The sequence below is a fragment of the Rhinopithecus roxellana genome, chromosome 19 (assembly GCF_007565055.1).
Source record: "Rhinopithecus roxellana isolate Shanxi Qingling chromosome 19, ASM756505v1, whole genome shotgun sequence".
Classification (NCBI taxonomy): Eukaryota; Metazoa; Chordata; class Mammalia; order Primates; family Cercopithecidae; genus Rhinopithecus; species Rhinopithecus roxellana.
The window spans coordinates 23,529,162-23,599,932 of NC_044567.1; the positions used below are offsets into that span (position 1 = coordinate 23,529,162).

Consider the following 70,771-nt stretch of genomic DNA (forward strand, 5'->3'; position numbering starts at 1 on the left):
GGTGAAGGTAATTGAATCCTGGGGGCAGTTTTCTCCATACTGTTCTCATGATAATGAGCAAATCTCACGAGATCTGATGGTTTTATAAGCATCTTGTATTTCCCCTGCTTATACTCATTCTCTCTCCGGCCGCCCTGTGAAGAGGTGCCTTCCACCATGATTGTAAGTCTCCTGAGGCCTTCCCAGCTATGCAGAACTGTGAGTCAATTAAACTTCTTTACTTTATAAATTACCCAGTCTCAGATATTTCTTCATAGCAGTATGAGAACGGACTAATACACAAACATACCATATTAATGTAAGATGTTAACAATAGAAGAAACTGGGTGTGAGGCAGAATATGGGAAGTCTATGTGCTGTTTTTGCAACTTTTCTATAAATCTATTCTAAAATTAAGAGTTTATTTTTAAAAGTAAGTAATAGTGTCTACATTATGTTCCTGCATTCAATAAGTGATTTATATCAAACATTTGGTGGACTGGTATATGGTGTTTAATGTTAGCTATTATTTATCATTATTGTTCTTATTTCTATTTTTCTTATTACAATAGCAATGTATACTATTTACAAATGAGCCAAAGAAAAACATAAGCCAAAGAAGAACAACCACAACCCTACACTCTCAGAGACAACCACTGGTCACACCTTGCTGTGGATCCTTCCCGAGGTGTCATTAATTTTTATAAAGCTTGGATCACTCCATACATAGAGTTCAGTAAATGGTCATAATTTATTTAAGTAACCCATACATTATTTGATATTTAGGTTGTTCTAACTCTTTGCTCTCACAAATAGGCAAGAGCACATAATGGACTAAGCATTAATTAGAAAGAAACAAGAAAACCCTGAAAAATTATAAAAACCTGACACTAATGCTGAAATAAGCACAGAGGATGCTCAGTAGTTAGTCAAATGGCCTTACCAGAAAATCCGATGGCTGACTTTTCTTTTCTAGATCTGTTTTATTTCATAATTTAAAAATATTTTTTTAGATGTAAAGAGGGAAAGATTGCCTGGCAAAATTTGTTTTTAGAGCTTAAAAACTTCATTTATTTATGATGATGATAATTTTTTTTTTAAAAAAAAGCTAAATTTGCTCAGTGGATTAGTGTAGGCATTTTATCCCCACCTGTGCTTCCTTTCTAAAAAGTATTTATTTGTCTATTTTGAGAGCATCATTTTATCCTTTTTATTGTATATTTTAAGGTGCACCACTTGATTCGATATACATTGTGAAATAATCACTGCCATAAAGACCACTGACATATCCGTCACCTCACATAGTTACCTTTTCAAATGCATGGTGAGAAAACTTGGGATCTACCTTCTTAGCAAATTTCAAGCATATGGTACAGTACTGTTACCTATAGTCATCAGGCTTTATATGAAATCTCCAGAACTCATTCATCTTGCATAACTGAAACTTTGCATCCTTTGACCAACATCTTCTTATCTTCCCCTTCCCCGAGCCCCCGGTAACGATCATTCTCTTCTCTGTTTCTATGAGTTTGACTCTTAGATTCCACATACAAGTGAGATCTTACAGATTTGTGTTTCTGTGTCTGGCCTATTTCACTTAGCATAATGTCCTTCAGGCCTATCCAGGTTGTTGCAAACGACAAGATTTTGTTTTTTCTTTTTTAAGGTAGGATAATATTTCATTGTATATGTATGCACCACATTTTCTTTATTCTTTCATTATTTTTTTCATTTTTTATTTTTGTTTTGAGACTGATTCTCACTCTACCACCCAGGCTGGAGTGCAGTGGCACAATCTCGGCTCCCTGCAACCTCTGCCTCCTGAGTTCAAGTGATTCTCCTGCCTCAGCCTCCCCAGTAGCTAGGATTATAGGCGTCCACCACCATGCCCAGCTAATTTTTGTATAGTAGAGATGGGATTTCACCATGTTGGCCAGGCTGGTCTCGAACTCCTGACTAAGTGATCCACAGCCCTCGGCCTCCCAAAGTGCTGGGATTACAGGAGTGAGCCACCACGCCCAGCCTTATTCATTTATTGTTGATGGACTTTTAGGCTATTTTCATATCGTTGCTATTTTGAATAATGCTGCACTGAAAATAGGAGTGCAGGTAACTTTTCAAGACCTTGATTTCAATTCCTCTGGACAAGTACCTAGAAGTGGATTGCTGGATTATGTGGTACTTCTATTTTAATTTTTTGAGAAACTTTCATACTATTTTCCATAATGGCCATACCAATTTATATTCCCACCAACAGTATACATAAGGGTTCCTTTTTCTTCACACCCTCACCAACACTTATCTTTTTTTTTTTAATACAAGTTGAGTGTCCCTTATCCGAAATGCTCAGGACCAGAAGTATTTTTGAATTTTTTTTTTTTTTTTTTTTGATTTGGAGTCTTGCTCTGTTGCCCAGGCTGGAGTGCAGTCGTGCCATCTCGGCTCACTGCAAACTCCACCTCCCAGGTTCAAGCAATTCTCTACCTCAGCCTCCCGAGTAGCTGGGATTATAGGCACCCACCACCATGCCTGGCTAATTTTCATATTTTTAGTAGAGATGGGGTTTCACCATGTTGACCAGGCTGATCTTGAACTCCTGACCTCGTGATCCACCCGCCTCGGCCTCCCAAAGTGCTGGGATCACAGGTGTGAGCCACTGCGCCTGGCCAAGCATTTTGGATTTTTTTTAAAAGCTTGGAATATTTGCATATATATAATGAGGTATCTTGGGAATGGAACCCAAGTCTAAACACACAATTCATTTATGTTTTGTATATACTTTATACACATAGCCTGAAGGTAATTTTATACAATGTTTTAAATAATTTTGTGCATGAAACAAAGTTTGTGTACACTGAACCATCAGAAAGCAAAGGTGCCACGATATCTGCCACCAATGTGGACAATCTGTGGTTGTTTGGCATTGCCATCATGCCTGAATCAGGTTTTATATGCTACTAATTAAACAATCATTTTCTTACATTTATTCATACATAAGTACTTAACAGTAAAAGTATGACATACCTTTTTTTTTTTTTTTTTTTTTTTTTTTTTTGGGACAGGGTCTCACTACTGTGTCGCCCAGGTTGAAAGGCAGTGGTGTGAACATGGCTCAATGCAGCCTTGACCTCCTGGGCTCAAGCAATCCTCCCGCCTCAGCCTCCCAAGTAGCTGAGATTGCAGGCACACAACACCATGCCCTGCTAATTTTTAAAATTATTTCTTATTCAACAGAGCCTCAGCATGTTACCCAGGCCGGTCTCGAACTCTTGGCTCAAGCAATCCTCCTGCTTTGACCTCCCAAAGTGCTGGGATTAGAGGCATGAGCCGCCACACCCAGCCAACAACAGATTTTGTCTTCGAAGTGTCTTTTTGATTTTATAAACGAACATGATTTCTTGTTCTGTTATGAATGTATGCTGCGTTAGTCCTTCAATAAGCCCATCATACATTTTCACCAGGCCATCTATAGACATTTTTTCTGCAAAAAATGTTAACAATGTCATCTTCATTGCCACTATTATCATGGTCACTTTCATTTGGAGCCATTTGGCTATTTCACAATCAGCCAATGAGTAAACAACTGGAGCCCTATTATCAAGGTCAAAAACCCCTTTGATATCTGGTTCTTCTAACTCATTGGCAGACTCTGAAGGTATATTTTTTGCACATGAAAGAAGGTCAGATATCATTTTGTTCTCACTTGACACCAATTATTTCTCACTTGATACACAATTCTTTAAAGTCCCACCTTGTTCATCATCATCACTTAACATAGTCAAAGGCCAGAGGTCACACCAGGCATGCACAACTGTCTTCAGTCACTGTGTTCCAAGCACTGGCAACAGTGTATGTGGCATCCTTCAAGTCACCTCCTTTTGAAAACCTTCTGCACTCATGCCTCTGCTCACTGCTGCTAGCATTCTGTTCAATAAAGTGTTTTTACATCTACTTTTTATTGACCTAAGGATACCCTGGTCACATTGAATTAATGAAGTCACATCTGGGGGAAAGTATATGGCATAAACATTATTTTTCGTGTATGAGAATTTCAGCTGGAGAATGAGCAGAACAGTAATCAAGGAATAACAAAGTCTCACATCATCACGCTTTCCAGCTTCCCTGCAGTGAGCACTAGCCACTGGCACAAAATGTTTGTGAAACCAATCATAAAAGATGTCCGTGATGATCCACGATTTTTGTTAGCATAGTAGCAGACTGGTAAGAGATCTCCTCCTTGGCCAGGCGTTGTGGCTCACGTCTGTAATCCCAACACTTTGGGAGGCCAAGGCAGGCGGATCACAAGGTCAGGAGATCGAGACCATCCTGGCTAACACGGTGAAACCCCATCTCTACTAAAAATACAAAAAATTAGCCTGATGTGGTGGCAGGCGCCTGTAGTCCCAGCTACTCAGGAGGCTGAGGCAGGAGAATGGTGTGAACCTGGGAGGCGGAACTTGCAGTGAACTGAGATCACGCCACTGCACTCCAGCCTGGGCGGCCAGCGATACTCTGTCTCAAAAAAAAAAAAAAGAAATCTCCTCCTTGATAACAGTGAGGATGCAAGCTTTTGCCAATCACAGCAAGTTTATACTTACAGATGCTTGCTACATTAGCACATCCCAGCAGGGTTACTCTATCCTTGGCATCTTTTTTTTTTTTTTTTGAGACAGAATCTTGCTCTGTTGCCCAGGCTGGAGTGCAATGGCGTGATCCTGGCTCACTGCCAACCTCTACCACCCAGCTTCAAGCGATTCTCGTGCCTCAGCCTCCCCAGTAGCTGGGACTACAGGCGTGTGCCACCACGTCCTACTATTTTTTCTGTATTTTTAGTAGAGATACAGTTTCACCATGTTGGCCAGGTTGTTCTCAAACTCCTGACCTCAAGTGATCTGCCTGCCTTGGCCTCCCAAAATGCTGGGATTACAGGCATGAGCCACCATGCCCAGTCTATCCTTGGCATCCTTAATTACTGTCTCATCAACTGTAGTCAGTGTCTTTCTGGAGCAATAATGCCAAAACAGTGATGTTTCATCAGCATTATAGACTAGTTCTGGCATCAGATTTTTATTAGTGATGACTCGGGCAAACTTGTCAATGAATTTCTTTGCTACTTCATGATCAGCAGATGCTTTATCACCACAAATCTTTAAAAATTTAGTGCTATTTTTTCTTAAATTTCTGAAACCAGCCTGTTGAACATTCACAGTTCCCTTCAATTTTCAGTTCACTGTGATAGATCTTTTCTTGTTTCATGATCAGTAGCCAGTATTTACTGCAACACTTTTGAACCCATTCTTTCAATACATCACCAAGATCTTCATTATTAACTTTATGCACTGTTTTTCTTTTTGTTGTTGTTGTTGTTGTTGTTTTGTTTTGAGACAGTGTCTATATCACCCAGGCTGGAATGCAGTAGCTTAATCTCGGCTCACTGCAACCTCCACCTCTCCAGCCCAAGCGATCCTCCCACTTCAGCCTCCCTGAGTAGCCGGCACTATAAGCACATGTTACCACACCAAGCAAATTTTTTGGTTTTTTGTTTCTTTGTTTTTTCAGACAGAGTCTAGCTCTGTCGCCCAGGCTGGAGTGCAATGGTACGATCATGGCTCACTGCAAACTTCCCCTCCCAGGTTCAAGTGATTTTCATGCCTCAGCCTCCCAAGTAGCTGGGATTATAGGCACATGCCACCACACCCAGCTAAGTTTTGTGCTTTTAGTGGAGATGGGGTTTCACCATGTTGGCCGGACTGGTCTTGAACTCCTGAGCTCTAGTGATCCACCCGCCTTGGCCTCCCAAAGTGCTGGGATTACACGAATGAGCCACCATGCCTGGCTGATTTTTAAAATTTTTTTGTAGAGGTGGGGTTTTGCCATGTGGTCCAGGCTGATCTTGAACTTCTGAGCTCAAGCAATCTGCCTGCCCTGGCCTCCCAAAGTACTGGGATTATAGGCATGAGCCACTGCACCCAGCCTGTTTTTCTGTTTTGTTTTTTTTAACTTCTGTTCATTGCTTTCAGCATAGAACTTCAACAGTTTATCCTTCTGTTTCTTCAGGTCGTATATGGTGGTCATTCCAATACCATACTCTTCTGTAAGACATTTCATACTTATACTGCTGTCCAGCTTCTCCAACAGCTTGATTTTCTGTGCTATAGATAAAGATAACTGCATCCTCTTTTTCTCACCACTGTTACCCACAGGAATATCTGTAGGCCTTTTTGACATTTTCAATAATATCTTTACACCACAGAGCAGAGAATAAGCCAAAAGAAACCCCACAGTAAGTAATGCACATAGGTATTGGCCCCATGTGGGGCCTGAAATTGGTGCATCTGGCCTGTACACCATTTTAAAAATGGGTTTTTAAATGGGTTATGCCATTTTATAACCCTTGGTGGATGTGCTTACATGGGGAAATCTGGACATGTGCAGAAAAGATATATCACAGCTGCAGGGGGCTAGGGGTTGTTTTCCCCCTTGGGGATGCTGAATAAACTGTGTGTTGTGTGCCTGCATCTTCATTATGACCAATCACATGAGGTTAGATGTAGAATTTTCCACTTGTGGTGACATGTTGACACTCAAAAACTTTCAGGTTTTGAAGCCTTTCAGGTTTTGGATTTTTAGAGTAGGGATGCTCAACCTGTAATGACCATCCTGACAGGTGTGAGATGATATCTCATTGTGGCTTTGTCTTGCATTTCTCTGATGATTAGTGAGCACCTTTTAATACACCTGTTGACCATTTGTATGTCTTCTTTGGAAAAATGTTGAGCACCTTTTTATATACCTGTTGGCCATTTGTATGTCTTCTTTGGAAAAATGCCTATTCAGGTCCTTGGTCCATTTCTAATCAGGTTATTTGTGTTTTTATTGTTGTTGTTTTTGTTTTGCTATTGAGTTGTGTGAGTTCCTTATATATTTTGAGTATTAACCCTTTATCAGATATGTGGTTTGCAAATATATTCTTCCATTCCATAGGTTGCCTTTTCAGTTTGTTGATTGTTTCCTTTGCTATGCAGAAACTTTTTAGGTTGATGGAGTCCCACTTGTTTGTTTTGCTTTTGTTGCCTGTGCTGTTGGTGCCATATCCAAAAGTTCTTGCCATGCCCAATGTCAAGGAGCTTTTCTCCTATATTTTCTTCTAAGAGTTTTACAGTTTCAGGTCTTATGTTTAAGTCTTTAATGCATTTTGAGTTAATTTTTGTATATGGTTTAAGAGTGGGATCCAGTTTCATTCTTTTGCAGGTAGATATCCAGTTTTCCCTGCAACAATTATTGAAGAGTCTAGCCTTTTCCCCCATTGTGTATTCTTGGTGTCCTTGTGAAAGATTAGTTGACTATAAATGCATGGGTGCATTTTTGGGCTCCCTATTGTGTTTTATTTGTCATTGTCTGTGTGCCAGTACCATATTGCTTTGATTACCATAGGTTTGTAATATAGTCTGAAATCAAGAAGAGTGATTCCTCCAGCTTTGTTCTTCTTTCTCAAAATTGCTTTGGCAATTTTGGGTCTTTGGTGGTTCCATATGAACTTTAGGATTTTTTTTCTATTTCTGTGAAAAATACCATTGGAATTTTATAGGCACTTCATTGAATCAGCAGATCGTTTTGGAGTATGGACAATTTAGCAGTATTAATTCTTCTAATTCATGTATATGGCATATCTTTTCATTTATTTGTATCTTCTTCAATTTTTTTCATCAATGTTTTATGGTTTTTAGGGTATAGATCTTTCACCTCCTTGGTTAATTTATTCCTAAGTATTTTATTGTTTTGATGCTATTGTAAATGAGACCATTTTATTAATTTCTTCTTTGGGTAGTTTGTTGTTGGTACATAGAAGTGCAACTGTATTTTATATGTTGATTTTTTATCCTGCAACTTTAATGAAGATGTGTATTAGTTCTAACAGTATTTAGGATTTTCACTATATAAGATCATATAATCTGCAAACATACAATTTAACTTCTTTCTTTCCAATTTGAATTTCTTTTATCTATTCTTCTTGCCTAATTGCTTTGGCAAACACTTCCAGTACTATTTTGAATAGAAGTGGTGAAAGTGGGCGCACTTGTGTTGTTCCCGTTTTTAGAGGAACAGTTTTCAGATTTTCTCTGTTGAATATGATGTTAGATGTGGGCTGTCATATATGACTTTTATTATGTTGAGGTACATTCCTTTATAACTCATTTGTTGAGAGTTTTTAATCATGAAAGGATATTGAATTTTGTCAGATGTTTTTTCTGCATATATTAAAATCATCATACATTTTTTATCCTTTGTTTGTTAATGTGGTGTACTTCACTTATTGTTTTGTATATGTCAAACTGTCCTTGTATCCCAGGGATAAATTCCTCTTGATCATAGTGTATGATCCTTTTAATGTGCTATTAAATTCAACTTGCTAGTATTTCATTGAATGCTGTTTGTTTATTGATTTTCTGTCTGGATGATCCGTCCAAGGTTGAATGTAGCATATTGGAGTCTTCTATTACTATTATATTGCTGTCTATTTCTCCTTTCAGTTCTGTTGTTATTTGCTTTATATATTTAGGTGTTCCGATGTTGGGTGTATGTATACTCACAATTGTAATACCTTCTTGGTGAACTGACCCTTTTATCATTCATTAAATGATGACCTTCTTTGACTGTTATGACAGATTTTGACTTAAAGTCTATTGTGCCTAATACAAGTATAGCTACTTCTGCTCTCTTTTGGCTTCCATTTGAGTGGAATATCTTTTCCCACTCCTTTGCTTTCAGCCTGTGTGTGTCTTAAAGCTAAAGTGAGCCTCTTGTAGGCAGCATATAGCAGGATCTTGTTTTTTAGTCATTCAGCTATTCTGTCTTTTGATTGGTGAAATTAAGTCATTTATATTTAAGGTAATTATTGATAGGTAAGGACTTGCTATTGCCATTCAGTTGTTTTCTGTTTTGCAATTCCTTTGCTCTTTTCTCTATTGCTGTTTTCCTTTGTGATTTCATAATTTTTATAGTATTATGTTTTGATTCCTTTCTCTTTGTATTTTGTGTATCTACTACAGAATTTTTCTTTTGTGATTACCTTGGGATTACAGAAAACATTATATTGTTATAATAGACTATTTAACATGATAAAAACTTAACTTTGATGACATACAAAAACTTTAACTTCTTTTCCCCTACATTTAATGTTATTAATATGACTGTTTACATTTTTATAGTGTGCATTCATTAGTAAATTATTGCAGCTATACTTTTTTTTTTTTCTTTTTTTTGAGTTGGAGTTTCACTCTGTTGCCCAGGCTGGAGTGCAGTGGCGTGATCTTGGCTCACTGCATGCTCCACCTCCCAGATTCACACCATTCTCCTGCCTCAGCCTCCCATGTAGCAGGGACTACAGGTGCCAGCCACCATACCCGGCTAATTTTTTGTATTTTTAGTAGAGATGAGGTTTCATCGTGTTAGCCAGGATGGTCTCAATCTCCTGACCTCATGATCTGCCTGCCTCAGCCTCCCCAAGTCCTGGGACTACAGGTGTGAGGCACTGCACCCAGCCCTATAGTCATTTTTAATACTTTTGTCTTTTAACTTTTACACTGGTGGTAAAAGTAATTTACATACTACCTAGTTACAGAATTAGACTATTCTGAATCTGACTGTACATTTACCTTTGCTAGCAAGTTTTATACTTTCATATGTTTCTTATATTTACTGTCCTTTCATTCCTCCTCCTCCTTCTTCTTCTCCTTCTTCTTTTCTCCCTCTCCCTCTCCTTCTTCCTTCTCCCTTCTTCTTCTTTCCAGTGCTGGCTGATGTCCTTTCATTTCAACCTGAAGAACTTTCTTTAGCATTTCTTGTAAGTAGTAATGAACTCCCTCAGCCGGAAAAGTCTTTATCTCTCCTTCATTTTTTAAGAATAATTTGCTGGGTAGAGTATTCTTGGTTAGCAGTTGTTTTTGTTGTTTCAGCACTTTGAATATGCTAGAACATTGACTCATAATGCAAATGTTGTTTTATTTCATGTTGTCCCGTAAGTCACACAGGACTTTTTCATCCCTTCTTCTTATTGTTGCTCTGATTGGATAATTTCAAATGATCTGTCTTTGAGTCCACTGCTTCTTTCTTCTGCTTGAGTCTCCTATCGAAGCTCTCTACTGAATTTTTCAGTTGATTCATCATATTCTACAGCTCCAGAATTTCTGTTTAGTTCCTTTTTATGATTTCTATCTTTTGGTTGAATTTCTCATTTTGTTCTTGTATTGTTCTCCTGATTTTGTTTAGTTGTCTGTGTTCTCCTGTACCTCAGTAAGCTACTTTAAGTCACTTATTTTGAATTATTTATCCAGCAATTCATAGGTCTCAATTTCTTTTCTTTGGGATCAGCCACAGGAGCTTTATTTTGTTCCTTTGGTGGTGTCATGTTTTCTTAATTCTTCATGTTCCTTGAACTGTTGCATTTCTGTCTTTGAAAAAGCCGTCTCCTCTTCCAGTCTCTACTAACTGTCTTTGGAAGAGAAAGACATTCACCAGACAATCAAGAGTTAGAGGTCTTTCAGGCCTTTTCTATGGATTCACCTGCCCCACTCTCTTATTCCCCCTTGTGGGGGTAAGTCTTAGGATTGTATGCCTACTCTCAATCCCGTAAAGTCAGGACAGGTGTTGAGGGCCTCCTCTTAATTTTCTCCAGGGTAGTGCCTTGAAGTGTTCAAGGTTGTGCACCTTCTCTCAACACTGCAAAGTTGAGATAGCCGCTAATATCTACATGCTGTCTATGGGGATTTGCATGTGTCCTCTGTGGTGGCTTGCACTCACTATCTGCGGAGGCTCAGGTGGTCTGTCTCAGGAGTGCACAAATGCCATCTGAGGACTTTTGCATGTGCCATTTCAGGGGCACATGTAGAGTGCTGAGGGTGTGAGTCATCCAATTGAAGGTGCTGGAGATGAGGTATCCCACAGGGTTCTCAAGGTTTTCAGACTCCTGGTGGAGTCTCAAGCCAATTAATAGGGTCTACAGCTGGATTTTGAGACTTTGTGGTTGCTCCTAGCTCCCCCAAGACTGTTAGCTATGTGATCTCCTCAGTGATGTGGGTGGGGTGAGGCAGAAGTGAGCTTCTTGGGTAACAACTTGTGAGGTTGGGGAAGCTGGACACTCACTTCACTCTCACTATCTCCCATAGAAGAAACTGTGGACTTGGGCACTGAGCCATGAGGCCTGAGAGTGGGGTTATGTGGCTTAAGTGAAACTGTTCTTCTTCTTCTTCTTTTCTTTTTTAGATGGAGTCTCGCTCTTGTTGCCTGGGCTGGAGTGCAGTGGTGCAATCTCAGCTCACTGCAACCTCCACCTCCTAGGTTCAAATGATTCTCCTGCCTCAGCCTCCCAGGTAGCTGGGACTACAGGCGCCTGCCACCACGACAGGCTAATTTTTTTTTTTTTTTTTTTTTTTTTTGAGGTAGAGTCTCATTCTGTCACCCAGGCTGAAGTGCAGTGGCATGATCTCGGCTCACTGCAACATCCGCCTCCTGGGTTCAAGGTATTCTCCTGCCTCAGCCTCTCGAGTAGCTGGGATTATAGGCGCATGCCACCACGCCCGGCTAATTTTTTGTATTTTTAGTAGAGATGGGGTTTCACCATGTTGGCGAGGCTGGTCTGAAACTCCTGACCTCAGGTGATCTGCCTGCCTCAGCCTCCTAAAGTGCTGGGATTACAGGCATGAGCCACCACGTTCTTACATCCATCAATGCATCTAGTCTTAATTGTTTTTTCTTTTCTTTCTTTCTTTTTTTTTTTTTTTTTTTTTTTTTTTTTTTTTTTTTTTTTTTTTTTTTTGGCTTAAACAGAGTTTTATAATTTCTTCACTGGACTCCTGGTTTCCTACTTGAGGTATTCTTCCTGTCCATGGATAGTTGTCAAAATTGATGTTTCTATGGAAGTATGAGGATTGGAATCTCCTATTCCACCATCTTACTGTCATCACTCTGGTAAAAATGTTAAGTGGTTATCTCTTTTGTTTTCTTTGCACTCTGCCATAATTACCAGATTCTCTCCAATGAGGACATTTTACCCTAAAGCAGTAGTAATAGCATGGACAATGAATAAGTCTAATCATTTTCAACCAAGTTCATTTCACTTTCAAGTAAATCTATTTACTCTGTAGTGTTGTAAATGCTTCCCAAATATTTAATAACTTGATGAAGTAAATGAGTATTATTTTGCTCATTTTACAGATGAGGAAACTGAGGATCAGAGAAGCTAAGTAGATCACCCAAGATAATACCTGAGATGTATGGACCCAGTGGCCAATTTCAACCACCATGTCATGCTGTCCCCAAACCCTCTGGGCCAAATTGTATGTAGTTTACAGCCTGTCCCAGGCTGACAAGGAGGTAACAATTGCACTAAGCTTTATGATTCTGAAGCCTGGAATCTGGAAGCCATGAAACTCCAAAAGTCTGAAGAGGCCCCCTCTTAGTTGTGTAACTTTGGAAAAGTCCCTTACCTCCCCTACGCCTTGGTTTCCTTATTTGTAAAATGTGTGTGATACCATCTGTATTCTTTCCTACTCCTCAGGGTTGTTATGAGCTCAGGTATATGTGAAAGTGTTACATAAACTGTGAAGGATGCAGGTAGGCAGGAAATCAAGGGAGAGATATCAAAGGGATGCCGTGTGAACAAAGGTGCATTAAAAGGACTGTGAAGGCCATTGTGAGGGAGCTGTGTGAAAGGGAATTTGGTTCCTGAGGAGGGGCAGTGGGACTAGGGTAGAAACAGGTTTGGTGTTAAATCTTGGAGGCCTTTAATGTCAGGTGATGCACTGGGATGTTACTGACAGTGAAATAAGGAGGGTGGGCTATGAAGGGTCATCCACTGCAAAAATACAGCAAGATTGCAGGATTGTCTTCAGCCACTCTGCTGGGCTACTAGGCCTGACTCCTGAGTGAGTCTGAGAGAGGGAGCTCCCCAAGACAGGCCCTCTGGGCAGGTGAGGACTCCAGTGGTGTATAGTGACTTGCTGGCAAGTTTTAGTCAATGCCAATCACAGGGAAGCTGGCACAGGAGGCCAGCATTATGGTTCTTTCCAGAAACCCAGGAAAACCAGAGTGTGAGCCTCTCCCATTTGGTGGCTCCTTCCAATTTATGGTAGCCAGCTCATTTGATCCTCCAACAGCTTGAAATGGAGATGAACTCTTATCTTCCCTCCACTAATCTGCTCTTCCTAATGTCCCCAGTGACTCTAACTTCCTCCTCCTTGAATCCTCCTTAATACGGTTGCCAGTACTTTACATTGCTGACTTCTCCCTTGCTCCGAAAAAGTTCTTTTGCTGCCAGGATTGCACTGTCTCAGCCAATTTTTTAACTGATTCTTCTCAGGCCCCTTTGCTGATTTCCTTTTTTTTCCACACCCTCCAAGATTCCATTCTTGGTCTCCTTTTCTTTTTCAATGAATTCTCCCTCTGTGGCCTCATCATCTACCAGTATGAATGCCCACTGTGTACTCATGTGTCTCAAATCATGATCTCCAGACCCTGTATTTCTTATCATGACTAAAATGAAACTCATCTCTGCCCATACCCACTGCCTCTTTTCTCACTTAATGTCATCACAACCACAAAAGGTTCTGTGTCAAAGCTGTGACAATGTACCTGGTTGGCTTTAGCAGAAAGGGGATTTTTTGGAAGCATGGGGCAATTCACTGACATGAAGAAAAGTCTTGAAGGTCAAGCCTCAGAAATAATGAAGGCCAGAGCAGCTCTGGGAAGCTGAACAGTGGATACAAGTAAATGGCTTCCCTAGGGAATGAAGACTGAAGAATGTAGTAGAAGAACATTACCTACCATGTAGTGTTTGTTGAATCTAAAATGAACTGTACAGTTAAGGAAGCCGAGGCCCAAAGAGGATGATTCAACTTCTATCCCTTCATTCTTTCTGCCATTAGGCTCGAGATTAGAATTACAGGAAGAAAGCATCTGAATGCGCTAACTAGGGTCACATAGTCTTAGCTGGGGGCAAGCACAACCCCTTCAGTGATGGTCCTACCAAACTGTACTCAATCCTGATATTGCCAATCTTGTTTTTAAAAGCCTCTAGAGAATGATTCTTTCTCCTAAAACTCAACCAACATTCTGAACCTGAAAAGGGGGGTATGAAGTCTGTGTGTAAAAAAATCACAACTGTCCATCATACTCTGGCCCAGAAACATCTTTAACTCCTGCCTCTTCCATTCTCCACTTCTCCTAAATATCTTTCTAATAACTTCCCTGCCTTCATAACTCCTTGCTGCCAGTCTCTACCTGCAAATCTATCTGCCCCACTACCAGTCATCTTCTACAATACAAACTGGGCTGGGCGCAGTGGCTCATGCCTGTAATCCCAGCACTTTGGGAGGCCAAGGTAGGCAGATCATTTGAGGTCAGGAGTTTGAGACCAGCCTGGCCAACATGATAAAACGCTGTCTCTACTAAAAATACAAAAATTAGCTGGACATAGCGGTGGATGCCTGTAATCCCAGCTACTCAGGAGGCTGAGGCAGGAGAATCACTTGAACCTCAGAGGCGGAGGTTGCAGTGAGCAGAGATCGCGCCACTGCACTCCAGCCTGGGCAACAGAGGGAGACTGCATCTCAAAAAGATAAAATAAAATAAAATCTGATCAGTCCAAGCTTCTCCTTCCCTTCCCCCTCCTGCAAAAAGAACCCTTTATGGTTCCCCATAGCCATTAACTAAAGTTCTTCATATGGTTTACAAGGTCCTTCCCAAGCCTTATCTTTCCACAAGCTTCATTTACCACTCCAGCCCCACTACTCCTCAAACAGGCCTCTATGCATATGTCTGTATTCTTCCTTTCTCCTGGATGCCTTTCCCACATTCTCTGTCTCAAAGGATCCCATTCATATTCGTCTTTCATAGATAGCATCAGATCTCACCTCTCATGGAGACTTTCTCAAACAAGCCAGGATGAGTTAGTTAATCCCTCTTTTGTATTCTCTTCACACTCAGTAAGGACTTAAGATTATAGCCCTGAGCACATTTTATTATGGCATTTGTTTACAAGTCTGTCTCCTTCACTGGACTGGGAGCTCCCCTAAAGGAGGCCCTGAGTTTTCCTCGGCTTTATTGCCCTACTGCTTACCATTGTGCCTAGCATGTGGTGCTTGATGAATTTTAAGTGAGTTGTACAGATGAGGAAACTGAAGCCCAAAGAGAGCAAGCTGCACGCTTAGAATGAGCAGCCTCCCTAATGGCAGTAAAGTTGGAGAGATAGTTGTGATCAGATTGGGCTTTGTAATCATCTAGGCAGTTGCTAAAGACTGGAAGTAAAGGGTGGTCACCAGCTATCTCCCTTTGCACTTTGAGAAAATAAGGCTCAACAGGCTCAAACTTAAATGGTCAAGAGGGATTTAAGTTAAAGAAGAGAAAGATCTTCTTGTTCCTGGGTCTGGTAGACAAAAAAGTGAGCTGACTCAGAACGTTTGTGCACTTTTTGCCTCTGGAGGCTTTAACAAACAAGATAGACCTTATTATCAGGGCTGAGTCGAAAGTCCTGTTAGAGGCGGACAAATGACTGAGCTGACATCTGAAGAAGCTGCCTGTTGAGGAAGCCCTTGAGGAGCAGAGGAACCAGTGAGAAGACTTCAGTTCCCAGGGAGGTCAGGGATGCTTGGGGGAGGGGGAGACAGAGGAGGGAGCCCTTCCTAATTAAGCCTCTACCCACGAGTGAATGTGAAGTTAATAAGGCGGCCCCATTCCAGGGCACCTCCACACCCAGCCAGCCGGTCTGCCTGTTTATTGCCCGTATGGAGATCATTAATGCCTCCTGACACTGGGGTCACTCCCGGGGTCAATCCCGGAGCCCGTTCTGGAAAACAAGGGGAAATGAACTTCCCAGCACATGTGGCTCAGCCTTGGCAGGGAGGGGGACTCTGGTCACCCCACACCTCAGCTCTGGGAGAGATCAGCACTCCAGGCAGTCAGACCCCCCAAAACAATCCCTTCTGCCCATGCTGGACTCGGGGGGGTGGTCCTGGGTAAAGGCGAGGTGGAGGCCCTTGTCTGGGCCGGGACAACCCCCACTGAGGCTGTCCCAACCGACAGACAGACACTAATCCCCTGGCGACGGACTGGGCAAGTGTCTGGGAGCTGCAGCTGCAGCTCAACAGGGGCCAGGCTGCCAGCCACAGGTGGCGGGAAGGCGCAGGCCTGGTGGCCACGTGGGCGCGAGCTTGGGCCTCGGCCCCACCCTCACCCGCTTCCCCCTCGTTGATTGGGCCCCTTCCCCCTCCGGCATCCAAGATGGTGGAGGGGGGCGGGTTTCCAGGGCGATCGGAGCTTCAATTGGTGGAATGCAGTATCTTTGAGCTGAAGGACAGCCTCAGTAGCCACTCAGGGAGCTCCTGCTGGTGATGGTGTTGTGTACTCAGTCACCTTACCTCACACTTAAGCAACCGAGATGACCTCAGGAATCGGTCTCCTGCAGGCTGGCGAGAGCCACAGTGAGAAAGAGGCAGCTCCAGACGGCCTCTGGGCAGGCCCCTTACCAGCCTGGGGGGTCTTCCTCGATAATAGAACTGAGAATCAGTCCCTACCTGTCCAGCAAGAAGACGGGAAAACCTCCAACTACCTTGGAGGAAATCAATAGGATTACAAGGTTAACGCCAGAGCAGGCTGAGTGATAGTTACCAAATAAATGATCTTGGGAGGACATGGCTGAGGTTAAACGAGGCCCAATAAATAAAGGAACATGTTCAAAGGAGAAACTTCAGAAAACCCAAGGACACAGGAGGCGGGGGTGTGGTGGTGGGGCCTAGGGACTCCTTCCTGTCCTCCCGCCGGGGGCCTCTTGAATCTCCCAGAGGAGCCACAGCCCCGGGCCTGCCTCTCGCGAACCTGCAGGCTCGGATCTGCACCCTGTTCCGTGCCAGTGTTGGCGTAGCTCCAGGGCACAGCACTCCTTGGACAGCTGCATACCCCCGGCTTTGGAGACTGAATGAGGGAATGGAAAGTCTTACTGTGGAGGCCTGACCAGTTAACAGAGCCCCAGCGCGCCTCTGACTCCTTAGAGAAAGGACCAACTGCAGCAAGAAGGGTTGAAGCTAGATGTGAGAAGGCACTTCCCAAACAGATCGATGGACAGAGCTTTTGGGCCTTGGAGGCAAGGACATTTCCCGTAGGCCTTCAGCTGAGTGTCTTTTCTTCATGAAATCTGCTAGAGAACAGTTTTGGTTACTGAGCAGTGAGCAAAGTCCGTTCTCCAATTTCTTCCAAATCTTCCCACTGATGCCCACATCAAGCCTCCTTCCATTCCCTTTTCTACTGTGCCTGTCTCTTTAGAATTGGGGATTGAAAAACCCAAGCACAGAGAGCAACCCTGGGTGAGTGGGGCTGGAGGCAGATGGGGGACGTTTGAGGAAGAGGGCAGCAGGGAGAAAAGGACCTTGGTGACATGGGTTAGGGGCACTCAGGAAGCTCCAGAACACGCTTCTTGGCACGGTGATTGGAAAAGAGACTTGAGCTTGGTACAGACTGATAGAAGGGCCCTGTGATGTGGGGAAGGGGCAGAAGGCACCAAGGACATGGCTTTTGTTGGAGTTTCATTCAGCTTTGTTGCCATGAGTCATTTGGCTTTGTGTTTATATAGTGCCTTCATAGTAATAAATCAGACTCAAGGAAGGAGAGAGAATGGTGTTCTGAGCCCCCCGTGCAACCCTGTGGTGTGTCCCTCCATACCCAGGGCTGAATTGCCTCTGGGGCAGTAGGTCTGTGGCCAAGTAGGTGGGGTGTGGGGTAGGAGCAGAGGGTTCTTTGCCCAGTGGCCTGTTATAAAGGATTTTATTCCAGATGAAAGCACAATTTTCCTTATTGTCACTTGTTTCTGATGTAGTCAAAAATTTCCTTTTTTAAAAATTTGTATTTCGTAGAGATAGGATCTTTTTGTTGTTGTTGTTTGTTATTTGTTCATTTGGTTTTTGAGACAGAGTCTCACTCTGTCACCGAGGCTGGAGTAAGGTGGTGCAATCTCGGCTCACTGCAACCTCTGCCTCCTCGGTTTAAGCGATTCTCCTGCCTCAGCTCCCAAGTAGGTGGGATTACAGACGTGCACCACCACACCCAGCTAATTTTTATATTTTCAGTAGACACAGGGTTTCACCATGTTAGCGAGGCTGGTCTCCAACTCCTGACCTCAAGTGATCCACCTGCCTCAGCCTCCCAAAGTGTTGGTATTACAGGTGTTAGCCACCGCGCCCACTGGAGATAGGGTCTTGCTATTAAATATATTACTCAGGCTGGTCTTGAACTCCTGGGCTCAAGCAGTTCTCCCACCTCGGCCTCCCAAAGTGCTGGGATTACAGGCCTGAGCCATTGTCCTGGCCTAGTTTGCCTTTCTTGGCCAAGGCTATGTTCTCAGCTAGAAGGGGCCATCAACACCATCTTTGCACATGAAAAGCTTGCAGCAGAGTCTGTGTGTACAGCGCTCTTCATTCCATTAGCAATGTGTCCTGGTGAATGAGCAGCCCACTCCTGGGGTCCTGCTGGCTTTCTTCCAGTAGCTAACGTGGTAGGAGTCTGCAGGAGACAGAGAATGATGTTCTTAGGAACATCAAGGATACCGGAAGTGCCCTCTCTTGGAAATCTGAAGAGAGATGATTAAGTTTTTGGTCCCTTGGTGAGTATTTTATTTTTTAGCAAATGAACAATAATCATAACGAATAGGTTATGATCTTGGGTTCTCGAGGCCTATAGGTCCAATGACCTCTTTACTTACTGTGGGACCTTGGTCAAGTCCTATTTATAATGATATGTGTATTTGAGTGTTACCATGTGCCAGGCACTAGACATGTCACTCTTACAACAACAACGTGAAGGAGGTTGTGTTATCCCTGTTTAACAAATAAAACCTGCTTAAGTTAAGAGACTGGAGAGCAGTTTACTTAAAAGCATAGGCACTGAAAATTTGAACTAGTTTGGCTTTAAATCTTGTCTTCATTTCCTGGTTGTATGACGTTGGGCAAATTATGTGACCTCAATTTTTTCATCTGTAAAATTGGGTTTATGATAGTAACCACCTGATAAGGTAGTGAGGCTGAAATGAGATAATGTGCATAAAGTTCTTAGAATTCTGCCAGGAACTTTGTAGGTGTTTGATAAATGTTAGCTATAATTGTGAGCCCTCAAAGCACTTTTATCTATGTGCTGTCACTTCATCCTTTCTACTACCCTATGAGGTGGCTGTTATTATTAAATTCATTTATAGATGAGGAAGCAGAGCCTTAAAACTCTGCTCTAGCCTTAAAACTCTGACCTAGAACATGCTGTAGGTCCCTCTGTAAACAGACCTGAGTTCAGGCCTTTAAACTTCAAATTCCAAGCGTTTTCTGATACTCTCCCATTCTTGAATTCTAATTTATTTTAGCCCCTCATTCAGAAATATCCCCAAGAAGCCGAATTTAAAGCCAAATTTGGATTATCTATGCTTAGGAAGAATACAAAGGAGAAAGGAAAAAAAGGGAGGTGTTGAACAATTAAATCATATCTCTGATTTAGGAATTTTTTTCACCTAGCACAACGCTAGCAGATATACCTTCCTGTGGTAGTAAAATAAGCATATATTTCAGAGAAGTCTTACTGGAGGAAAGAGAAGGAAGTAAGGCTTCAGGAGCATGTAGTGTATGGACGGGGGAGGGGAAAGCTGACCTCCAGAAAATCCACTGAAGAAAAAGGTCTCTGAATCAGGAGGTCTAGATTGCTCAGCTATGCAAAACCCAGACTTGATCATTCATTCCTTACCTCTGTAGTGTCTCAAATGAGAGTTAAAGGAGGGATCCACCTGCGTGCTGTTGGTGAATCACTGTCTCTGTCCTCAGCCCCAAAGGGGCTCAGACCAGTCTGCCTTACCCAGCTCAGAGATCAAGGCAGCCCAGTCCTCAGTTCCTTCTACCTGGAAGTTTCTGGTTCTCCCTGATAGGAGAAGGCCTGGGAGAGCAGAGTGAGAGGTCGGGTAAGCAGACCTGCATCTGTGGTGGGAGGGGAAGCACCTGCAGCAGCAGCAGTTGCCACCTCTACCCATCCCCTGCTCCGTCCTTCTCCAACCTCCCAGAGGGAGCTCAAGCTCCTGCCCCACAGCTTTCCTGAGCTTGCTAATCTGAATGGGATGTGGGCTGAGGAATCTGGAACCAAGACTTGGGGCTACTGGGTGACAATAAAGCTACAAGGGACAGATCAATTCCCTGCTGCCTCATCCATCCTTTCCCTTTTGGAGCTTAATAAGGGTCCCATGCCTTAGACCACAGCATACACAGAAAAACGTAGCTGGGAAAGAATTGAAGAGGGATTTTGTTTCCTGGTTTTGAATGGGAAGGCACGAGCACATGCACTCTCAGGTAAGTATCTTTCATTAGGGAGGAAGGCACTCTGCACTGAACTGGTGAAGCAAGAGGATGGCCTTGAGCCCAGGAGTCTTTGAGGCTTCAGTGAGCTATGATTGCATGCCAGCCTGGGCAACAGAGTGAGATGCTGTTTCTTAAAAAAAACAAAAAAACAAAAAAACACTGAGTTGGGAACTTTTACATATACTTCAGGAGCATATTTGGCTATAAGTAACAGAGATCCATCCAGACTAACAATGATGAAAAGAAATAAGGTTTATTTTTCTTATTTATAAGAAGCAGGCTGGCACTGATTTACCTGCTCAATGATGCCATAAGGAACTCAGGCCCTTTCTTTTTTTCCTCAGATATTCTTAACACATTGACTTTCATCCTTCCTGCCTTAAGGTCTCTAGAGGGTAAGAACTTCAAGGATCTCATCTGCGGGGGAAAGGAAGACCACATCTTCCCCTTTATCAAGAAAGCAAAATATTTCCCACAACCTTTCTCCCCGCCAGTCTTCCGCTTAGGTCTCATTGGCCAACACTGGATTACATGGACAACTCTAGCTGCAAGAGAGACTAGGAAAGCAGAGAACAAGATTTTCATAGACCAGTGGTTCTCAGCCTTGCCTGGAACTCCTGGGCTCAAGCTATCCTCCCACCTTGGTTCCCTGAGTAGCTAGGACTACAAGCGGCACCACCACGTCCGGCTTTGGATCTGCTAGCAGAGATTCTGACTCAGTTGGTCTGGGTTGGAGCTTGGCATTAGCATTTATTAAGTGCTCCAAAAACCTATTTTTTTTTAAAATTGTAATTGCTTTTCACTACACTATGGTGCCAGCTCATCCTCCACCAAAAGGTCATCCTCAACCAAAGCCACCCCAGGCTCTAGGGAGCCACCCTACTGTGCTGACTGGCATCCCCCTCTTATCCTATAGCCCTTGCTATCTCTGAGACTGATTAGGTGATTAATTAATTAGTTTGCAGGTCATTCATTAATGAATTTGCAGTTAATGACGGGGTTGTCAAGCGGTTGGGTAACTAACAGAATGGTCAGTTGGCCTTTCCTCCTGTTTGTGTGTCTAACACATAGTAAGCATTTAATATTTCTTTGGATGAATGAATCCATAAAATAGAGAAAAAAATGGAGTTAATACAGTATCAAATGAGATGGCAGCTGTGAAACCACTTTGTAAATGGTAAAACACTGTACAGATAGAGCAATAAACATTTATATGAGAAACTACTTTTTAAAAATTTTATTTATTATTATTTTTGAGACAGAGTCTCACTCTGTCACCCAGGTTGGAGTGCAATGGCACTATTTCGGCTCACCGAAACCTCTGCCTCCCAGGTTCAAGCTATTCCCCTGCCTCAGCCTCCCGAGTAGCTGGGACTACAGGCATGCCCCACCATGTCTGGCTAATTTTTGTATTTTTAGTAGAGACAGGGTTTCACCATGTTGGCCAGGCTGGTCTCGAACTCCAGGCCTCAAGTGATCCTCCTGCCTTGGCCTCCCAAAGTCCTGGGATTATAGGCATGAGCCACTGTGCCTATAATCCCAGCCGAGAAACTCCTCTTTAAAATTTAGGGCCAGGACAAAGTCTGTTCCTTCACCATTCACCAAAGAGTTACTGTTTCCACATTTCTGATGTAGAGAACTACCATGTTGCTCTGCTGCTCATAAGCCAGATTTTATTCTCAATTATAGCAACCTTGTTAGCACTTAGTGATAGCATATATGCTTACCCCTTTTTCCTTGATCCTAATGTGTTTTTCTACTTGTGTTTTTATGAGCTAATTTTGGTTATAAACCACCTCAAGCCTTTTGGGGAAAAGAGAAAAGTAGAATAAATTTTTAAAATACTTGAGAGCTAGCCTTTATCAACCATGCATTAATATAGGCAATCCTCACAATAAGCTAGTAGGTTGATGTAATTATCCCCATTTTATATCAGCATTAAGGGACTTGCCCAAGGTCACATAGCTGCAAAATGGTGAGCCAGGAATCAGAGCCAGGTTTCAAAACCAAGGTGAGCCTGTTACCAAACCTGAGCACTTTCCCCCAAGCCAACTCAAATCAGTGTGACAGATGTGTGGTACAGTCAATTATTTGTGTAGCTAGTTGAGGAGGGTTTTCATACCTTGAACTCCTCAAAGTAGTTTTGGAGAAAAAAAAATTGGTCTTTTCCTCTTCTACACAGGCTCTTTTTCAGCAAATACTATGCAGCATCCATTATAAGCTTTTCTATTACTTTACTTACAACTAAGAAGAAAAAACGCTGCTAATTAAGCTGTGACACACCACTAACTATCAGATGCATCTCAGTTTCAGAGGTATCAGAATGTGAAAAATGTGTGTCTTAGAGTCAGTTAAATGAGGTATTCCATTCTGGTAATGGGGAATGTGCGTACAGAACCTCTCTCGTTTACTCACTTGCTGGCTGGTTTGCCCCTTCCTTTCCACTGCCAAAAGCTTACCTGTCCCTTCCATATCTCATTTCTCCACGTCATCATGAACCTGTTGATATTAATTTAGACTGTCTGCCATGAGTCTCCAGAAAGCCTTGCACTTGTAGGAAGGCTCCAGTCTAAGATTTTTTTTTTTTTTTTTTTAATTAAAGAACTACACTATAAGCTCTAAGTATGAACTTCCTCCAATGACTGTCAACAAATTCTTTCCAGAGTCTGGCCTAACTCTAGTCTTCCCATAGTACCTGCTGATTCACTGCCCTCCCTGTTCACCATTCCGCACAGTAGTTGGTTGCTTAGTCTGTATACTATTTATTTGCAAGGGATTTCCCTGCAGGCTGTTGGAGGGGTCATGGGAGGGGGCTTGCCAGCAGAAGCTGAAGCATGTCATCCAGGTCTCCCTGACACAGGAAACACGACTCCCAAGGCATCTCCTGAAATGCCAGGGCCTTCCCTTTCTCCCTTCCAGGAGTCCACAGGATTGGGGAAGGATTCCACTTCTCCACTCCTCTTAGATATTATTTCCCCTCCCTGGTTTGAGACTCCATGAGAGGAATGGTGATGGGGTGGTAGAATCTGGTACTGCAAGGGTGACAGGGACTTGAGCAGCGGCCCACTGTTGGGCTGGATTTCAGGCTCCTGACAGCAGCAGCGACTAGCTTTTCTGAGTTGGTGTTTTGCTCCCATCTTTGAGTGCAGGGTGGTAAAGGAGGCATTGATGCTGGCTTTCCATTTCCTAGCATTGGAACAGGGACAGACCCATCCAGGAAAAGCATTTCCCTGTCCTCTTCCCTTCAAGCTGATTTTTGAGGTCAGAATCTGGAAAGGGACAGAGAGGACACAGGTGGAGGGAGGGATGCAGCCCATGCTAAGCACTAAGGGACCACTCTGGGGATCCTTATTGATGAGGTTTCTGCAGCCTTTGCAGATGGGTGGGCAGGCCTGTTCCTGCCCCAGGATTCTGGGCATGTGACAGGCCGGGAGCCTGGGGCACAGGCTGGGGTCCACATGGGTCTGTTTGCCCGTGGAAAGCCTGGGTCCTGTAGGAGGTACAGACAGACAGAGAGAAACAGAGGTAAGTGGAGACAGAGAGCTCAGAGGCTGGGCAGGGAGGTCTGGGCGCTGAGCAGGCCTCCCTTTCTGAGGCGGGAAGGACTGGGTGGCTCGGAGCCGGACGCTCCCCAGTCTCCACTTCCTAGCCTAGGGCAGGCATTGGGCTTCCTCTTCAGCTCTCCAGGATCTCAAGGAGCTCCCGCGGAATCCTGGCCCTGGGCCGCAGTTTCCCCAGGAGGCTCTGCCAAGCCTGGCACCTTGCAGCCCGGCCTGGGCTCTGTCAAGGCCCAAACCAGACTCAGCTCCGACTCAGAGGCCGGCCCAGCACTTCCCTGCCGCCGCCGCCCCGCACCCGGCCACCGAGCTTCCTCCCTGTCCTCACCCCTGACCTCCGAAGCCGACTTCGAGGCGCGCCAGGCCGGGTCCAGCGCCCGCGGCCCCCTGGGCCAGGACAAGGAGGGCGGGTGAGCAGAGGGGCCGTGCCCAGGGCCTGAAGGTGCGAGGCCGCGTAGTGGGCATGGTCGGGAAGCCGAGCGTGGGCCTGTGAGGCGCGTGTGCGCCTGCGACCTCCGGACCGGGGCTCCCAAATGAACGGCGCGCACGGCTGGGAGCGGCGCTCTGCGGGCGGGGAGCCCGCAGCCAGGGGTCCGTGGAGGTCGCTGCCTGGAAGCGGGCGCCGGCAGGGGGTGGCCAGGCCCGGTCATGGTGCGCCCTAGTCTTCGGGCACGGCGGGGCCGGGCGAGCCCTCCTGGTTGTCGAGCCTCGGCTGAGAGCCGGGTTGCTCGCCCTTGCTTCCAGCCTCTCTAATCTAAACCATGCGGGGCTCCCAGCCCCTACCCGGCTCGCGGGGCCCGAGAGCCAAGAGGAGGGCACTGGGCCGCGCGGTGGAGGAGCCGACTGCTCGCGTGGGGCTCGGGGTCCTGGGGACCGCGACGCCGGGGAACCCTGGAGCCCCCCTCCCTGGGGGACAGCGGGCGCGAACTGATTGACAGCGGCGACGTCAGCGCGGAGGGGGGGCGGCCCCAGAGGGAGGGAGGGAGGGGGAGGGAGCTGAGGCCCCAAAGTGCAGCCTTGGAGATCAAGGGCCCGCTCCAGAGCCGGGATGTGTCCAGCCCCGAGGGCACGACGGGCAGCTGGACCCTGACCCAGCGGCGCGGAGTCGGAGCCCCGGCCGTCCCGCGCTCCTCGGACCCGAACCTGCAGGGGACCTCGGGCCGCTGGCGCCTCCGCATGCGGCACCGCAATTAGGGTGAGTGTTGGTTCCAGCCGAGTGGGGACCAGCTGGGCGTGCGGGGCTGGGGCCACAGGGGCTCACGGTTAGGCTGCGGGGTCGGACAGGACGAGAAGCTGGAAAGGGGCGAGTCTCGCGACCCGGAGAAGAACTTCAGGGGCGGTCAAAGTTGCAGGAAGGCGGCGCGAAGTGTCTTGGGTCGGGCCGCCGCCTCGGCCAGACACCCAGTAGTTGGGGCACGAGCCCTCCTCTGTGTGTAACGCGACGAATTGGGTCTAGGGACCCAAGAGCATGGAAATATCGATAGCGCCAGCACCCTAAGAACAAGGCCGTGACAGGCGGAACAGTGGCCTGGAAATTGGTGTTTGCAGAATATGCAAGGCCAAGGAAGAGGGCCCCCGTACTGAAGCGAAAATCCATGTAGAAATGTGAGCGATCAGAACCTACTGGACTCAGAGCCTTTGATGCAAGACTAGTCAAAATTAAAGCAAGGAACATTATATATAAATAATGATCGATAATTAAAGATTATTAGAATGTGAACAATTACCAAAGAAAGGGCTAATCGGCATAACTGATATAACACGTGAACTTTCAAATAATACAATCGTAGTAACTTTTAGAATCAAGTGAAAATAGTAATCACGATTTTTAAAAAGATTAAAGCAAAGTAATTCTAAATGGAGGAACAATGTAAGGAGTATTGTATTAAAGCCAATTGCACTACTATAACATATAGTAATAGTCTAACAAATTACCGAACTGTTGGAAACTAGGAAACGAACTGTAGGAGAAAGATGAACAATGAAAATACTATTAAGGGAAATACTATTAATGGTAGTGATATAATAATATAATGTATTATTGATACTATAGTGAACTATTAAAACAAATATTAACTAAAATCTTAGGAGCAATAGTAATGTAAATAAAGACACATTAACAAGAATTGCTGGAGTAATATGACAATTTATGACCAATGTATTAATAGTCACAAGAACATTATAAATAATGGTTGAGTAATAAGAAGTATTGTACCAGTGTGATGAAAAATAATCAGAGTATTAAGAGCTACAGCAATATTACAAAGTATGACAAAACAGCAAGAAGTAATGATGTGATGAAAAATAACTAGCGAGTTAAGATCTGTAACATTACAAATAATGACAAAGTAACAAGATACTGTCAGGGTGTGTTGAAGAATAATACCTGGAGTGTTATGAGCAAGCCTAACAAAACAAATTGTGGTTAGATAACAAGAAGTATTATAAGGATGTGAAGAAAATTAACATGAATTTTCAGAACAGTTATATGACAAGTTATGGTAAACAAGAAGTTATTGAAACCGCGTGGCAAAGTATAAACAAAATGAAGAGCAAGCAACGGAAACGTATTAGGGATATAAAGCAAAAATAAAAAAATAATAGATTAACGTGACCTATTGTACACTATGTCAACTAGATATTGGTAATAGTATTATGAATGTGCCAGGCGACCCTGAAATGATGGTGCAGTGTCAGGAAAACAACAAATTTAGTAACAGTAAGCTAACGAATCAAACCAGGGCTTTAACCATACAGTATTAAAGATACAAAGGGGTAATAATCCACGCGATAGGATATTCTCAAAGTTCCCGAACTGACCAAAATACTACTCTCATAATAAGGACAATTAAAATATTACAAAACAGTACGAAATATTAACAATTCCCCTAGTGCAAGAAACATATCCCCAGTAACCTAAAAGTGAAAAGAAAAATGCTGTCGTCTTTGGAAAACGAGGCGACTGAAAGCAACAGATCCCATCGCAAAGGGAGAGGTGGCTGCGGCGCGGAGGAGCGGATGTGAAAGACCAGCGCGGACCGCTATCCTGGGCTGAGTGCGGGACCCCGCGGTGCGGGCGGCCGAGCGCGCCCAAGCTCGAGGTCCGAGAGGACCGCGGGGACGGCCGCCCCGGGCCAGCCGGGTGGGGAAAAAAGGAAATTGGTGGGAAGAGGGCAAGCTGTCGCGAGGTCGGGATGTGGCTTCGTGGCGGAGAGAAAAGGAAGAGGCAAACCCTGAACCTGGGAAGGAGAACACCGCGCAGGCCTCGTCCCCAGTCCGAGCTGCGGGGCCCAAGTCAGTGGACGCGGGCTGTGAACCGGCCCCTCACCCGGCAGGACTAAGCGCGTAGGACTGAGAGCGCAGGGCGCGAGCCGCAGGGCTCCGCTGCACGGCTCCGGGTGTGAGAGAGCCCAGCAGAGGACCCCGTGGCCATGCGGGCCAAGCGCGAGACGGCCCCTCCTTGCGACCCCGCAGGCCGCCACGTCTGGGACCAGCCGATCGCTCGGTCGCTGGCGCCGATCCGGCCGGGGTCCTAGATATAGTTGGACCCAGCGCGCTGGCCAGAGTGGGCAGCTACCCTATTGGGGCAGCGGCCCCTTGTGTGGGGACTCCTGGGTTTCCGAGGCTCGGCCCCGCGTTCGCACGTGGTCCGAGGCGGGTGCTGGCGCTGGCAATGTCCAGCGAGTCTCACTCTCTGCGGGCTGTGGCCGAAGACCGGCCCGCCTGTCAGCCTTATCTTTATGGGTTTTTCCCAACCCGGAGTGGCCCCGGCCCCTTTTTATCTCCTCGGTTGCACTTGGCTTGTTTACTTTGCGAGGCCCTGGGAGTCGAAGTCTGAGACGGGGATGAGGAGGCCTCTGAACAGGATGGGAGAGAGGCCTGAGCCCGGGGATGCTCCGGGAGGGCCCGGGGAGAACGGGAAGAAGGTAGGAAGAGAAAGGCGGAGCATTCCGCCTCAAGAGGGGCCGCCAGACCTACAGAAAGCCCCGCTGGAGCGCCCAGGTCCAGCAGGATGGGGAAGAGCAGGAAGGTGGAAAGGCGAAGCGGAGCAAGCGGGGCACACCCCTAAAGGATGCTTCGGGCAGGGAGCAGGCATCTGCGTAGGCGAGAGAATCAGCCAAGACACCCGAAGAAATGTAGCTGTGCCAGGCAGGGCTAAGAGGTTCCTGTGAATGGGCCCAGCCTACTGGCCTGGTCCTTCGCTGGGAAGACTGTGGGTCTTTAGGCCCAAAGCAGAGCCCTGTGGCGCTAAAGTGTGCCTGAGTGAGCCTGTGAATTTGAACCCGAGCGCCAGGCAGGGGAGGCCTGGGCGGAGGGCAGAACCTGGATCAGTCACCCAGTAGAGTGTGGCTGCTCAGGCGGGTGGGATGCTGTGTGAGGGGCTGTGTTTCGGTGTGAGCATGTCTGTGCTAGAATGGGAAGAGGATGTGTGTGGACGGGGACTGTGTTGGAGTGAAAGTCTTTGGTTCAGGAAGTCTCTACCTCAGTGCTGTCTGAGGGGTTGGGTGAGGGCAGATGGGTGAGCTGGGCCTGAGGGCCCGAGGCCCTCTCTGCACACAGGTGTGGAGCTGCAGGAGCCTGGGCCCTACCCTCCAGCCTGGCTCTCCTTTCCTGCATGGCCAAGAAGTGTTCTGGTTGTCCTGGGCCCACAGAGAGGCCTGGACCCCAGTTATTGGGGAACAACCGAGAAGACCCAGGCCTCAGGCTCCACTAGAGCCCAGTAGGAGGGAGGGACTCGGGGTGCAGCTGTGGCAATGCCTAGAGGGCGGTCCCTCCGCTAGACCTACTCATCACAGAACCCCACACCCAGGGGCAGGCAGACATTGAACTGCCGCAGACCCTCCCAGGTCCACAGCCTGAAGGGAGGAGGCGAGGGACCTGCCCTCCTTGCGGGCTCCCTCCTCCAGCTCAGGAGGGGGCGGGGTCCACGTGCTCCAGGGCGGCCTCCGCGCCCCGCACGAAGTCCCGGGATCGGCTGGAGAGGGCCGCGCGGCCTCTGGCGAGTGTGGACCTGGGCGAGTGATTCGTTGTGTGCTGTGCCCGCAGGAGATGCTGCAGGATAAGGGCCTGTCCGAGAGCGAGGAGGCCTTCCGGGCCCCGGGCCCAGCGCTCGGCGAGGCCAGCGCAGCCAACGCCCCCGAGCCCGCGCTGGCAGCGCCGGGCCTCAGCGGAGCCGCGCTAGGCAGCCCCCCTGGCCCCGGGGCTGACGTCGCCGCCGCCGCCGCGGAGCAGGTAGGGCTGCGCCAGCCGTCGGGTAGAAGTCGGGCGTCGGTCTGTCTGCGGGGTCGTCTGTGTCCGTCATTCCGTCCGATCGTCGACAGGACTCACTTTCAGGGGGACCTGGCTACGTTCAGGACGGTCTGCCTGTTAGTTCTCCACTGAACAGGGCTGGCTTTCTCTGCCTTCTGGGTCGTTCTCCACTTTGAGCCCTCGGTGCTACTGTGGGACAAGCAAGAGTTAGAGCTAGAGATAGAGGAGAGGGGCAGTAAGAACGAAGGAGACCCCCGGAGCATCGGAGCGAGCCTTGACCAAGTGTCCAGCTCCAACAACCCATAGAGGGCCTGGGACCGAACGGGGGGCAAGAGAAGGCGACCCCGCCAGTGCGCACGGGAGTCGCTGCGGTGCTCCAAGGCCTCTGGGACGTCGCCGAGGGCTTCACAGTGATAATCGGATGATCACAGCGCGCGGGATGCCGCCTGGGGATCTGTGTGCACTATCTGCAGGCGCGCACCTGGCCGAGGGTGCGTGCGCCTCTCCCTGTCTGTGTCTGCCCGGGGAGCCTGTGGTGATGGCCCGCCACGGAAATGTTCATGAGTGTGCAAGAGTGTCGTCTAACCTGCGCTGGCCACTATGTGTGTCCTCTGCGGGTTCCTTCGTAGGTGCAGCTTCAAAGGAGGGAGTTTTAGCCACCGATTAGTTCTTTTAAATTTACGAGTAGTTCAAAATCATTCTGCGAAACGAAATCTGGAGCCGTGGGCTCCGGGCGGGCAGGGTTCCGCACAGCTCTTCGGGTCTGGTTCATCATTCCTCAGGCTCCGCGTGGAGCCCTGGGCCAGGCAGACACAAGTTTCTCTCCCTCCCATCCCCAGACCATCGAGAACATCAAGGTGGGGCTGCATGAGAAGGAGCTCTGGAAGAAGTTCCACGAGGCCGGCACTGAGATGATCATCACCAAGGCGGGCAGGTCAGCGCTGCGAGATTTACTTCCGGGGATGGCGGTGGAGAGCAATGGGGACCAGGGGGGTCCCTTAGAAGTCCTCTCGGCCCCAGCCTGGTGGCCTATGGGAGTCCTGTCTGCCTCCTCGGGCCTCAGTGCCACCTCCCTCCGCAGCTTGGGACTGGGCCGCCAAAGCCCGCAGGGGGCCACCGCAGCAGCCCGGGGCTTGCGGGAAAGACCGAGGGGGAGGGGCAGCGCTATGCAAATGAATCCAAACAGGGATCGCGACGCCCAGAGTCCCAGCTCCAGCACTTTTGGCCCCCTGGGGGGCTACTCTGCTCTCCTTTCTTTGAGGACCTGAGGAGGTTTCTCAGGAATGCATTGATTGCGGACCCAGAGATGCCTCTCAGCAGATGGGGAGAGCGGTTTTCATACATTTTCGTGAGTGACTGGAACCCCAAGTTTCTCATCCCAGGGGCGCCGCTCTTCTGTTTCCATCCCCATCTCTGGCCAACGGGAAAGCACCACGTTGGGCTCCCTGTGTGTTGGGGGAGCGGCTCTCGGTGGCTGCCAGAAAAGGATGATTTATAAAGTGGAAACATCTTTAAAATGCGCTGGTGTCTGTGGGAGAGAACAGGGAGGAGAGGATGAGAGGAGGAAGACTCACAGGGGGTTGAGTGAGAGATTCACTGGGGCTGGTAGGGAGGGGGCAGGAGTGTGGAGGAGAGCGGTTATCAGGTGAAGGCGGATTGCTGTAGACAGAGACGCTGGCAAGTTCAGGTTCAGGAACTCCCTCCCCACCCATTCTGTCCCCTCCACATACACACACTTGATTTCGGTCCCTGGGGACAGATTAGGTGTGAAAATGTCCCTTTGCCTGGATATGTCTCATAATTGAGATTTTGAAGGAATAAGATGATGAAGCCTCGAGTGCCAGGAATTTGGAGTCAGAACACAGTGGGTGAGGGATCCAGTTCCAACTCAGCTACTTTCATCTGTGCAACCTCAGACAAGGTACTTAAGGGTCTCTGCTTAAGTACCCTCCCCACTCCATCTGTAGAAGAGCAGGTCTTGCCTCATACATTGTATGTAAAGCACTGAGTTCCTGTCACATGCAAGCACCCAAGAAGTGCTAGTGAATAACATTAGCGATAATTAGAGAAGTGTCTGGCATCCCACTCAGTATTTTCTTCTACTTTTTAGAGAACTCAGCTCTGCTGAACTGCTTACGGAATGATAGACTATTCAAAGGAAACAAAAAGTCGGTTGGTTTGCTGTGTGCAGTGTGTGGGGTGCTGTGGTCCTTCTTGTCTCTGCTCACTGGCAGGCCTTATAAAATTTCCTTTATTTTGTTGAGGGTGGAGGTCTGGGCACTTGGCCACCCTCAGGTCTTAGCCAGGGAGGTGGCATCACCACTCAGGGCCTCTATCAGGGAGAAAGTAGGTTTATTTTAGGGTCTGAGCTTGCTGCATTTTGGGGATGGAGATAGGGAAGGAAGACTCATGAAGGGGCTGGCAGAGGTGCCACATGGAGTAGGCATTGAGGACAGTGGAATCCAGGTGTCACAAGTCCTGCCTCTTTCTGGCTGAGTGCACTTGGGCAAGTCACAGTCTCCTTGTAGCTCAGTGGTGTCAGGGAATTGGTGACCGTAGACCTATCTGCTGTCCTTTCCTTTTCTATCACCGTGAGACTCAAACCAGGGAATCACATGGATGATGGTTGGTAAATGGGTAATCCACTTGGTCAGGTGTGAAGGGGAATGGGGCTACTCCTTGTGCCTGCTGGTGTGGAAAGAAGGTAACAAAGAGAAAGTTTCAGAACTTACATTTTTAGGCAGCAGAAATAACTTTGTCTCTTGAAAATAACTGGTCAGCGTGTTCTCCGGGCATGTCTGGCCTCTGGCATTTTAAACAAAAGGCATTTTATGGTTTTCCTCAGTGGTGTTTCCTGCATCTGCGTGGGTCCTCCTCCTCCCTCTCCCAACACATACACTTATACACACACTTCCAGAGGTGGCCAGCTTCAGGTAGATGTTTGTGCTTGATCCTAGTTGAGGCTTAGAGGTGGACCTTAGGGAATTACGATAATATTTTTAAAATGGCTGTGATGATGTTGGCCAATTATGGATCCATCACAGCCTTTCACTTCTCTGGCAGAAACTTATCCTTGCATTGGGTCTGGTTCTTAAGAAAATCACTAGTCTCATGCCCCCAACCCCTCACCCCTCACAGACCCTATTTCCTCCTTCATAGCTGCCCCCTCCTTCAGCAACCACTGTATTGCTCTGATTTACTCTGATTTACTTTACTGAGCTGTGGTTCTTCAACATCCTGTCCAGTGCCTCTCCCTGCTCCCCAAATTCTGTGTGCCTCTACTGGAACCCTTCTTGGTACACTTCCATTTGTCAGTCTGGGCCTTGCTGCTAAACCTGGAATCATAGCTTCCTAGATAGATAGAGCTGGAGGAGAACCAAGAGAACATAACCAAACTCCAGAGAAGGGAAGTGAGGCAGTTACCAGGTCTACATAGGGAAACAGATGAGGCACTCCATCCCCAGAACACAACCCCTACTTTGATAAGTTCCCTTGATTGCTTTTTTACGGGGTCCTATTCAGTGTGGATTGTGGCTCTGCTCTAGATACCCTGGCTAATTAGGGACATGATAACTGCCATCTGGCTGGACAGGAGCAGGCCCTGGAGAAGGGGAGCCAGAATGTTCTCAAGCCAGGTTGAGTTCTCGGGTCACAAGTTTTCTTCCTACCTTAGCCCTTTGGGTCCTTGAGAGTTGTGAAGGTCAACGGAGAGAAGAATCCCTCTCACTGGATAGTGACTTTGAACTGCCAAACAATGTGGCCTGGTGGATAAAATGCCAACCACGGTGGGAGCCACCAGTTTCTGAATACTCAGCAACCTCCATGTCAGGTGTGAAATGGGGGACACAGCCCTCCACAGCCTGTCTCAGTCTCTTGGATCTCTGTGTCCAGAGGGTTCATGCTGATAACCGCAGACAGCGGATCCCTCTCTTGGCCTGCCCACATCCCTGCCAAGCTTGATACATGTGAGAAACTGCATTTTCTCCCAAACATAGATAAAAGTGAGCTCCACAAAAAAATTTAAATATAAACCTCCCCAAAATGAAAATTGCCTAACCGTCTCACTGCCCTACTCCTAGGTCATGGTTTTGCCACCAGATAAATCTCCACTATCAGCCTTCATAGCCTGTTGAGTTCAATGTTGCTTGTGTTAGTGACAGTGAATTTGCGTTTGAAAAATGAACTACCGATGAGAACTCCTGTTGAACCTGTATTGTTTGTTATTCTGAGGCAAGGATTTGGCCCGGCTTAATCCGGGGCTTCAAAGCCAATTGCCCTCACTCTGTATACAGAGCGTCAGAGCCCAGTGGCGTGGATGATAAGAGAAGTAAGGGTTGAAGACACTGGGAAAGTGGGTTGGGGAGAGAGTGCTTTGATCTCTTTTTAAAGTATTTTCTGAAAGCAAAAGTCTATCAGAAGGAAGTGCCTTAAAAAAAAAAATCTAAGAGAAGCAACTGATCTTTCAAAACAACATCCATTCCACACACTCTCACCCCTGCCCCTCCCTCAGGGAAAAGATTTCTTAAATATGCTTTGGGTGAATTAGAAAACTGTGTGTGTATGCCTCTGTGTATGTGTGTGTGAAATGTGGAAATCGATTTATTAGCTTCGAAATCAGAACTCACTTGGCTATAAAAGGCTTGGTCTCAGTGTAGGTGGCACCAGCAGCCCTACTCCTAACCCCAGCCTTGGACTCTGGGCCCTGGCCTCTTCCCTGCACACCCAGGATTCCTCCTGAAGAGCCCCCGCCCCCGCCCCCACATCAGGATTGGAGAAACAAAGGGTTTTCAGGGGACCCCTGTCGTTTTACTGCTGTAGGGTTCTTTTTAGACTCTGGGCTCCAAGGCGCCTGTGTATGTGTGCACACATATATAATTTTTAAACTGAATGTATTGAAGTGGAACATTCCTACAGAAGAGTCCACACGTCTTAAGGATGCAGCTTTACAGACTTGCACAAAATGAACACACTCGTGTAACCTTCATCCAGATAAGGAAATAGATCACCACCACCGCCCCAGAATCCTTGTGTGCCTACCCAGTCAGCGCCATCCCCACCCTTGAAACCACTCTCTAGACTTCTGACCCCTTCCGGCTGGTGTTCCCCTACATTAAGGGAGGGTCCGTGTAGCTATTACTGGAGTCCCCAGGGACCTCCGAGAAAGTCGGGGCTGCAGAGGGGTTGGGGATTGGGGGACCCTCCAGGTGGAGAGAATCTAGGGGTATCCCGTAGTCACTGTCCCTCTCCCCAGGAAGGGCGCTGCGAATAAGCGCCTTGAATTTGGCCACCTATTTGGCCGGGGAGCTCCCCGGGCTCTCGGAGCGCAGCTAGAACTTGCGTGTTCTCTCTCAGCAGTGAGTTCGCAGTTATGGGTTTGTTGCCAGAATAAAAAAAGCCCCAAACCCTTGCCCCGCGCCCCGCGCGCCTCCAACACCGAGAAATGTCCGAGGAAGCTTATCTTAGCAGTTCATTCTAAAGCCATTTCCGAGTATGAATAGATAAAGGCTCCAGCCCCGCACCCTTTCAGAGCCTGTTTCATGATCAGAGGAGAAGCCCCGGGCTTTCATCTCTTCCCGGGCCGGCGAGCAGGCGGCTTGTTTATTCCCCTGGCGGAGCCGTTTCCGCGTGTGCCGGGGGGAGCCCCCATCTCTCCGGGGGCGCGGGATCCCGACCGGGCGCGGGGAACTAGGGGAGCATGGAGACGGCGCTTGGGGCGCAGAGAGAAGGTGCCGGGCAAGTGGAAAGGGTGCCGAGGGGCTGAGAAGAGGGAGGGACAGGAGGACGGGGAGGGAGCAGGGAGAGGGTGGGGGGCATAGAGAGAGGTTGCAGGGAGGGGAGCGGAGGAACGCGCAGGGAGAGGGCTCGCCGGGGCGGACCCAGAGGTAGAGCACAGAGTGCCGGGGACAGGCGGGCGTCACCGCCAGCGCTGGTGGCAGGGCCTGTGTGGAGACAGGCGGCACCCGCAGTGCTTTCCCTCTTGGTCACCTCCCCCACCCACCCCAACACACAAACAGGGAGGCGTTGCTTTCCACCGTAGGGTGTTGGTTTTCAGGTGAATTCTATGCCATAAATCACAGAAACAATTTACATCTCACTCCATCATTTCAAACCTTTCATTAGAGAGGCAGAGCTCATAGGAAGTCACAGCTCCCAAACCCAGCTGGCCTCTGTCGCCTGAGGCATGACACGCTGGTGAACACCCCCAAGTCAGGCATCTAGGCACCAACTTTAGTCCCTTCAGGAACCCAAGGGCAGATGCCCATGAGGCCTTGAATTCTCCCCTCGACCTGGGCAGGAAGCAGAAGGACAGGACAGAGGGGGCCTCACCTTCACAGGCAGCCCTTCCCCAACCCTGGGTGGACCCTTCCTCCTTCTGGAGCCACCTAGGCAGGGAAATGATAGTGCTTAGGGCCCCCCACCCCACCCCAGAGTGGGTTCTGCATGGCTCAGAAGCAGTCCCCCAACTGGACCCTGCCAAGACCTAGACGTCTGTTGCATTGAAGGCAATGGAACTGCCTGAGGCAGTTCAGCCCCGAGCAGAGGGCTTTTGAACTCCCCATTCAGACCAGACATCCTAGTCCCTCAGCTCCTGAGCGCTGCTGCCTTAGATAGAGGGGAACTGGTGGGCAGGGGAGGCGAGGCTGGGAGGTACTCCCCTTCCCTGCAGGGATGCCACATCTCCTTATCAGTCAGGAATCTGGCCTATGATCAGCTTCCAGGAGGGGCCAGGTCCCAAGACACCAGCTGGGGCTGCAGAGAGCAGCCTCCTCAAAGGCCTTGCCGAAAGCACTCAGTCAGTGTTAGCCGGGCCTCCTGGGCTGTGGAGATGAAGCCCAGCAGGGAGAAGGAGAGGGGAAGGCCAGGGCCCCTTAGCCTCCTCTCAGCCTAGGCTACCATGCCTGCCAAAGTGGCAGGGAGCCCTTCGCTCCCGGCCCCCTGTGTGGACACTGGCCCTGGAGGGAAGCCATGGCTGCCCTCTGCTGTTGCCACCTGGAATGATGACAGGAGACAAGCTGAGTGCAGGCCCCGGGTGCCAGGCCAGCCCAAGTATGGCCAGAACTGCCCCATTTTGTGGCTGTTTCTGTGGCAGTTACAAAATGGTGGCCTGGAGGGGGCAGGATTCTTGGCCTCACCCCAGGGAAGGGGGAGGCAAGGCAGCTGCTGCCCTTCCTGCTTCAGCTGTAGGCCCACCAGGAGAGAGGCAGGGCCGGGAAAGGGTGGTGCAAGCTCCAGCTGCGCCCCCAGGCCCCATAGCGGGGCTGGTAAGTGGGAGGCAGGGTTGGGTTCCTGAGCCCCTCACTTCCCCCATTCCTGGAGTGGGGGCGGGGTGGACATTTGAAAATGCTTTCAATTGACATCTGAGACAAATTCTTCCACACGGTTTATAAGTCCCTAGACTTGCAGCTAGAACTTCCCTCCTCCCTCCAGGCACGCACACATCCACACATGCGCACTCGCACACCCGCTCACATGTGCCTGGGCACACACACCCCACATCCCCACCTCCCCGCCCTGCGGTGTTTGCACAGGCTTCTCCTCCAGCAAGAGAGGGGCACAGGTGGGGCTGGGCGGGGCGTGGGCTGGCAAGGAAGTGAACCCTCTGCCTCAGTCGGGGTCCTGGCCTGGGCTTAGGGCCTGCTAGCTTATAGAGGCCTTGATCCTTTCTGGAAGCCCTGTCCTGTCCAGGTAAGCTGGTGCCCCTGGTGACAAAATAGGGGCCTCTGATAATCTGTTTGTGGCATCTTGGACAGCTTCTCCAGGGTCCCATACTGTCTTGGGTTAGTAAGAGGCAGAGGACCACCTGCTGGTTGTCCCAGAGTGGACCAGCTGGGCAGTGGCACAGCTCAGTGGGGCTTAGTGTCTTCACTGTGTCTTCAGCTAGGTTTGGATCCTGTTTCTCTTGGGGAACACCTTTGTGGGAGATCAGTTGGGGGTGGGGGATGGAGTCTGAGGAGGATGGTGAGGAAGTTCCATTCTTCGCTCTGCTGAAGTCAGGGACCTAGTGACCGGGGGAGGGAGCTGTGCCCAGCGCGTTTGTGTATGCACTGTGCTGTTGTGTGTGTGTATGTGCTGAGGGGTGTGCGGAAGCCCCCTCTGGAATGTGCCCTGAACCTCAAGGCCCTAGACGGCCTCAGCATGGGCTGCAGGAAATGGCAAACTTTCTGGGCTTTGGTGAACCCATTTTCGTAGAAGTAGGTCATACCACTTCTCCATTTACTTTGCTGAGGGTGTAATGCAGCAGGGGTCCGTGGTCATTCACGCAGCAATCTATGAGATAGGTGGTAATGTTATCCTTGTTTTAGAGATAAGGAAACCAAGGCACAGAGAGGTTCAAGCAAGTTGCCTAAGGCTTGTCAGTGGGGTCCAGGCTGTGACCATGGCAAGTGGTTTCAGAATCCCTGCCCTCTCTTATCCATGAGGCTCCTGGACCGACTTTCCAGGTGAGGTGTTCACAGGGAGAAATACCCCTGATAGATACACCGGAAGAACCCAAACCTAGCATGGTTTTGGATGGCAGTCTCCTGTTTTCCCACGAGCTGGTTTTAGGCCTAAGGGTTTCCACAGAGGCATGACCCAGAGGAGGCAGCTCATTATTTATGGAAGCAGCTGATGGGGATTTCCGGCCCCCTATAATTGCACCCCAGAACTTCAGTTGTGTCTGGGCTGGCAAAGGACAGGAGGGAAATTAAGGCAACAAGGTTGGCATCAGAATCTGCTCCCACAATCCTGACTGGGGTCTCTGCGCTTCAGCTGCTCACAGGCACTAGCCCCAAGTCTTAGGGGATCATGGGGGAGGGAGAAGTGAATTTGGGAAATGGGGTAAACTCTCCTCCTAGACACAGACTGAGAGCTGCAGGGCTCAGAGACAGCAGCCAGTGCCACCTTTTCCCTGCGGGCAGAGGGGGAAGTGAGTTGCGCGAGTCACACAGCTGTGACCCATGCTAGGATCGCTGGCCAAAAGGGCAGCACCTGTTAGTGGCCTTCTGCCCCCTTGCTCACTTTGTTCCACCTCTCCTGGTGCTCGGTCCACATGCTCCGCCTCACCCCGCGGCTCCCCCAGGAGGATGTTCCCCAGTTACAAGGTAAAAGTCACAGGCATGAACCCCAAGACCAAGTACATCTTGCTGATTGACATCGTCCCCGCCGATGACCATCGCTACAAGTTCTGTGACAACAAATGGTAAGTGGCTCCTTACTGCATCGCCCACCTTCCCTCAACTGCCCACTTGCTGCACGCCCCACCTAGTGTTTTGTCTGGGGGATTTCTTAGCTACCTGAGTGACTGCCCAGGTCTGCAGGCTGGAGTTCACTGCCTGGAACCGGCCTTGCAGAGGCTGAGGTGGTCAGCGAATGTCTGCATGCCTGCTGCAGGTGGGGCTGGGGTTGGGCTGAAAACCAGCTGCATGTTTGGGAGTTTGGTGGATTGCAAGGGTCTGTACTCTCCTTACGGCCATGGACAGTCAGGACTTGGTGACTATGCTGTCAGGTGACAGACAAATCATTAACACTGGCCAGATTTAGACTCTGTCAGTGCTTCACTGTGGGGAAGATGGGAGCAGTTTTCTTGGGGACTTTAAGAGCAGGGCCATTACCCGGTGTGTGGAGGCACTCTCCTGTTTCTCCATGTTCTCCTTGGCTTCAGGCCCCTCCAGCCATCCAGACAAAGTGAGGCTCCACCAGGGGGCTGGTGGATAGGAACCTTTGGCAAGGGACTGGGAGACATAGAAAGGTAAAGGGACAAAACCAAAAGGGGCCAGGTAAACAAACGCTGGGCTACCTTTCGTGAGGCCAACTCCTTAGTCTCTGACTGCCTGGGAGCTCAGAACAGCACTCCAGGAGCGAGCAGCCAGCCAGGACACTGGGCTCTGTGGCAGGTGAGCCACAGAGCTGGAGAAATTGGACTGAGGAGGCAGGATTTGGTGGCCACGTCCTGGCAAGGGCCATGCTTCTGTTTCTTCTCCCTCTCTGGGCTAGAACTCAGAGCAGGCTCTGGCTGCGGGGAGAGCTACAAAGGAAGTTCTTACCATTGTTTTGTGGACTAGCCATTTGAGAGGTCCTCTGAGAAGCTCCCTCTAAATACTATAATTTATAACATGTGACAATCAGAATCATGCGAGGTGTGGTGGCTCATGTCTGTAATCCCAGCTACTCTGGAGCCAGAGGCAGGAGGAAGACTTGAAGTTCAGGAGTCTGAGACCAGCCTGGGTAATATAGTAAGATCCCTGTCTCCGCAAAAATTTTAAAAAGTTAACTGGGCATGGATTCCACGCATGTAGTCACAGGTACTTGGGAGGCTGAGGCAGAAGGATTGCTTGAGCCCAGGAATTGGAGGCTGCAGGGAGCTATGATCATACCACTAGCATGAGTGACAGAGTGAGAATCTGTCTCTTAAAAAGAAAAAAAGTTTTAAAATCATAAGCGTAAATATACATAGGAGTGCCTAAATCTCCTCACAATATCTTTGTGATTAGCCCCAGTCCTTCAATTAAATGATCCCATTTCCCTGTAACCTCCCTTTTTTTTCTACTGCAGTAAAATCAAGGAGATTCAGAACTGCTCTCTCCTCCTCAGCATTCTCTCCTCTGTCCCTCACTCCTACCCTTGAAGTACTAATTTGACAATGTGGTGGGACCAGCAGCTATTTTTTTCTCTGGTCAATGGGGGTTTGCTCCAAGAGGGGACAGGGAATCTGACCTCACCAGCCCCTGGAGTAATCGCCCGCTCTTATCTGCTCTGTTGGCAGGATGGTGGCAGGGAAGGCTGAGCCGGCCATGCCAGGAAGGCTGTATGTCCACCCGGATTCTCCTGCCACAGGGGCCCACTGGATGCGGCAGCTGGTCTCCTTCCAGAAGTTGAAACTGACAAACAACCACCTGGACCCCTTTGGCCATGTAAGGATGGGGGCTGCCTGGCCTCGGGAGGCAAGTCTGGGGCAGTATTAGGGGTGGGAAAGACCAGGATGGGGACGGGGAGAATCCACTCCGGGATCCAGCTCCAGGCTTTGGCACTCACTGACCAGTTTAGGGAAGGAGCTCAAGCCTTTAAGGAGTGCAGAGAGCTGGACTTCCTTGCCCACCACTTACTGGCTGGGTAACTCTGGGCAATTGTTTCAGACTCTTTGAGCCTCACTTTCCTTGTCTAGAAAATGGAGATGACCATATATACCTTTCGTGGTTGTGAGACATAAATGAGAGGGTATACAGGAAGCACTTTGCACATAGGAGGTGCTAAATAAATGGCAGCTATGATGATAAAGGTGACAGGTCAGGTCTCAGCTTCAGTTCCCCAAAATCTTCCCTTGCTGGAACATAACACAAGAGGAGTAAGCCTTTTCGAGCAACAGTCACAGATGCATTCCGAAGCCCCTCTTTGGTATGTACCATCTGCCTGGCCTGACAGCCGCCTGCTTCTGGAAGGAAAGACCTTGCTCTGGCTCCTGTGTTAGCTCCTGCTGGGTTTGGCCTGGCCCTTACAGAAGAGTTCTGAAGCCCCAGGGATGCTGCTGACGCCCCATCCAGGCTGCCCAAGCTCATTCTTTCCCCATCTGGCCCTGGCAAGTCCACAAAAAAGAGATTTTTATGTGGAAATTTTTAGCTCTAGTGTGTGGCAAACAGAAGTCTGGGGACCTGGTACTATCCGCCAGGGCACAGGCCCCACCCCTCGAGACTTCCCATGGTTACTGCGGAAGTGCAGGGCAGGGGCAGTGGAGGCTTCGAGATGCAGGTGTAGCTGCTGAGGTTACGAGGTGTGCAGGTATGTCCCGCTTTTACGCCCCAGCTCTGAAGCATAGTTCCTATGGAAAACTCCAGCCATGTTTCTTTTCTGATTGATGGGTATGTAACTGGCAACGAACTTCTAGTTTTAATTTCTCAGAATCTGTTCAGTTCTCTTCTGAGTCATTGGTGAGCTATAAACAAGCAGCTAGGAGAATGCTTAATTAATGCCATCAACTCCCGACTTATCTGGTTTGTGAGTCCCTATACTGGGTTTCCCATACAGGGCGGGCAGATTTCCAGTGGGGAGGATCAGCCAAGTTCCCACCTCCCCGAGCCCCAGGGCATTTCAGCTGAGAGGCAGAGGGGCTTCCTGGGTCTCCCAGGGCACCATCCTGGTCAAGACTTTGTTCCCAGTCAACTCCTACCTAACTTCCTGTGCTTGGCCAGGCTATGGCACCAGCCTCAAAGGATAGGGAGGGTCTCTGTGTTGGGAGGCTAGGGAACCTGGCCCATGACTGCACACACACACACACACACACACACACACACACACCCCATGGGGGGCGAATACAGAGCTTGAGGGGAGCTGCATCTTTGGGTGGTCATTTGTCCCTAGGGATCCAAGCCTGGAGAGGATTTTGGATGCGCCAGCTTGTTGTCAGGGCTACCAGCTGTGGCGACGTCTCAGAGGACTCCTCTTTTCCCCAACCTCTAGAACGTGAGAGGGGAGGGAGTTAAGGGATGGAAAACAGGGCCTTCTATAGGAAGTGGGAGAGAGTGCTCTGGCCTTCACAGCCTAGCAGTAGCTTTTCACAGCCTGGCTAACCTCTTCAGTGGCTCTCCCTGGGTCTGTGAGTGGTTTGTGATAACCTGCATAGAAGTCAGGGCCAGTGAGGCTGCTTGATGGGCTTGTGATGCTGGACGTGCCCCTGGCTACACCTGTCATGCCTGCCTGGGGCTTCCCTTGCTTTGGCCACAGGGATACTACCCACAGGAACTCAGCTTTCTCCCTGGATGAGTGGGACGCAGAGCATCTTTCTTCTCCCTTCATCCTCACACTTACCCATACTTACAGTTTATTGGCTACAACAGCCCTGTGAGTGTGGCAGGGCCCAGGTACTGTCTTGGACCCAGACCTTCTGCTTCCCGGTCCAGTGTCCTGGGCTTCTCCACTGCCTTTCCGTACCCAGGGCTCTTGCTGCGGTATCTTCACCTATTTAGAGCACCCTTGAAGAGGGAGCAGCCCCTGGCCCTTCAGACAAGGGCTGTGGAGGGACATATCAGGGCACAGCAACCCATTTGGATGTTGACTTTCTTCTGCCCCTTGGCCCGTGCCCGTGGGAATGGTGAGCTCCCATTGAAGGGTGAAGGAGTCACCCTTCTTGGCTTCTCAGTGCAAGAGGTTGGGGAAAAGCCGCGTTGTATTGGGAATTGCCCTTCCATCTGCACAACCACTTCTACATTTTCAGCTTGCCCCGAAAGCTTCCAGGCCTCAAGGGACTTTCTCCAGCCACATGAGCTTGGACTTTTCCTGGGGATCCTCATGGTATCCCAGGAGCTTGAGCAGCTGCCTCCTCTCGGCAGCCCCCACCCCTAACTCCTGCCCAAAGGGGTGGGCTCTCTCCTCGCAAAAGGGCAAGTTGAGAGCCCATGAGAGTGGCTGCGGTATCATCTTGGGGTCCAACAAGTAGACTCATTGTCCTTCTAGCCTGGAGATCCCTGGGCCCAAGCCACCCCATTTCCTTATCCCCAGAGATGAGCAGGGTGGCTGAGAGCCCATGTGTCTGCTTGTGGGTGCATTAAGCCCTCAAAGAGCAGGAAGCCCTGACTGTCGGGGTTGGGGGTGTGGAACAGCCATTTTGGGATAATCCGGGTTTTCCTATAATTCAAGATGCCCTTCTTCCATGAATGCTGCTCTCCTCTGAAGTCTGAGGACCTTAGGTTGAAGTCTTGGGCCTGGTAGCCTGTCCTGTGTGGCAGATGGGGCCCTGACACAGGAACCTCTCAGACCACATGGCCAGAACCTCCTAAAAGACAGGACTGAGCTCTGACTAGAACACTCCTTGTGGGTTTTTGTTGTGGGATTAGGAAAGCCTTCACAGCAGAAGCCCACAAGAAATTTTCCGTCCGAACCTTGGGGGCAGGTTCAGGAGGGCAGAGGGAGTCAGCTCCAGTCCCGCGGTTGGGCCAGGCAGGAACAGAAAGGACCATGGGGCTGGGGCTGGATGCGCTGCCTCCAGGTGGCCTGAATTCAGCTTTGCTTCTGCTGTTCTTCTGGCCACAGAAGCTGCCTGCCCACTGTTCCTTCCTGCCTGCCACTACCTCCCGTGCCCAGCAGGGTCCTGTGCCAGGCAGCCATAAGATGGGAAGGGAAGCTGCTTCCCCCAGCTTTCTTCCTCTTCTCTTCTGAATAAGCTTCTAGAAATACCTGGGCTTCAGGAAGTTGGGGACGGCCTCACTGGGGCATAGGTGGGACCTGTATCCTGCAGCACCATGTGGAAATGGTGGCATGTGGGTATCCCAGATTGCTGAGGAGGGAGGGTCAGTTTATGATTTCTGACCCAGTGAGTCCAGCTGTCGGAGGGGCTGCATTAGCCCCTGGGCTAGAGGTGTGGACTGCAGTTCCTCAGTCACAAAGTAGCACTCATTAGTCCCCACATAAATATGTGACTTCCTGCTCTAGCCACTGGGCTTCATAATTGGCATAGGCCTGACTGCCCCACCCTTAGCCCTGGGACTATCTTCCCACCCGCTTTGCCTGGGTAGCTACTCCTGAGCTGTGGGATCCAAGCTCAAATGCACGTTCTTCAGAGAGAAAGGTTGGGGTCCTCATTCTATGCTGTCAGAGCACTATGCAACTTTTCATGCTAGTACTTGCCGAAGTTATAATTTTGTACCTATTTGCATCTTAAAATTTTATTTATGAATAGGAAGTACTTTCACAAGCTTTAAACATAAATCATTGAATAAATTAAAATGTCTACAATACGACATCTCTTTCTACTTGTTCCTGATCCACTGTTTGTTTCAACCCCCAGTACAGGCAACCACAGTTACTAATTCCCTTTCAGCATTTTTGTTTTGTTTTTGCACACAGGCAGAATGTGTAATCTGGAATCCCCTCTTTTACACACAAAAGGTGGCATACTATGGAAACATGTTTTGCATCTTGCTCTGTAAACTTAATAATATCTCTTAGAGAAGAGTGCATTCAGAGAGAGCTTCCTCATCCCTTTTGCAGCTGCACAGAATTATTATTATTTTAAATTTTTTTTGCAATGGAGTTTCACTCTTGTTACCCAGGCTGGAGTGCAATGGTGCGCTCTTGGCTCACTGCGACCTTCACCTCCCGAGTTCAATCAATTCTCCTGCCTCAGTCTCCTGAATAGCTGGGATTACAGGTGCCTGCCACTACGCCCAGCTAATTTTTGTATTTTTCCTTTTTTAGTAGAGACAGGGTTTCACCATGTTGATCAGACCGGTCTCAAACGCCTGACCTCAGGTGATCCGCCTGCCTCGGCCTCCTAAAGTGCTGGGATTGCAGGCATGTGCCACCGCGCCCGGCCTGCAGCTGCATAGAATTTTATCGAATGATTGTTTTAGAAATCATGTAGCCAGCTCTTATTGAAGGAATTAGATTTTTTTTATTCTTTGCTCTTCTGATTAAGCTTGTACATATGCCATTTTACACAGTGCCAAGTATATCTGTGAGATAAATGTCCTGTTCAAAGGGTACACGGATTTGTAACTTTGAAACTATCACCAAATTCCCCTCCATGGGAGCTGTACTGATGTATATATTTCCAGCACTGACTATGGACTTACCAATAAGGTGGGAGAACAAATGTCTGGATTTTTGTCAGTTTTACAGGTGAAAAGTGTATATCAGTTTTAGCTTTAATTTGCATTTCCTTTATTATGAGTAAGGTTAGGCATCTTCTTTTAATAAATTTCCTCTCCTGTGAACTGCTGTTCTCGTCCTTTGCTCATTTTTCTTGTAGGTTTTTGATATCAGTTTCTAAGAACTCTTATAAATTAGGAGGATGTAGCTCTTATCTGTGATATGAGTTACACATGTCCAGGTTATCATTTGTCATTTGGTTTTGCCTGTAGTGATATTCCCACGCCGATGCTTTTGATTGAATTGATCAGTCTTTTCCTTCTGGGTTTTGGATTTTGAGTTATTGAAAGCCCTAACCCCCTCCTTACTTATAAGGGACTTTTCTTCTAGTATTTTATGGATTTATTTTTACATTTAAACCATTGATCCTTTTGGAATTTATCCTGGCCTTGATTTGAGGTGTGAATCCAATTTTTTTTTTTTTTCTAGAAAGCTGTCCAGTTGTCCCAGGATCACTAATTGAGTCGTCCACTTTCCTCCCCTGGTTGAGGTGCCTTATTTCTGAACACTAAATCCCCATATGAATGTGTGCCTGTTCACACGCCAGTCTTTTAACTGTTGAGACTGGATAATAGGTTTTAGTGTTTGGCAGGACTGGGCCTCCTTGATCTTCTTCAGAGTTTTCTTGGCTAGTCTTGTCTATTTTTTCATATAAACTTTAGAATAAGCTTGTAGTGTTAAAAGAAAAAAAGGAACTTATTTATATTTTTATTGGATGTGCTTTAAATTATAAATTTACTTAGAGAAGACTGATAGGAATCCTTTTCTATTTGCTGAAGAGTTTTCTGGTCCTTCAAGCGTATTCAGGTTTCCTTGAAGTGACCCTGCACGTTTCTCATTAGGTGTGTCACCTGATTCGTTACCATGATAAATGCAGCCTTTCTTTCACTACATTTTCTCACTGCTTATTTCTGCTCAATTTCGGGGTTACTATGTGACTTCACCACCAGATAGTAAACCATGGGGTTTCCAATCACTGTGACATCCTAGTGCCTAGCCATCGTGTCTGGCAAGCCAGTGGGTGCTGGTGGATGGTAAGTGCATGAGAAACTCCTGAAGGAGGTGGTAGTTAGACAGCAAAGCCATTTCCCCTGCCAAAGCTTACGCTGGATGCCCCCTCAAAGCTTATGCTGCAAATTTGCCAGTGGGGACCTAGAGCTATTTATCTCCCTCTTTCCTCCTTTCCTTCCACATTTGCTGATCCCTGACAATGTGCCAAGCCCTGAGCTCCAGATCAGGTCCCACCCTCCCCAGCCAGGTTGAGGTATGAACTCAGGCTTGGAAACTAGTACCAATTCTGGCTGTGCCTGAAATTGGCTGTCTGATGCTGGGCAAATGCCTGTGCCTCCCTGACCCTCAGTCCCTCGCCCGTTAAAATAAGGGCAATAATAATTAATGCCTACTTTATATGGATAATGTAAAGATTAATTTTATGGTGCATGTAAATGACTTAGCACAGGGCCTGGCACACAGGCTATGCTCAGTAAGTGCCAGCTGTTATTGCTGTTGCTGTGGCAGAGGGCAGGAAGGTTTGGAGGCCCCATGGTACCACCCCAGTGTTGCTCCCTGGACGTGAGGTCTGAGGTTCCTCTGGCCAGGGCCTCTGGAGTGGGCTGATGGGCTCCCTGATTTCGTTCTAGTTTGAATTTTCCTTGGACACACCTCTTATCATTCTGGTCTCAGTTTTCTTTCTTTTCTTCTTTGGTGTTTAAGCTGAGATCCTGTCACTGTCCTAACCTCTTGGTAGGGCTGGGGAGGATCAGAAGGATGATGGAGAAGGTAGTCACAGAAAGTAAAATTATGGTACGGGGTAAATCTGGTTTTAGTATCTGACAAAATGGACATTAGCCACACTGTTGAGGGGCTAGCATCCACATAATGTGTGTTCTGTGATGGACAGTAGGGCCTGCTGACCCAAGTCCTTTACAGTGTTTAATTGGCACCTTCTCATGAAATCTGAGCTTGTTGAGAGCGATGTGTGCTCTCTCATAGGCCATCTGGATCCTGCTGCAGACTGTGTCTCCAACCAGCTGTGTGTTCCTGGGCGAGTCACGTCTCTACTACCAGCATTCTGTTCCTCATCTGTAAAATTAGAGAGCTGGACACAAATGATCTCAATGGCCTGCCTCTCCATGCCCTAATGTTCTCTGATTCCAATGTAGATAGATTTGGGCTTTATTGGCCAAGTACGCTATGGCGATCTCTTGAGGAGAGGGATGTTTGGCGCAATTGCAGTTGTTAAAATAGAACAGGCTTCTGAATTGTGGCCAGAACATAATGAATCCCATTTCTGTGAAATGATGATGATGACGGAACCAGTCATGTAGTGGGGTTGTTGACGTGGCTGGCCCATTTGGCCCCATATCCTCTGCAGCAAATATAAATGTGAAACTCTGGCAAAGTAGTTTAATGTGGCGCCTGAGGAACTTCCGAGCAAAGCCAGGTGTGTGAGTCACTGAGTTGGTTTCACATTCTCCCGGCTGATGGGACTAAGGCTCAAGTTTATACTTGCCTTGGCTCAATGGGTGAGACTTTCTTCCAGATACTTGTCGAGGTTCTAGACTGTCGGAATCAGAAGGGGTTTTTGGGACCACTTAGTCAAAGTCCCCACTTTATACATAGGGACCCCAATGGTTGGAAAAGGAGAAGAGCTTGCTCAGGACTTGACGCAGGTGAACAGAGATCATGAAGACGTCCGCACCCTTCTTGACTTCTCTATGACTGGGGTTACCCTCACGTAGTGGCTCCCACCTGCCCCTGTAGGACTGGCAGCTTCCCTCTTTGCAGGTTTCCCTGTGAGCCTGGCTGGTTCCCTGCCTCGGAAGGTATGTTGGGCAGTCTCTCCACCCTAGTCATCAGGGACTTTGTCTGATGGGCTAAGGAGTTTGGCCTTTATTCCAAGGGTCAAGCGGGAACAATCAAAGGTGGATTGTGGATATAAGACATTTATTGAGCCCTATATACTGGCAGCAGTCATAGGAGGGGATGTGGGGGGAAGAGGAGGAAATATAAAATGCTGTGCTCTTAAGCAATGCACATCTTCCTGAATTTCCCAGAAGGTTCTGAGCAGGGGAGTGAACTGATGGGATGTGTTGCAGGATGAAGTGAAGAGAAAGTACATGGAAGTAGGGGGAGGCTGTCCCCGCAGCCCAGCCAGAGATGGTGGGGCCTCAAGCAGGGGTGTGCAAAGGGAATGGAGGGGCTTTTGTTTTATAGATAGAGTCACAGGAATCAGTCACTGAGTGCACCTGGAGGTGGATGACAGTGAGGAGAAAGGGAGTTGATGATGATACCCAGGGCTTTGATCAGCCCACGACTGCTCATGACTGCCCAGGTGTCACAGGAGCAGGGAGGCTGCTGCCACGTGTCCTAGTGTCCTGCACAACCTTCATGAGGTGCTGGTGCCTATGGCTCTATCCTGGGTTCTCTCAGTCCAGTTTCTGTTCTCCCTTTGTGCTGCCACCTTTGGAGGGCTAGAGTGACTGGGAGAGGCCTTCATGCCAAGGAGCTGGAACACTGAGCTCATGGGAGATCATCTCTGTGCATGTTTCATTACCACTTTTGACCTAGAAAATGCCTTAGAGATGATCTCGTCTTTAGTGAGCAAGCAAAGACCAGAGAGGAAGGGACTTGCCCACGTTCCCATGGAGGGTTTGTGGCCGTGGCCCAGATCTTCCCACTCTCAAACCCGACCTTGCCCTTACTAGATCCTGTCTGGGGGCAAAGGAGACTGGAGGTACAAAAGGATAAAAGGTATGGCCCTTTCTCCTGAGGAGTTTAGAGTGTAACTGAAGGGAAAAGAAGAAATAGGAAGCCACTAGGATGCAGAATGACAGCCAGGTAGATAACGCATGAGAAGCAAGTTTCAGAACTGGGTGTTCAGAGCAGGCCCTTGGACCTGAGCCTTCCTGGAAGAGGTGGGCCTTCCTAGAAGAGATGTTAGGCCCAGAAGGTGAGAAGAAAATGTGAAAGGAAGATCAAGACAGCAGAGGGACCTGCATGTGCAAAGGTGCGCAGGTAGAAACTGGGCACTCCTGGAGCCATCAGGCCACCTCCCAAGTATTCCACTGCCGGATCTTCTGGGAACGTGGGTCCTTTGTGGGTGCCTGGAGCTCTGTGAATAGTGCAGGGTGATGGAGTCACCTTACGGGGCTGGGAGGTGTTTTCCAGGCGCAGTTCCTTTCACCACAGGAGCATCCCCAGCATCCTGGAAAGGGACAAATAGCAAGGCCTCTCTAAGCGGGACCTGTGTCCTGTAGCCTCACTCTGCATTCCTCACACGGCAGGCCCCCAGTTGGGCGGCAGGTCCCCAGCTGCAGGACCTGCTTTGGGGTTTGGGGAGTTATGTACTCGCCTTGTGAGGGTCCAGAGGTTTGTCACTGAGGGCTGATGGGGGAGTGGCCAGTGCAGAAGGCAGAAAGTGTGGTTCCTGCTGGATGGAGTCACCCAGCTCAACTGGTGAGCAGTACCCACAACCCAGGTCCTGGCCCACCCGTTCCTCAGTTGAGCTGGCTCTCTAAGTTATCCCTGTGCCCCAGGGCACGATAAGCGCAGAGTCTTCCCAGACTAAGACTTTGGCCAAGACTTGCCATGGAAGAGCCTGACTCTGGCCTTTCTCATGGCACTCTGGTCACTAACGGGTTAAACCTTTCATTAAGCGTCAGCACCAGGCCCCATCCCTGGAAACCTAGAAGGGCGGCAGCCCAACCACCAACCCAAGGAAAGGGCACTCCCAGCTACAGAGAAGGGAGCGCAGAGGGGAAGAGGACCCTAGGGCCTGCCTAGCCCGGCCACAGAAACCAAAGGGTTAACAGAAGCCGCAGGGCTGATAAAATGCCCCAAATTCCTGGTCCTGCCTTCAGTGGGGAGGGCGTCTGGCAAATGTCAACGATAAAAAATACATTTTAATGGCACATGATGCAGCTGCTACCGTGGGGCGCAGCCAAATGAAGCAGGTTTGGAGCAGCAACTACTGTGAGCGGCCCCAGGGGCTCTGGCGGCCGCGCCTCCAGGGCGCTTTGCTAAGCTTTGTCCAGCCACGGCAACCCACCTCCCCCAGCCCATGGCATCCTCAAGGGCCCTTGGGATTGGGGGCCTCTTGCCTTCTATGGCATTATTTTAGGAACTGTGCCGTCTCCTACCTTGGCACCTTAAACACTTGAAGAGCTTCCCTGAGGGCTGGGAGCGGCCTTGGGCAGGTCTGAAGGCAGGATACCTTTGGGTCTCCCCAGCACATCCTCAGCCAGCCTCTGTGAACATTGAGAAATGCATGAACAAGGCTAGGCACGGTGGCTCACGCCTGTAATCCCAGCACTTTGGGAGGCCGAGATGGGCGGATACTTGAGGTCAGGAGTTCGAGACCAGCCTGGCCAACATGGTGAAACCCTGTCTCTACTACAAATATAAAAAATTAGCTGGGAATGGTGGAGCACGCCTGTAATTTCAGCTACTTGGGAGGCTGAGGTATGAGAATTGCTTGACCCCAGGAGGTGGAGGTTGCAGTGAGCCGAGATTACAGTACTGCAGTCCAGCCTGGGCAACAAGAGTGAGATTCCATCAGAAAAAAAAAAAAAAAGAAAAAAAAAGAAGAAAAGAAAAGAAAGAACAAATGAGCAATGTAACAAAAAAAGTTACAGTGGGACACTTTCCTCAGCTTCCTCCCTCTCCCTCATCCTGCAAAACCCAAGTATTTCTAGAAGAGGCAGGTCATGTGTAAGAAGGGTATTGAGAAGAGGTGAGGCTGGAGGGGGACCCCTGAGGGGAGGTTACGTGTTATGATCCCGTTTACAAATGTGGAAACTGAGGCACAGAGAAGCCTAGTGACTTGTCTGAGATCAAACAGTGAGTCGGTGGCACCCTAGGGACTTTTGCTGACAGCTCAGAATTCCACCTGCTACACTGTGCTGAGTTCACAGTGGGCTTTTACACTGTTAAGGGCTTACTCCAGTTCTCCATTACCACAGTGAATAATTGGTCACATCAGGGAGGGCCTGGGGCTGGGCGTTAGTGCTGGTGCAGAGAGGCTAAGTGGGGCTGGGGTGGAGAGAGTTTGGGACCCAGGGGCTTTGTTCTTCACTTGGGAGCTCCAGTCCTGGTCCGCAGGCCCTGGATCCTGTGCTTTGAGGAGAATGAGAAAAACCAGGCCAGGGCCAGATGAATGAGGTCAAGGGCTTGGGGTTTGCGGATGGGGACCTGGAGCTCAGCATGAGATCCTTCCCTTCCAGATCATCCTCAACTCCATGCACAAGTACCAGCCGCGGCTCCACATCGTTAAGGCTGATGAGAACAACGCTTTTGGCTCCAAAAACACCGCTTTCTGCACCCATGTGTTCCCAGAGACCTCCTTCATCTCTGTGACCTCCTACCAGAATCACAAGGTACAGCCACTGCCCCACAGACCCCGCTTAAAACCATCCTGCATTCCTTCCACCATGCAGAGAGGCAGAGTATGAAGCCAGAGTCCCAGCAGGGCTTGGGCAGGCTTAGTGCAGGGCCCTCAGAAGCCTAGAGTCCCTCAGAACCGTGAACAAATCGAATGATGAACAGAAAAGGACCCTAGACACGTCCATCTCCAGCGCAGAGGAATTACGGTCTCTGTGTTTTGCGGAATGGAGAAAATTGGCAACTGTGAAAACCAGGAGCTTAGAGCCTGCCTTGTGGTTTGAGCATTGGACCCTTTCATTCCACAATCTTCTTTCTCTTGGTTCATCTCCTGGTGCCTTCAGAGAGAGGGGTAGGGAATGGGGAGAGGAGCCCTGGGGTGCTGTCAGCTGGGGTGTGGAAGCAGAGCCTGAGCAGAGGCACTTCCCAGGCTGTGGTCGGCCACCTCCCACCCTCGCTACTGCCCCACCCAGCCCAGCCATCCCCACTGTGTCCCAGTCACTGACAGCCGTGCTCTGCCACCCATCTGCTTTCCACAGTATGCACACAGGGACTGGCAAGGTGGGCAGGGGTCACTGGGGAAGGGCCGTGGCTGTGGTGGATTTTAGGCAGAAGAGTGACAGAGTCAGAACTGCATCTAGAACGGTCACCCAGAGCCTGATGTGGTAGTTGCACAGACTCAGGCGGCAGGCCTGGGATGCTGACTGGGAAGCTGTTACAGGTCCCCAGGAGAGACCCATGGGGACAGAATCCCGGCAGTGCAGAGGGCTGGGCAGCAGCAGAAAGAATCAGAGGGTGGAGAGCAAGGAGAAGGGATCAGAGCCAGGAACAAACCAGGTGGGAATGGCAAGGCCCACTTCCCCAGACCTACCCTAGTTCTGACTTTGCCTGGGGTTGGGGAGGCAGGAGGGCCAGAGGTCAGCCCAGTCTCGCCCTCCTCCCGGTGACCCTGTGTGTTTTCTCCCCACAGATCACCCAGCTGAAAATTGAGAACAACCCTTTTGCCAAGGGATTCCGGGGCAGTGATGACAGTGACCTGCGTGTGGCCCGGCTGCAGAGGTGGGGCTGCGCGGCCCGGGGGTGGGGCGGGCAGATGGGATTCAGGCATGTGGCCTCTGTGACCCTCAGTGTATCTTCACTCTCTTCCTGTCTCTCCTCCTGTCCTCCCCACCCCTTCAGCAAAGAATACCCCGTGATTTCCAAAAGCATCATGAGGCAGAGGCTCATCTCCCCCCAACTCTCGGCCACACCGGACGTGGGCCCCCTGCTCGGCACCCACCAGGCGCTCCAGCACTACCAGCACGAGAATGGCGCTCACTCGCAGCTCGCGGAGCCGCAGGACCTGCCCCTCAGCACCTTTCCTGCCCAGAGGGACTCAAGCCTCTTCTATCACTGCCTGAAAAGACGAGGTAGTGCTCTCCTGGTCTAGAAGCCCTAGGGGGTCAGAGAAGGGGTGAGGTTCTCCCCGAAACCACTCTGCAGCCCCCCCGACCTCCCAACACACACACACGCATCTGGTGCTTGTGTGGCCTGGGAGAGTGAGCCTGAAGAGTTAGGGATCACAGCTGGGCGCAGGGCCATCTTTTCCAGTGCAGGGATGCTGGTTCTCATCTTTAATGCTGCCTTTGGAACCCTCACAGACAGCTTGTAGCCCTGGTGTCCCCAGATGCCTTTCCAAGTGTTGCTTTGCAGTCACTGCTCTGAGCGCCTCATGGGATGAGCTGGGCTCTGCCTGGAAGTGCAGGAAGAGGCTGACACTTCCCGGTCCAGAGGTTTTGGGATTGGAGCTGTTATTTGTCAAAGCAACCTCAATTCCAGAACAGGGAGGACTTGGTGTCTCACATGCAGGGCCTTCCATCCGATCATTCCTTCCAGGATCTGCAGTGGCTGCTTGAGAGTTGAGATGAGCTATTGTGGATGTAGATGGGGCTGGTAAGACAAGCCACAGCACCCTCTGTGCCAGGCCTCTTCGTAAAGAGGAGGAGCCCGGAGCTAGGCACCATCACGTCTGTGCTCTGTGCCAGGTTTTGATTCCTCCATGGATAGAATTGCGATGATTCATGTTACTCCACCAGAAGACCTCACGGGGCCGCTGAAATTCCCTTCAGAATGAGCCTGGGGACTTTTGCTTGCCATCCAGAATGTTCCCTCAGCCCTGCTCCTAGGGACTAGCCCGGCAGAGCTCCGAGATCCCCTGCATAAGTCTCATTAGAACTCAGTGACCTAGACCACGGGTCGTCAAGCTGTGGCCTTTGGACCTAACCCAGCCTGCTACCTGTACAAAATAGTTTTTACATTTCAAAACAATTGAAAAAAATCAAAAGGAGAATATTTAATGAAATGTGAGCATTATGTGAAATTAAAGTTTTAGTGTCCATAAAGTTTTACTGGAACACAGCCATACTCATTTACTTACAGGTTGTCTATAGCTGCTTTCATGGGACAACAGCAGAGTTTTGTAGTTGCAACAGATACCCTGTGGCCCACAAAGCCTAAGATATTTAGTATCTGGCCCTTTGCAGAAAAAGTTTGCCAACTCCTGACCTAGAGTGAGTAAGCCACCGGCCAGGATCAAGAGCTTAGCGCAGGGAGAAGAGAGGGATTTGGAGAGAAGACAGAGAATCGGGCTGAGTGAGGGGCAAAGGAGAGAGCTGGACCAGGGAGAGGAGCAGGTCTCCCTGGAAAGGGCAGATGCCACCAGCAGGGGCAGAGGAGAGAGGTGAGCACAGGCCTTCACACCCACTCAGCCCCTCTGCTTCCAGCCCTGTGTGTGCACACACAGAGCTCCCAGAATGAATCCCTGGAGAAAACAGGAGGAGGGAGGCCAAGATGAGCCATGGATGTGTGGGGTTTGTGGTTTTTTTTTTTTTTTTTTTTTTTTTTTGAGATAGAGTCTTGCTCTGTCTCCCAGGCTGGAGTATAATGGTGCAATCTGGGCTCACTGCAACCTCTGCCTCCTGAATTCAAACGATTCTTCTGCCTCAGCCTCCCCAGTAGCTGGGATTACAGGTGCATGCCACCACGCCCAGCTAAGTTTTGTATTTTTAATAGAGATGGGGTTTCACCGTGTTGGTCAGGCTGTCTTGAACTCCTGACCTCAAGTGATCCGCCCACCTTGGCCTCCCAGAGTGCTGGAATTACAGGTGTGAGCCACCGCACCCAGCCCGGATGAGTGTTCTTAAATTGGCTCAGTGGGCTGCTCCCCAAATCCTCAGGCCTGGGTCAGCCCTGGATCCCAGGGGAGGGCGCACCACTCCAGATAGTTAGACCTTCCTGGTGGAGGATGTCGAAAGGCACATACATGATTTGTGGCATCTGATGTCGTCTTCCTCCAGAGTATCTGCTTAGCCTGAAAAGTATGTCACCTTTTTCACTTATTATCAGTTCTATTTCTTAATTTTGTAGACACTGTTATGTTGGAATCTGTGTAGTAAAACTCCGATGGCTCTTCTTTAAACACATGTGAGGTTAGTTCCTCTTCTAAAAACAACAGAAACATGCCTACAAGTGGCTTTGGCTCCCTGAGGTCTTCCTGGGAGCTGAGGATGGAGGCAGAAACCTCATGGCCTTAATTTTCTGGCTCCTTCAGACAGATGTGGCCTCTGGGCCTGGGCTGGCCTGGCAAGGGCCTCCACTTTCCTTGGCCAGGGTGGGCCTAGCCTGAGAATGCCACTGCACACCAAGGCCTCTTACTCTCTCAAGAGTCAGGCTGGCGAAGGATCAAAGCCGAGTGCTGCCTGGCTAAGCCCGGCCCTCCGTGTCCGGTGATGTGGTGTCCCCCGTGGCCTCTGAGTAGGGTCCGTAATCTGACTACTTCTTGGCGGCTGCCACCCTATAAAAGCTGTGGCTGATTGAAATGGCTCTGGGAGTGCCATGGCAACATGGGGAGGGCGGGCGCCGAGGGAAAAGGACAGGCTGTCCCAGCGTCCAGCAGGGTGCCCTGGGGCCTGGGCTGGTGGAAATGGTTCTTCCTGAGTGTTACTTTGTCTTTCAGCAGATGGTGCCCGACACCTGGACTTACCCTGCAAGCGATCCTATCTGGAAGCCCCCTCTTCGGTGGGGGAGGATCACTATTTCCGTTCTCCCCCTCCCTACGACCAGCAGATGCTGAGCCCCTCCTACTGCAGTGAGGTGACCCCCAGAGAAGCCTGTATGTACTCAGGTTCAGGGCCCGAGATTGCTGGGGTGTCTGGGGTGGACGACCTGCCCCCACCTCCGCTGAGCTGTAACATGTGGACTTCAGTGTCACCGTACACCAGCTATAGCGTGCAGACGATGGAGACTGTGCCATACCAGCCCTTCCCCACCCACTTCACCGCCACCACCATGATGCCGCGGCTGCCCACCCTCTCCGCTCAGAGCTCCCAGCCACCAGGAAATGCCCACTTCAGCGTCTACAATCAGCTCTCCCAGTCTCAGGTCCGAGAGCGGGGGCCCAGTGCCTCATTCCCAAGAGAGCGCGGCCTTCCCCCAGGATGTGAGAGGAAGCCACCCTCACCACATCTAAATGCTGCCAATGAGTTTCTCTACTCTCAAACCTTCTCCTTGTCCCGAGAGTCTTCCTTACAGTACCATTCAGGAATGGGGACTGTGGAGAACTGGACTGATGGATGACTCTCACATCTCCTCCACAGCCCCGGGACTGTGTTGCTCCAGTATTAACCTCTGTGGGTGGCCTGCACTACCAAGAAACACAGGAAGGTATTCCAGAGGGAGTGTGTGTGTGTGTGTGTGTCTGCATGCGAGCACGTATGTATTTGGAGAGCATCCATCTTCTGACATACAACTGAGGTCATGACAAGGAAAAAAAAACACCACATTTATCTAAGAAGTGATTTTGGCTGCAGGACCTGGGTCCATTGTTATCTGACATCTCTTGACATGCCCGTGGGTGGGATGGGAGTGGAGGGTTCTTATGAGTTATTGGAAAGGTTTTATAATTGTTGATTTACTCAGGGGCCAGGTGGGGAGGTCTGTCCCATGGGGAAAGATTCTCATTGCTGGGGTAGGAAGATTCTTGCTGGGGTGTGACGGCTCTGTGCACACCTCAGAGTTCCTGGCCTTCTATTTGCAAGGGGAGTTGAGAGTCTGGTTTTGGTAGCAGGAGGCCCATTCCTTGGGCTTCTGGAGAGTCTGTAAGACTGCCTGAGAGGTGGGCTCAGCTAAGCCACAACATGTACTTTGATAGTACAGCTGGCTGCTCAGTTAGTGGCCTAGACATTGATGACTGGAACTCTGAGGTCTGAGGGATGACGTTCGGAAAGGGTCATGTGCTAAATGTCACCTGAGGGGTATTTTTAAAGGTTTTTTTTTTTCCTTCAAGAGGAGGGAAAATGCAACCAGTAGCATCTCTGTCATCATTCAGGTTTTGTAGTAAAGTACAGAACCCCTTCCCCCTAGGTCCCCAACATACAGTCTCTCATTCTGGTTTGCGGAGATTCGGCCTCCCAGGCATCATACCATCTGCATCCTATGATGGGCAATTATGAAACACGCCTCAGCTGGCATCATCCCCAGGAAGCCACACTGGAGCTGATGTCTGGCATCTCCAGGGCCTGTTCCGCTCACAGAAAATCTACGCTTCTGGAGCGAGAAAGCCCAACAGAAATAAAGATAGTTGAGAAAAATTCGTTTCTTCCAGTAAACTCAGCCAGTGAGCTCAGAAGAGCAAAGAGAATTCTCCAGTGTGGCACTCACACAGTCCTCAGCCCTGCGTTTTAGCATTGAACACCAGCAGGCCGTCAATGTGGCTGGGGTGAACTCTCCATCAAACTTGGGAAATCACTAAATTTTGCATGCTGAATAGCTATTTATATATTATATAAATAAATAAATATATTATATATATATATATCTCACAAATGCAGGCCACATGTCAAATTCAGCTTTGCTTTTTACAAATGAATGAACTTAATAAAAATAAATGTTGGAGGAGGTATTTGGAAAGACATCTATTTAAATTTTTATTACATGTTTGATATTAAAAACTAAGAATGGTTTAGATAAAACATATAAATAAATATATATATATATAAACACACACACACACTACAGATAAAGCTTTTTTAGAAAACACATTAGCTAACAGGTGATATGGAACTTCAAGTGTTTTGTTATATAGCATGGACTTTTTATTTTGCATATCGGAACATAAAGCCATTTTACAACTGTGAAGTGTGTGGATGCTCTTTATTACTGACTGGTCATTTCTTGGTTCTGCAATGGCCTCTGCCTCTTTTTTGCTGGTATTTTTTTTTTTTTCCTCAAGTGTCAGGTGAGGCCTTCAGTGCCTCTGAATATTTGTACCGTGGAGCCTCTGAGCTCAGAGTGAAGTCACTTAGGACCAACAGAGCAATTGTACCTTTGATCTCATGCTACCCCCTGGGTTATGAATCGGGATTCCAGGGTCCACAAAGACCCCAGAAGGGCAGGGCAGGCAGTAGAGCAAGAATCTGTCTCCTTTCAGCAGTGACCACATAAGCTGGCCATTTGAGGGAAGTGGTCTCATAAGTAGGGAATTACTGGTGGGATTTATGCAGCTGCTTCAGAAAAGGAAGTGAAGAGCAGGCTCGAGTCAGCGCCGGGGGCTTCCTGGAGCACTCAGGGGCATGAGCTCATCACCACCGTCACCCCAGAGAGGGTGAGTCAAGGCCTGGCAAAGTACCATTCGCCCGCACCTTGGCGAGATCCCTGAAGCTCGGCCACAAGATGGAGAGAGGAAAAAAGAGGTGAAATCCAGCCCAGGTTCACCCTAGATTGGAAGAGGCAGGCATAGGAAGGTGCTGCTGGCTTTCCCTCCTTATGACCTTGCCATCTGCCGTGCCCCTCATGGCTCCTTCCCCAAAGCTGCTTACCCGCATCCACCATCTCCACTGCAGGCTGGTCTGGGAACCCAGGAAAAGAGAAGTCAAGGGAGGTGTGCCCTTGAATCCTTGCCCTGTCAGGACTGAGATGAGATTTCCTGCTGGGTAAAGAGTCAACCTTGTCTCCTGTTTCCCCAGAGTCCTTTTGTGGCTCTAGGCTGCTCTCTGGCTGGACTTCTTCCTGCAGAAGAGGAAGCCAAGCTCCATCCTCCCTTAGCTGTTGGCGCACACCTTGGGCTTCTTGGTCATGGAGAAAGATGTTAACTGAGCTTGGCTCAGGGGACAGGGAAGGGGGGAATCTTCCTAACTCCCACCTGCTGTGCTCTTTTCTTTCTGGGTGAAGACAGCACATCTGGGACACTCCACACCTTCTAGAGCCCAGGCAGAGGGCTGGGGGCAATGCGGATGTTCCCAGGTTCTCTCCAAACACATGGTTGGCTGAGTCTTACATGAAGAAAGCCACTTCTTAAAGGGGTATTTTGCCTCGAGGCAGCCCACGGCTTCCTGCCAGCTTGCTGGGAAGCGTGAGGTCCCTGGGCTTCCCCACCTGGGCATGGCCAGAGCCGGGCCTGCAGTGGGATTTGTGGAACTTTCCTGCCCCTCTGAATCAACAGCTCAATAAAAAGGGGGCACATGGGATATCCTGAAACAAAGGGCACCATTCAGGAGCGCCAACAGGTCATACATCATCGGCCAGAAACCTGCCACATGAAAAGGGTCTGCTTCTGCTGTGCCCTGCCTGGGAAGGGGACAAAAGCCAATTAACATTCAGCTGCATGTCCATGGGAAGGCAGCCTTGGGGGCTGTGCTCTCCAGCCCAGGGCCAGGCCCCTGGGGGGAAGCTGGGGCAGGCCTCTCAGCAGCAACTCAGCCACCGACAGTTGGCCCTCAACCGCAGAAGAGCCTGGAATAACAAAAGGGAGAAGGGAAAGAGAAGCTGGGTCAGACTGACAAATTGTTAAAAAACCAAACCAACTTCCAGCCTTGGCTGGGCCTCAGGGGGTCAAGAGGCCTCGGCTCGCCCCACTAATGGAGCCTGCTGGAGGAGTAGCAGCCCAGCCTCACAGTGTCTTATCTTACAACATAAAATTAAAACCCACTTAAAAGGCCGGAGGGCATGTTAACATTCCCCCTGCTGTCTAATTGAAGTAGTTCCCAGCGCAAAGGATTTCACTTGAAAGATGCCTCACTCCCAGCCCGGGTCTCCAGCTCAGCCGGCAGGGGAAACGGGAGGGGCGAGGGGAGCGACTGTTTGCTTGCCACCCCCACCCAGGCGGCAGGTGGCGACAGCAAAGGTTAGAACAGGCTGGGTTGTTTTGTATTTTTAAAAAAATTTACAAATTCATTAGCAGCTATGTCAGCAGAGGCCACACTCCTGACAAGAAGACCTGGTAATGATTCAAACATGGTGAGCCCTGCTGTGAAACCTGACTGTTCCTGCAGCCAAGAGATTTCCATGCCGTCCCCCAGCAAGCCCTCTCTCCCCCCACCAAATCTATGACAGGTCTCCAAGGCATACGGAACCAATCAGGGACATCCTGTCAAGGTGATGAACTTGCACTGGCCATCCCGAGTAATGGGAACCAGTCAGCCTGAAGCCGGGCTGGACTGAAAGCCAAGGTGACAGCTATTAAGCAATTGTGCGCCGAACAAAATGGCAAAGGGGCCGGGTAATCAATTCAATTTCAATGGGCGATCCGAGCAACCACAGCGGCTGTCGCAGCTGATTAGGGAGCGCCGGGCTGGAGCTTTCAATGCGAGCCCATCACAGATCAGAAACAGGCCTGGGATGAAAAGGGAAAGAGTCGTCTCCTGAGAAGCAGGCGATGAAGGACTCTGTTTTATGTGACTGTGTTCTTCCTCCTCTCCTTGAAGAAAGAGGAGAAAAAAAAAAAAGCAAGCAGTTTGGAGATTAGATAGTTTTCTTTCCAGCCATTTATCATTATGAAGGAAAGTAGACAGCACAGGGGCAGAAGAATCTCCAATGGGATTTCTGCGAAGTCTCACTCGGAAGGGCCAGGTTTACATGATGCAGCTCAAACAGCCCTGCTTATCACCGCAGCCTGACGGGGTCTGCAGAGCATCGAGGGTTCCTCTTCTGTAACAAGGGCGAACAGGCCCCAGTGCCCCGAGGAGTGCAGAAATTCTCCTGCAGAAACCCCAAACCAGCACACTGCATCATTTATGAAAGTTAAAGCCTGAGTCAGAATAACGGGGAGAGGAGGAAAAATGGAAAAGGAAAAGATGAGGGGATTGTGCACGGTCCCTGCAGGGGAAGCCGCAGTGGTGGCCGCCCATTTCTCCCTGGCCCAGGTCGGGGCATCAGAGGTCCTTGCTGTGTCTGCTGGCCTGTCTGCACTGGTCCCAGTCCGATGGCAGGCCCTGGCAGCCTGCTTGAGCATTCTAGGCTTGTGTTTGGTTGTTCTGTGCAAGGGTTTTAGGGTGCAGCGAAAGGAGCACTCACAGGCACAGAAGCCAAGAGAGAGAGGCCAGCCATGGGGATGTGGAGGGAATGGAAGATGCCTGAGAACAGATGGCAAGGGATGCAGAACCAGGAGGAAAAGGGCCATTTTGGAACCAAGGGTGGATGCAAACCTCTGAGGCAGGAGGGCTCAGGGCTGGGACTGGGCGGGTGGTGAGGGAGGAAGGCTGACCACCTCCTCTTTGGAAAACTAGAGCAATGGGTGCATATTCAGATAATTCTTAGAAGAATTGCAAATGCAGAATTAACCACACTAGTCATCTAAAATGCAAAGTGAAGTGATAACTGCCACTTTGATCTACCAGATTAGTAAACATTTAAGAAAAAGTGTTGGGAGCCTCTCTCAGTCATTGCTAGTGGGACTACAGATTGATACGGTTTTTCTGGAAAGAGCAATTTGGTAGCATGGACAAAGACTCTAAAAGTGTTCATATCCTAAAGAAAATAACCAGAAATGTGGGCATAGTTTAATACTGTATGATATGCATTGTGGTTTTACTTTTCAATAGCCCCAAACTGGCTGAAAGTAAATTGGTAAATTATGAGATACTCACATTCTGGAATATGATGCTGTCATTGAAATCATGTTTACAAAGGGCCCTTAATGATATGAGACTTGATTTAAAACTAAGTGAAAAAAGAGGATCCTAATGTAGAGTACAATTTCAAGAACATTTGAAGTAAAAACAAAAAGATTGGTGTGTAGCCAAACTATAGATCATTAAATAGCAGGGAACAAGGGGATGAACTATCTCTGTATACACATGAAATACTATGTGAAAAAAAGTTCCTGACATGTGGTCTCCCATGTGTGTGCAATACAAAACAAAAAAACACTCTGGAGGTCCTAACATCGATTAAGCAGAAATGTCCAGGAGATGGGGTGCATTTGTGTGTATATGATGTATGCGTGCACGGTGTATGTGTACGACGTGTATCTCTGTGTGTGTTAGGGACACAGACGCAATTTAGAAGAAACTGCTTATGATGATTCCCTCATATATCTCTGTTTTGTTTAACTTGTTACAATGGGCATGTATTACTTCTGCAATTAAAAAATTTAACTGAACTAAAAAAAAAAATTGTGATTATAGAAGTACCCGAAGAAAAGAAAAAGAAGAAAGGCTAAAAGAAACTGTGCCCAGTGCTAACAGCAGTAACTTCAGGAAGTGGTGGATCTGCTGAATTGCTGCCTGGGTGGACGAAGGTTGACTTCTGTGCCTCCTCCCCGTGTTTGTTTTCCTCCCTTCCCTGGCTCTCCCCTTCAGACACCTTGCTCCTGCCCAGTCCTGTGATGCTGCTATTGTTCAGGATGGGGCTTTAGCATTTTCCACTCCTCTCTAGGTCCTCTCCCTGGGTGATGACATCTGTTCGCACGGCTTCTCTCACCAACATATGCCAACGAACCTCAACTCCAATCTCATTTCTCTCTCCTGATACCGTCTTCTGGACGTTTCTGCCAGAAAGAGATGTTAAGTCCTCCAATTCAGACTGGAACCCAGACTGTCCCTCCAGGTCTCCCTCATGTCCTCCGTTTTGGTAATGGCACCACCAGCCAGCATCCAGTTGCCCAAGTCAGAAACCTGGGCTTCCCTCCTCTCCCTACCTGCCCACCCCAAATGCTCACCAAACTGCAGATTCTACCTCCTAAAGATCCTCTACATCTCGGCTCAAGCCTGTAATCCCAGCACTTTGGGAGGCCGAGACGGGCAGATCACGAGGTCAGGAGATCGAGGCCATCTTGGCTAGCACGGTGAAACTCCGTCTCTACTAAAAAATAAAAAAAAAAACTAGCCGGGCGAGGTGGCAGGAGCCTATAGTCCCAGCTACTCCAGAGGCTGAGGCAGGAGAATGGCATGAACCCGGGAGGCGGAGCTTGCAGTGAGCTGAGATCCGGCCACTGCACTCCAGCCCGGGTGACAGAACAAGACTCCGTCTCAAAAAAAAAAAAGAAAAGAAAAGAAAGATCCTCTACATCTCTACACATTTCCTCTCTTCCAGCAGGCCTGGCAGTGTTTGCTATAACGGCAAATCCCCGGGGGTCTGGGCTGGCCAAGATGTCAGCTGTGTGAGGCTATGGAGCTTGGGGCCGCTGTGAATGGTCCACCTGGGCCCTAAGCTGTTGTTCATGGAGTGATGGTTTTCTGACATGTGGAGCCAGGGAACTGCCCAAGATGCGAGGCCACTCAACGAGAAGACTGCTGCTTTCATTGGTGACCCTGCTTTCAGCTGTGCGTGACCTGAATCTTGCACTCTGGCTGCCACGTTGTGCGTGGTGAGGAAGCAGGGCACTGCTACAGGCCATCCGCCAGAGTCACAGGCTGCTGGAGAGGCCTATTGCTTCCTAGGGGCAGGTGGGCCTGGGAGTGCTGGATCAGGGGTTTCCAGCATCTGACCCGACACCTCTTTCTCCTCCAAAGGTTCCAAATGGTCTCTTCCTTCAAACCCTTCCATAGGAGGCCACTCAGTCTATGCCAAGATGGGACAGGTCTTCCCTCTCTCTTAAGAAGAGAAAAAAACCTGAAACAAACCAAACTAAGGCCAAGAAGCCTCCAAATATGTCTCCTCGTGTAAAGCCTCCAGCCCAGGGCCTGGCACAGGGCACACTCTTGGGAAACAACAGTGCTCCTGCATCCTTCATCCCTTCACAGCCGGACCTCTCTCCCTCTCTCCAACCCTAGCAGGTACCTGCACGGACCATCGGACAGCAGATGAGGAGCCAGCCACTCGCCAACCTGCCTGCAGATAAGCTATTCAGCAAGACAAGTCTCTCAGTATGTGCTAATATAAACCTTTGGCATCGGGTGTAAGGAATTGTGAGACTCCTCCAGATATAATTGAGCGAATCATCTGTGGCATTGAGAGGGCACCGCTCTAATGGGAAGGTGGAAAGTGTACTCCTATTTTATAACTGAGCACATTGAGGCTCCTCTCAGACCCTTCCCAGCTGTCATGCTTTCTTCTTTTAGAAACACCCTCAACGGGAGAAATGCTCATCCCAGCAAGAGCCACCAGAGACCCCCTGGTTCTGAGGGTGTAAGGCAGCTTTGTGTGCCTCCTCCTTTTCCAGGCCAGGCAGGACAGTCCCAAGTAGGGCTCTTTGGAATTGGGAGCTGATCAAAAATAAGGAGGCCAAGGCCAGAGGGTCTTTGGAGGCTCGGCTGGTGAGTACTGTAGAGGATCCTCCAGCATCAGGTTTGACAGAGTCTGAGTCAGGTATTATTTATTATTTATTTTTAAACAAGATCTCCCTCAGCCACCCACACTGGAGTGCAGTGGCACCATCTCAGCTCACTGCAACCTCCACTTCCCAGGTTCAAACGATTCTCATTCTTGTGCCTCAGCCTCCTGAGTAGCTGGGGTTACAGGCATGCTCCACCACCCCCAGCTAGTTTTTGTATTTTTAGTAGAGACAGGGTTTCACCATGTTGGCCAGGCTGGTCTTGAACTCCTGACCTCAGGAGATCCTTCCGCCTCGGCCTCCCAAAGTGCTGGTATTACGGGTGTGAGCCGCTGCGCCTGTGGGCCAGGTATTCTTTACGCCTGCTGGCTACCTGCAGCCTTAAGAGTTGATGACTTGGCCGGCTTGGTCTGAATTTTGCACTCTGATCTCCCCTTTTCCCCCGAAGGGTAAATGCTATCTCACTGAAGTAGATGTCTCAGCATCCGTGAGGTAGTGGCACCAACTCTGCCTCTTGAGCCGGAAATCCTGGGTTCAATACTTGGCTCTGTCACTTTCTGGTTTGTGCCTGTAAGCATAGCCACTCCTTCTGCGCCTGTCAATGCAATGGAGATAATATTGCAAATAACATCTGCTTCTTGGGATCATGGAGATTAAAATAACATATGTGAGAGGGCTTGGCACATTCTCTGTCCCTGATGCTCCAATACTAAACAGGAACTCAACAAATGCTGGTTCCCACCCTCCTTCCTTCCCCTCTTATGGAAGGGCATTGCTTTAGATTTCAGATTCAGAAAAGGAGGGTTGAATCTGAACTGAGTTTTAGTTTTCTCATCTATAAAATGAGAAAAGAAAAAGACATTTACATTGCGTTTCTTAGTAATCAGCCACCAGCCATTGGACTTGGCACTACTATACTAGGATTATTATCTCTAATCCTCCCCACAACTTGGTAGGACAGGCATTATCACCTCTACCTCACAGAGGAGGAAACTGAGGCTCAAGGAGGTGAAGAAACTTGCTTGAGGTTATGGGCTAAGGGTCAGAACTGGCTTCAAACCCAGGTCTCTCTAACCCGAAGCATTCGCTTTTTTCTCTAAGATGCCACTACTGCTGCCATTATCACCACTACCACTGCGTGTTCTGTGCCAGTCTTGCCTTCTTCCCTTTTCCTCTGAAGCCACTGGACCCAATCGATGTGTATTTTTAGTGACTTTGAGCTTATTAACAAAAAGGAAACAAACAAGTTTTAAAATAAGTTTATGACTTATTTTTAAATAGTCACTGATCCAAGTTCATACGAGAATTTTTTAAAGGAGAGAATGAAAAGACAAAAAAAAAAGAGGTCCTCTCAAATTGTACTGGAGACACAATCAGATTTAACATTCAATTTTATGAAAGCTCCTTCAATTAGACCTGCTAAGCATCAATCTTGTGCAATGAAGCGTACAAAATGGCAGAGTTATCTTTTTAGAGGATGATAATTTACAGTCACCTCCACGAACTCCAACCACCCATCCCCACTGGGCCATGAAGTTGTGTTGTCTTTTGCCCTCCACTTCACAGAGAAGGGGCTGATCAAAGGAAGGCTGTCGTTGCACCAGCTCTCACTCTCCCCATGTGGGTGAATCAGCTCGGCCCAAGCTGGTAGAGTCAGGAAATAGTTCAGGTACCTGGAAAACAACTGTTTAAAGTGTTTGGAGGAAAATAAAGAGTTTTGGGGATATCCCCAAGCCCCACTTGGCATGGGTAGCAAAGCTAGGGTGTCCTTTCCTTGCCTTTCCAACTCTTGGTCAAAATATGCTTCCTTGGGATGACTTAGAAGAGACTTGTTTGGGAATCACTTTTCTTTAACTTCCAGAATTCCTAACCAGGGTGCCTGAAGCAAGGGCTGGGTCTGTGAAATGACGCAGCTCCATTAGGAATGATGGAAACTATGTGAGCTGCTTTTAATAGCATCGAATATGGCACAGCACAGTCCTCCTTCTCCCTAGCCCCCACGTGCTGCTAGCCTGGCCCACATGTTCTGTGGCCCAGACTGAAAAGACAGTGGCTGTCTCTTTAGGGCAGCGATGGACCTGAATGTACCCGGGACACAGCATAGGAGGTTCAGGCATTAAGCTCCAGCCTGTCCCATGAGAGACCCAAATGTAATTTTCTGGCCCAAAAAAATGAACCTTTGGCTTCTTTTTCTATCAGTGTAGAGGAAAGCACAGAGCTTGGGACTCAGCATGAGGAGATGCAGTCCTAGTTGCATCTGTCACATGCTGGCCATATCTCCCCTCTCTCTGAGCCTCCTTTTCCTCTTCCACACAGCTCCTCACAACCCTTGCAGCACTAAAGTTCGATGATTCCCAAATCACGTTCGCAATCACGAATTTCTCAGCCATGGCAGGGCTCTGCCTGAATCTATAGCAGACCTCTCTGGAGCAAAATTAGGGACGGAGGAGCTAGAACTTCTTTTTCTATTTATCTTACATTTTAAACTTATTCTCATACTGTTCAAATATCAAATGTCTATAGTTGTATAGTAGTACATATGTATAATTTGTAAATCAATTTGTAAATAAGATACTGGTAGCTTGTGCTTTAAGGTTTGTTTGTTTGTTTGTTTGAGACGGAGTCTCGCTCTGTTGCCCAGGCTGGAGTACAGTGACACCACCTCGGCTCACTGCAACCTCTGCCTCCCAGGTTCCAGCAAGTCTCATGCCTCAGCCTCCCGGGCAGCTGGGACTACAGGTGCGCACTACCACACTCAGTGAATTTTTAAATTTTTAGTAGAGATTGGGTTTCACCATGTTGGCCAGGCTGGTCTTGAACTCCTGGCCTCACATGATCCGCCTGCCTCGGCCTCCCAAAGTCCTGGGATTACAGGTGTGAGCTACTTTATCCAGCCTTAAGGTTTTTTGCTAAAGGGAGGGGAGGTTTCAAAAACGTGTGGAGACCCACAGGGGGATGGGGAAGTCACCATGAGGCTCTGCTCACAGGCTGGGACCTCTGCCACTCCTGTCATGCTCTGGGCTCTCCACCGTCCTCCCAGAGGTGGATCACCAGAGCTCTGGGTGGAGAGACCAGGCCCAGGAGTAGAAAGAGAAGAGGCCTGGAGCTTCACTCCTCATTACATGTCTGCCTAATCTCTGTGAGTCTGTCTCCCCACGTTAATTAGGGGCAATAAAATACTCCCTATCTTTCAAGGTTATAGAAAAGATTAAATGAGATGATAGAGATGAAACGTGTGCTCAGTTCAAGTTGTCCCCTTCCCCCTACATAATTTGCCTGTCTGCACAGGACTCATTTTAGATGTCTAAAAGAGTGAGATTTTTCTTTTCTGGGAAATTCTATTTATTGACTTTATTGCATCTCCTGTCTCACAGTTAAGCCTCCTTTACCAGATGCCAAAGTCCAGATCTACGTGTGGTTAGGTGCACAAGGCCAGCAGCAGGAGAGCGACGCTGGAGGAATCCTGCCTGGTCCTCCCAGCCCTCTGAGCGCCCCCCACTACCAGGGGTTTGGGACTCATCCAGGATGCAGGATAGCATTCAAGAACACTTAGAAAAGAGTGTGCCTCCAGCAGGTCAGCCAGCCATCCTCACCAGTGTCTCCAGGAAGGGATGGCTTGAGCTTTGCTCCCTCATTCCAAGTCTGTTGTCACACTCGGTGACACTGGGGATACATCGATTGTCGAAAGAAAGTCCCAGCTTTGTTGCTGTCTTTTTGGAGGCCTTGGGCAAGTCCCTCTATCTTTCTTGGCTTCAATGTCCTCTGTTATAAAAAGGGATGAGTAATATCTGTGTTGCCAAACGAGATGCTTCTGAATGAAAATACACAGTAAGAAATGAAAAGGATTGTGACGAGTAAGCTTCTTGTTGGTCCAATCAGTGCCAGTCCATGCTCATTTCTTCATGAAAAGACCCACTGCTTTTTATAGGATAAGGAGGGGGAATGATGATTGGCAAGGCACTGACCAATCCCATTAGCTCTGAGAGGGGGATGATTTAGCATCACTTGCCTTATCAATCTCCCTGCCCTGCCTGCATCCTTAGCTTTTGGGGAGGTCAATTTCCGGCACACACAGAAAAGCCTGTGGCTGTGGCCGGGAACAATCGGCCACAGTGCTCCTCTCGTGTTGATCCTTTCATTTCCTCCTGCCGGGGACAGCGGTTCTAAGTTTTGCGCTACTCTTTTGGACTAATCACTTACAACAGCCCTGAGCACTCAGCCCCTCTCTCACTCTTGCTGTCCAGCTACTGCTCTGTATGGCAAGGTCGCTAATTGGGACATGATCCTGGCCAAATGGCAAGAGAGATTCAAGGAGCTGGTTCCCTGGACCTCAAATATCCTGCCCCCAACTTTACAGCTCAGGCGGCCATGGAGGAAGCGTGAGTCACACTCGAGAGGTGAGGCGGCGGCTTAGGAAAGGCTTCGGCAATGACATTTTTCACGCTTTTAATAAACCCCTGTATTATTAGAACTTGCCAAAGCTGAATTTAATGAAAGTCTTAGGCCCTAAGGCCTGAATTTTTCTTTTGTATCGCAAAATGAAACCAACTGGTTCAATTCAAATTAACCCCAGAAAATGTGAAGGCTTTATATTTCTTTCTTCCCCCACCCTTCTTCTCTCTCTCTTTCTCTGTTGTCTCATTTTGAAATTTTTCTGTGATTACAATCTCTTGGAAGAAAAGGAAATGTACAGGAGGAAGAAGAAATCAAACACGAGAAACATATTCAGATAGTTACAGCCTTCTCTAGAGGATTCCTTAAGCAGAGTTACCCATTACCGATCCAAGTTCATATGAGAATTTTTTAAAGGAGAGAATGAAAAGGCAAAAAAATAAAGAGGTCTTCTCAAATTGTACCGGAGACACAATCGGACTTAACATTCAATTTTATGAAAGAAAGCTCCTTCAATTAGACCTGCTAAGCATCAACCTTGTGCAATACCAGTGCCCCCAAACAAACAAACAAACAACCATTCCAGAAATAATAAAATGACATGTTCTTTATTTTTCAGATTTCTGAGGCTGAGCCTTTGGAAACTACCCTGGGGGGGCGGTATTAGGGGTGGTAAAGCAATGTGCCACTGGGCACCTGGCCTTCAACTATTCAGAAGCTACGGTGGCAGGAAATAGCTCAGCGGCAGCTTCCATGTTTGCAGGAGCTAATGAAAAGACATCTTTTTTCCCCCTCACAGCTACGTTCATAAACAAATGTTCACTATCCAACCTTCACTCCCTTTTGGCACATAGTTCTCAACAGAGCAGGCCTTCAAATGCCTCCTTGTCCTGTATGGAGCAGAAAGGTACAAGAGCTCAGCCTTCAAGGCCTTCCCTGCGGGCCTTCCTGAAGGCAGGTCAGTCAGCCTCAGGGCCACACGACCCCCACTGGAAATACTGGACTAGAAAGTTACCCAAGATGTCGGGAGGGAAACGACTGCAGATACCCTGCCTTCAGCATCTAGAGGCAGGCAGTTGAAGGGGGCTGGGAAAAACCCACGCCCAGAGCTGCCTTTGTTTTGGCTGATTCCTCCTTTTGGGAATCGGGCTCAGCTCTGATTCCTGCAGGGAAGTCCCTGCTTGGCACCAAGGCTGGCCTCAGGCATAAGATCCTAATTATTTGAATGGTATTTGTTTTCATAGCTCTTTTTTTTTTTTTTTTAAATGTGTCCAGGTCGATGGCATTTTAATGCCTTATTAAACAGGGGTTTTACAGCAGTCTGTCTGTTCAGTCTCTGGGCCCATGCCTGCACTTTGTGTGCAGGGATTTTATCTTTCCTGCTGGCCGAAAATATTTTCCGAATTCCCTATAAAAGTTTTCGAGATTTTCTAAGACAAATAGAGCTCCACCAGCTCTAAAATGACCTTGATGCAGTCGGAATTATATTCAGACACAGGCGTTCTCCCCTGTTTACACAAAGAACTGAACCTCGCTTGTACTCATTAACTGCCGTTACGAGGACACCAAGTTTGCTCCACAAATGTGCTGGTGCATAAAAACACGACTGTACCTGGGATGGCTCACCCGCGTCCCATACTTTACTGGTTTCTTCCATCCTTTCAGATGGCTGCCTTGGCTTTGAAGGCGGCATCAATAAAGCCTGTCCTGGATGCGGTTTCCATAAGAGTGGGCAGCAGCTCCCAGCTGAGGGAGCAGCCAGGCCTGTAGCCGGAACATGGCTGTCGTGAAGACCACAGAGCCAACTCCTTTTGTTTCCTTGCCAGTGTTTAAACCTTTATGAAAATGAATTGTCTTTTTGGAAAGAAGCTGGATTTAGAAAATATTATCAAAAGCCACAAGTCAGGCTACTTAGTGTCATGGAAAAAACCTGGAACAGACATGGATTCAAATCTCCTTTCTGATATGCTGTAGGGTGAGATCTTGGGCAAAATAAAAATAAAAAATAGTACCAAGTTCTTTATTTTAAAAAATGGGGGAAATTATATATGTATATGTCTCAGGGTGGTTATGAGAATTGAAATGAAGTAACTTGGCTGGGCGTGGTGCCTCACGCCCATAATCCCAGCACTTCGAAATGCTGAGGCAGGTGGATCACCTGAGGTCAGGAGTTCGAGACCAGCCTGGCCAACATGGCGAAACCCCATGTCTACTAAAAATACAAAAATTAGCTGGGCTTGGTGGCAGGCGCCTGTAATCCCAGCTACTTGGGAGGCCGAAGCAGAAGAATCACTTGAACCTGGGAGACGGAGGCTGCAGTGAGCCGAGATCGTGCCATTGCACTCCAGCCTGGGCAACAGAGTGAGACTCTGTCTCAAAAAAGAAAAGGAAAAAGAAATGAAGTAACGTATATAAAGCACCGAGGGCAATGACTGGCAAGAGTAATTGTAAATAGTAGCTACTATCTCCATTTCCTGAGGGTCCTTAGGACTCAGATGGGCAGACGCACAGCCACTGTGTGTCCTGAGCCTTTGATAAGGATTCTGGAGGTGGGAGGGGAAAGAAGGTCTCAGAGATTGAGTGTCAACTCTGGGCCAGATACAGCGGTAGGCAGTGAAATTAGAATTTAAATTCCAATCTGACTCCAAGATCTGCAAGGGCTGATTCCACTATGCAGATTGGGGAAAGTGTTGAAATTA

General features: G+C 48.7%; 1 protein-coding gene across 2 annotated transcripts; it reads left to right on the forward strand.

Moving 5' to 3' along the window:
- Window positions 1–24,940: 24,940 nt before the first annotated feature.
- TBX4 (T-box transcription factor 4) lies at window positions 24,941–57,328 on the forward strand. Of its 2 annotated transcripts, none has more exons than XM_010364075.2 (9): window positions 24,941–25,100; window positions 28,952–29,137; window positions 29,995–30,089; window positions 38,217–38,336; window positions 39,900–40,047; window positions 50,998–51,150; window positions 52,125–52,213; window positions 52,334–52,563; window positions 55,149–57,328. In XM_010364075.2, the coding sequence occupies exons 2-9, from the start codon at window positions 28,955–28,957 to the stop codon at window positions 55,766–55,768; spliced, it is 1,638 nt and encodes a 545-aa protein (XP_010362377.1). In that variant the 5' UTR covers window positions 24,941–25,100; window positions 28,952–28,954; the 3' UTR covers window positions 55,769–57,328. The 2 variants fall into 2 exon arrangements, with proteins under 2 accessions (XP_010362377.1, XP_010362378.1); XM_010364076.2 differs by having other exon boundaries at window positions 24,951–25,100; window positions 55,152–57,328.
- Window positions 57,329–70,771: the final 13,443 nt, after the last annotated feature.

What these genes read in the sequence shown, in the direction of transcription:
- TBX4 (XM_010364075.2), top strand. Translation starts at nt 28,955, where the DNA reads ATGCTGCAGGATAAGGGCCTGTCCGAGAGCGAGGAGGCCTTCCGGGCC. An exon ending in CCTCCTACCAGAATCACAAG is followed by an intron (nt 51,151 to 52,124) that starts GTACAGCCACTG and finishes TTCTCCCCACAG; the next exon opens with ATCACCCAGCTGAAAATTGA. An exon ending in CGTGTGGCCCGGCTGCAGAG is followed by an intron (nt 52,214 to 52,333) that starts GTGGGGCTGCGC and finishes CCACCCCTTCAG; the next exon opens with CAAAGAATACCCCGTGATTT.